Raw genomic sequence first — 71787 nt, 5'->3', positions numbered from 1 at the left:
CCCTTGTACCGCCTCCTGGGATCTCCCATGACTAGTACTAAGAACAGGACTCTGGATTCACCTCCCCAGCAGTCTGCTCATAAAACAGATGTTCCCCAGCTTCTTACAGCCCAGCCTATGACATGGGTCAGGGCCTGGGCTAGGGGTGCCAGGGGTGAGGGGAGCCTGAATCATCTCCCAGACCAGGAAGCACCAGGTTTATCAGGGTTTCTGGGCCTAACTCAGAACGGGGCAGAACACTGAGTTACAGAAGCTGGCCTAAGGCAGACAGGAAGTGACGGTAAATAGCTACTGTGAGTCCACAGAGATGGGAAGCACGCAGCAAAGCAGGGTCCACAGGCTCTGGCCAGGGGAGAAGGCCCAGGGAATACTGCAGCATTTGGTGGGAGGAAGACTCAGGCCAGCGGGGGCCTTCATTCTAATCGTTCCTCCTTCCTAAGGCTGGCCCCTAGTCAGGGCCCTCTCTCCCCTGTGGAGCTACGAGACAGCTGGGGCAGTTCCAGAAGAGGGACCCCCCCTTGTACCTTACTGGAGAAGGACGCCACTTCCCGCTGTCTCCCTATACCTCTTCCTGTCATGTCCTTGGCCACCAGTGTTTCAAAATATACTGGTTCTTGGCTGGCTATTTACTTAAGAATCAAAACCATCAAGTTTCAAGTTCATTCCCACAGCTTTAGCTCTCACCTCTTGACACACCATTCCAGTCCAAACTGCTCTCTGAGTTCCAGGCCCACAGCTGACAGCTTACTCCATATTTTCTCCATGATGACCCCCAGATGCCTCCAGCTCAATAGAGCCTAAACTGGAAGTCTTCCCACCCCCATAAGCCCATTCCTGAAAGTCTGTGGGAGTGAAGCCACCACCTGATTGGGTATCATTCTTGATGAAGCCTTCTTCCTTGCCTTCACTGACCAGCCACTGCTCAAGCAGGGATGAGCCACAAATGCATCCTTCCATCAAAAACCAAACCCGTAATCAGAAAACTTCTGTGCAGGTTTTACTAAGGTTTCAGATGGGGAGAACTGGGAGCTGAGGGAGTCCAGAAGAGAAACAACTGATGATGCCTTGGTGGGAGATTGTAACCCTGAAGTTACAACAGGGATCAGGACCACCAGAGGGCTGGGTTCATGGGAGGGAAGGCTGCAATTGTCTAGGAAGAGGAAAGTATGTAACCAAAATCCTAAGGTTCTAAAGACAGGCATTGTGACATACACCTGTAATACCAGCATTAAAATGCTAAGGCAAGAATATCTGTGAATTCAAAGCTAGCCTGAATGAAGCCGCTGGGCCAGCCTTTAGATGTTAGAGCCAACCATGCTCCAAACAAGCATGAGGAGAGATATAACACATATAAATATATATACATATGTAAAAATGTTGTGTAGGGACAGAAACAGGCTCAATGTAATCATCTCATCTATCCTGCTTCAAGTACAGATATTCCTCGACTTAGGATGACTCTGTTTATATTTGACTTTGCAATACTGTAAAATAAACTCGTATTCAGTGGAAATGCTACTTGGAATTTTGAATTGTGTTCTTTTCCTTGGGATGGTTCTATGCAGTACAATCCTCACTGGTGTAGCAGGCAGTAGCAGCAAGCACAAGCCCCCAGTCAGCCACGTTGTCACGAGCACAGACACCTGGTATGAACAGTGAGCTGGGTTGCTAAATGGTGAGCTTTGTAGGCTAAGGGTAGGAAATGCACTTTCCCCCGATGATCTTTACAGCTTACAGTGGGTGTGGGGGGGCCACTCCATCGTAAATTGAAGAGCACCAGCATGTCTAAAACTCCCATGACCTTTAGACTAAAGTCCGTTATCTCTTTAGTCCTGGTCCTCTTTAACATCGGCGCCATCCCTGGCCTGTTGTCCTGCCTGTTCTTCCCAGGAGGCCCATGCAGCTTGTTAGACAGAGCATACTTCTGGGTGTGGCCTTGCCTCTCATCCAGCCTGTGGATTACTCTATTGAGTCTTCTGCAGTTTCTTCCCAAAGCTTCAAGGTCTGATTCTATACACTATTTCCCAACACCATTGCTTTCCACTCACCAAGGCAAGACAGCTTGCCTTCTAGTGCTTCTGGAACCTGTTTGTTGTTGTAGGTAGCCTCCACCAGGCATAAAGACACATCCTGAAAATCAACTCCGAAACCTCCTTCTGCATATGCCTCTGTTGCTCAACCCTTCAGGCCATAGCCAGCTTAGAGACCTGGAATCTGCCTGGAATTCAACATCTGCCTTAGCCTACATACTTCCTTGCAGGCATCTGGACTCCTAGTTGAACTGTGGTCTCTTCAGCATTCAATCCCAGCAGCCCCTGGACCTGCAAACTCTTCCTGGTCAAAGAATCTATCAAAGCCTGGCCCTGCTTTCTCAAGTCTCCTAGCCTTCAGAAGTCCAAACTTTGGGGAGGGGGATTATGCACGTGAGCGCATGTGCGTGTGCCTGTGAGTAAGTGTGTGTGTGTGTATGTGTGTGTGTGTTGCTGGGAATTAAACCCAGTGCTTTGCACATACTAGGCAAATGCTCTACCCATGAATACAACATCCATCCCTTGTTTATTTTTTGAGATAAATCTCACCATGTAGCACAAGTTGGTCTCAAACTCAGGATCCTTTTGCCTCTGTCACATCTGGAGAGTAGCTGGGAGCACAGATATGCCCCCTGTCACAGCATCCACACAGCTTTGAATGGAATGTCCTAGTCTGTAAGCATGTGCTGACTGACTGTTCAGGCATGAAGCTGTCAGGGGCTCTCCCGGCCTGCACTCTGGATAGACACCTTGCTCTAGCTTGGCAAGATGAAGGCAGAGCTAGGCTGGCTCTGATCCCAAGGAGTCACCATTCTAGAGAGAGAGGTAAAGTTTGTCCCTTGGTGAAGAATCCACCTCCCTTTACCTACCCAACACATTTTACTCAAACAGAAAGCCTGGTCAGGCTCAGAGTCAGATGCGATTCAATGGGTACAATGAGTTCCCTGACCCAAGCCAGGGTTAGCTCAGGCTACCTCTCCTCCTCCTCCTGTCCACATGTTAAGCCCTCTGCCCGAATCACCCATGGGCCTCTGGGCTACTTTCAGGAAGCAGAGTGATTCTCTGCAGCTCAGTCTAGAGAGGAGAGGAACAACAGAGATACAGTTTGATATGGATTTTTGTGGTTGAGTTGATTGGAATCCCAGCTGTGTTTCCCAGCCCTCTCACCTCCCCTGCATCAGCCCTTATCCCCTTTGGAGATGAGCAGGGGGAAGGGGAGCAGAGGGCTCTGCTAGTCTTTCAAGGATTGGAGATGCCCCACATCTACAGCTTCCAGGCTAGCCAAGAGGACTGGCAGTCCCTGGGGCCTGATGAAGGTCAGATATCTGACACCAACGATTCTGGGTAGTCTGATTTTCTACAGGGTCTGTCCTGACAGACTTCTCCAAATAGAAGGTTTGTAACCCCAGCTTCACAAGCTAATTACTCGGTGAGATTATACATGTGCTAATTCCCAGGCCCCAGGTCCACAGGCTCTGTTCTAATTAGCCCCAGATGGAGTTTACATGTTGGGGGTCTTCACAACCACCTAGGATGTTTCTTGTGTCCTGGCCCAGGGACCTTACTTTAGAGCATGACTCTCCAGCTCAGTGACACCGGTACCTCAGACCCCCCAGGACCTAGTGAACCAAATTCCCCAGTACTAGATGTCTCTAAAGCTATGTCTCCTTATTCCACAAAGGTGACAACCATGGACAGAAGTGTTCGAGGCAGAAGCAAAAGCCTAGGTTAGCCTCATGAGCAGAGGGTGGTCTGGCACATTCTGCCCAGCGGTGAAGATAAACAGGCAGGAAGGAGAGTACGGTAGGCTCCTGAGGGACTGTGGGCTTTATACACAATCCCTGAGAAAACACCATGGAGACAGTAAGCATGACAGTTGTACATGCTCTACTTTGGCTCTGGAGACAATCCTTCTCCCTACCTTACAGAAAGTGTACTAGTGTCAGGGAAATGACTGGAACAAGGAAAAGGAGAAGGGGGCACTCCCAGCAATGGCTGACGAGGGTGGGCCATGTGATAGCAACGGAGCTGGCCTGTGAAGAAGGGCTGTGAATGTGACTGAGGCAGAAAGGGGAGGTGAGGAAGAAGGATGACTCCAGAATTCTGTGGGGTTATGACAATGTCAGCTATTGAAAGAAGTGCCCTGACCTTAAGGGTGTGGCCGAGCCACTTAATTGGAGATAAGTGAGCCCACACTGATGAAATGACTGGGAGGGGGGCACTTTAATCTTACTGACATCACATAGAAAAGATTTGAAATGCGAAATCAAATTCTATTTTTCAATAATTAAGAATTAGTGACCTTTCCTCCTTTAAGGTTTCCTTAGTGCACATATTTACTGTTTTAAAGATAGATGGCTATAACTGGCTGATGATAAAGCTGGCAACTGGAAATAAGTGTTTGACTCAAAAGACAAAAAAAGCCTGTCCTCAAGGCCACCGTCATAGATAAACGACTCTATGGCAACAAAGAAGGAGAGGAGAGAAAGAAAAAAGGGGCAGGAAGAATGGAGACCTACAGTCCTTGAAACCTCCTTGGGAAAGAGGCTGAGGCACTGGGCAGAGGGTGGGTGGTGGCCCACGAGGGCTTCGTCCTACCCTGTCTGGTTCTGTGTTCTCTCTCCAAATTGTCTTGTGGGCACAGCATCTGATAACACAGGGCAAGAGTGTAGCAAAGCTCTCTGGGAGGACAGGAAGTGCCCCCACTTCCAGGAATCAGAAGAGTGTCACTTCAAGGCCCCCAAAGACTAAGGAGGATTTCCACAAGGCCGGAGGTGAGCAAGGGGCAGGGTGGGGTGTGACATTCCAGCCTGAGGGAGCTGGGGGAGGAAAACACAGAGGCAGGAAAAACACAGGGATTGTTTTGGAAATCCTGAGGAGTCAGCTTGTCTGGGCTCTGGCTAAAGGTGCTGGGGCGGGATTGGAAAATGGGGTTATGATATGAAAGATAAAGGAGACACTAAATATGTTCAGGTAGGTTCGAGTACTGTGTGGATTCTACAGCTCTGCCACCTGGGAGAAGTCATTGACACAGCCTCATTTTCCTTATTTGTACCAACATTCCACCTCACTTCTTTGGAAAGAATAAAGACCATCTTGGGTATTACAGTGATTATATCTTTAGTTCCTAGCTGGGTTTCTAGATGGATCCCACAGGTAGAGAATGCCTGGAATCCATAGGTAGCTTCCAGAAGTGGCCAAAGACCCACTCCTAAAAATGCTTTCTTCTTTGACAACCAGGCTTCCCAGTGAAGAAGACAGAGCCCGGAACAAGTCTAGTATTGACCTCTGAATGGCAGTTTCCTCTGGGCCCTTGCTAGCCTCTATTAGCTTTGTCTGAGGAGCCAAGCAGGAAGGGAAGGTGAGAACAGGCCTTGCTTTTCCTAGGTAAACACCAGTCGCTTGACCTGGGGCTCTTCCCAAAGTCTCCATTCCACAGCTCAGAAGGGTCTGGCAGCCAGGAAGCTGCAAGGTCAGACCATAATCCAGATAACCCAGGTCTGCCTGCCCCCCACACCACATGACAGCTCCAACCCCCATTCCTGTTGACTCTGAAAGTGCCCATCTGTGCCTATGTATGTGGGTGCCTCTGCTGCCTCCCTCTGCTCTATATGGCCAGCCGATTCCCTGTGGGGTCCTCCCTCTCCTTCCCTTCATCTCCCGCTCTTGCCCTGGCACACATTCCCTCCAGTCAGTCCTCTCCACTGGGACCCAGACAGATGACATTGGAATAATTGATGTGTCCTTCTCATGACCTTGAGCTCTGGCAAGGCTGACTTCCCTTTGGTGATCGGGGCTGGTGACAGCTGAGTGGCAAGAGGACGAAGCACGTCAGATCGGGCATGGCCAGCACACCCCAGCTGCCTGCCAGGGCAGCTGCCTCTCCTTCTCCGGCAGACAGCTGGGAATACCCTCATCAAATGACAGGGCTCAGCAGCCGCCCTCCATCCGTTCAGCCAGCCAGAAACACCCCTGCCGACTGACGGGACACAGTCACTTCCTAGAGCTTCAGATGGATCCCCAGGTCACCCTTGCCAACAGATGGGACACAGCCACCCCCTCCTGCCTCTGGCAACAGCAGGGGATGTAAACAAGACTGGCAAGTTCATACAGAGCTGGAGAGGATGCGCAGGGCTCCCAGGGGCCCTGGGAGGCTGCATTTATAAGTACCAACTTCTCTGGGCTGATGAATACCAGTACCACCAGACCCTCAGTGTGTGCCAAATGTCCCAGGCATGGGCTAAATCATGGGGCGGGGAGGGGGTGCCTGAATACATCATGATGATTTGAGGCTCTCTATGGCCCGGACAACTCTTCTGATTCACACCACTTTTCAGAGTGCAGGCACATGCACACGTGCACACATGCTCACCCCAACCTCAGTCCTTGCCTCCTAGCTGCCCTAGTTCACAAGTACATTCTGAAGCCAAATCTGAGCAATGCCCTGGGCTGGCTACTGGGGTCACAAACAGAAATGAAACAGCATCCCTACCCAGTTCACACATTAGAGGAGACCCCATAGGTGTCGAGACTTCAATTCAAGTGCAGAAACTATTGTGTCTGAAAAGACCAAGAGGGTGTTCTGGTCACCTGTGGCTTTGCCAAGATTCCTCCTCGGAGACAGTCTGCACACAGGCCCAACACCTAAGGGATCACAGAATAGGTTCTGTGAATGTTCAGGGGCTGTTTGGTCTGGAGAAGAGGAAAGACAGAACTCAGACCTTGGTGAATTCTGGATCCAGACCTCCAAAGTGCTGTGACAACAGATGGAAATTTGTGCCTCAGAAGACAAAGCTAAGTATATCCCATTAATGGAAGCCTCGGGGAAACTTTTTGAGAAGAAACTTCTAATAGAGAGCTACACAGAGACATCAGGATAAGACAGAGTCAGGGAGCTTCCCATCACTGGAGGTGAGCACGAAGAGATTAGGTAGTGACCTGACACAGGGCAAACAGGAAGCCATGGAGGAGACTCAAGCCCTAGATAGAAGATAGAACCATAAGGTCTCTAAGGGCATTTCATCCAGAGATTCCCGGGCCTCTGGCATTCAACTCCAACCTCTTCATGCTCCACACAAGGAGACCGAGGTCCAGAGAGAGGCAGGATCAAGCTGGTGGTACCCCGAGGACAGGGCCCAGGATGCCATACTACCAGTCTTGAATGTTCTACTTCTCAGACAGGCTCAGCCAGACCAAACATTAGGCGGCGGCAGGTCCAGAAGCAGCCTGTCCAGTGTATCCTGGGTGGTCTGACATCCGTGTTTTTTCTCAGCCCCAACCCAGGCTCAGCTGATGAATGAGCTTCTTCTTGGGTTGTGTCCGCCTCTGGCTCTGGGTCTGATTCCCTCTTCTCACTCCAGCTCCACAGATGGATGCTCTCAAGCCTGCTGACTGAAAGGAGACCTGCACTTGACCTGGAGCCAGATGTGGAACAGAGGAAAATGGGAATGGGAGATCCCTGGCTGGCTGGGGCTGATCCGTAGACCTCATAAGCCTCATAGCTTGGTACATAGGAGGTATCTGGTGGCTTGTTAAGGATATGACCATGGGCACTGGAACCCCAGCATGTGGACCTGAGTGTACCTAGGCCCCGGACAAAAGTCCTTGGAAACATTCCCCTTAACTTCTACTCACTAGATCACTGTTCTGCCTTCTAACCCCTAGTCCAGTCTTCCCATTTCTTGCCAAACACACAGAAAAGGCAAGGCGATGTGGTAACGTGGTGAATGAGTCAACGTGCATCTTACTGTTTGGTTTACATTAAGGATACTGCAAAAATGGCAGGTCCCATCCATGTGTTTGATATGCCACACGTTATCAAATGGATGCTTAAGCGTATGGAGAGCAGAAAGGGGTGGCCCAATGTGATCCTGTGTCAGAACTACAATGATGACCTCCAGTCTCCCAAGGACAGATACTTCCACATTAACCCTCTTGTTTTATCCTGTGTGGTTGCAGGGACTAACTTCACTAGGGTGGTGAGGTACAGACACACAGGTATTCATACAGAAAAGCTCTGGTGGGGTGGTCTGGCTCTGGGATGGACAAGCTGCAGTACCCTGGAAGCTCGACATAATTCTATACAGTTGAACAGGTTATTGCATACAGCCGAGCAAGGAGGCCAGTTCCCTGTAGGGAAGCAGTCTTCAGGAGATAAACATTACAGTGGCTGGGGAGAGCTATGGTGGGTATTTTCTTCACACACTGTCATCATTCACACTCAAACCTGAGGAAGGATTTGCCATCTCTCTGACCCTCAATGGAAGAAGGCTTTGCCACTCCCATGGGTCTGAGGCATTGGGTAAGTGCTTGACACGGCCCTGCTCCTGTCAACAGTATACATTCGCTCTTTTCACTTTTCTTGCTCTCTCCTGGGCCATTTGCAATTACAGATGAGGTAAACATCATTGCCTTTGTTTGCAGAGCCAACACCAAGAGACTCTCAATGACTTCCCAGCTACCTCCCCTCAGTGTACTGACAAGAATGTAACATGTGCTCATTGGGCAGCTGGCAAGTAGCTCAGGAAAGAGGTTTAACATGGACTTCTAAGCCCATGGGAAGCACATGTGAACAGGCAGTCCAAAGTGTTACCATGGATAAACTTCAGAAGTCCCAGGAATTAACACAAGCGTATATATGTGTCTGAGGTTTCAGGAGTTTGGACAGTATTCTAAAAGACATGACTCCTTAAGCATTAGACAGACCCAGGAATTATTATCTACTTGCTCTTTTCATGTGTGTGGTGCTAGGAATGCAACCCTGAACGTTGAACATTAGGCAAGTGCTCTACCACTGAGACACACACACCTGCAGCGCTGGGAGTCATCTTTCTTGAGAAGCATCTCCGGAGGATGGCCACATTTCAGCCCACGTGACTGGGTTTCAAATTCGAGCAGCCAGGGTTCTGCAGGCTAAAGACAGGGTCACTTTCATGGGCAGTATCTGATACTGTTAGTGTGTGGCTTCAGTCTTCCTGCTGCTACTGGGAGTGAGGCTGCTGGGGGTAAGCATGGATACTGGGCAGCTAACAACCATTCATCACTGCTTCCTCTTTTCTATCAAGTTCCAATTTTATTCACCCACTTCTGAGCAGTGAGCGGGGTGGGGGGTTTGGGAGGAGTGGCTGGGCCATAGGGGCTGTACCTTGCTTAGTCTCAACCAGTGGTTAATATCCTGGACTGCATTTTTCCCTTTGTCGGGGTGCTTTTTCAAACTACTCGTTACTGAGTCCCTCCTCCAGACATTCAATTGGTCCGGGAGTGTAATCTGTGTACGGGTATCATGTTTGTCTGTTTGCTTGTTTGCTTGAGCAAGGTTGAGAGCTCTGATCTAAGTCAGTCGTAATTGCAACTTCTCCACATGACTGGGTTCAGCTTGGCATGGGATACCATTCTGTACCATAAGAGACTTGCACAGAGTGCGGCAGAGGTCTTCAGTGGGGCGGTTTGTTTTCAGAGAGTAACACAATTCAAAGATGTTACTTTCTCCAGTCTTAGGATTGTATTTAATTAAAGAATCATGCTTGGAGTTGCTGCAGCCAATTTGTCACCCTGAAGGTACAGTCCCGAAGGCAAATGTCAAGAGCTAAGGGAACAGCGGAACAAAAACTTGGAGGTCTTCACTGAGTGCGTGACGCTCCATGAACCAACTACTGAAGCGCACTTTTAAAGGCCTTCTTCTCTGAGGTATCCTAAACTTAGCACTTCAACTATTTTAAATAGATTTTTCTGGTCCTTGTGACCAAAGCTATTCCCATTTGATTGACAGGGAGGGAACCAGAGTTCAGACAGGTAAAGCTATAACCCAAGATCACAGCACTAGTGGGTAACAGAGCTGGGCAGAGAGCTGCCCTTCTACCACCATGATATAGCCCCAAGTGGTCCCTAAACTTTAGGTCATAGAGTCTAGTGGAAGAGCCACAGGGGCCTGAGTGGAGAGAGGCCATGTGGGGCTAGAGGCCACTTAGCGGTGATTATCAGGTCAAGCATCCTGTGGGTGTCCCCTGCCTCCCAGCAGGGGAGTGGCAGCTGGTGTCTGCTCTGGCTCCATCAGCTATTAATTAAAACTTGACAAGAAGATTAATACACAGGGGACAGTTTTAATTAGAGACTCCTGGAACGCTAGTGTTGGCATGGCCCTGAGAGACTATTTCTGCTAGTTTCCTTCTTGTATAGATGGGGAAACTGAGGCACACAAAAGAGAGGCACTTGTCTAAGTTTCTTCAGGGTGTCTGTGGCTCAGAAGTCGAGGTGTCCATGTGGCTGCCTGGCCAGACCTTTTTCTTCTGCCCTGGGATCCCTCACATATGAGACAGCTTTAATTAACTTATTATCCCATTCAACTTGTCACCGATTCCCAGGGCCCCCCGCAAAGGCCCACAAGGAACACTCTCTTTTGTATGGGCTCAGCCTGGCCCCAGGGGGCTGATGGGATAAGGGCAGCATTGAGGAGCCCGGGGCAGCTGAGTTTGACCACCTCCGACCCAGGGATTGGCCAGCTAAGGCTATGAGCCTGGGAACAGTCGGTACGAAGCAGGCCTCCTCAGCCTTGTTCACAGGGCCACAAGGGGCAAAGGGGCCTCGGGGTCTCAACCTAGACTCACCCCACACATACACCAATGTGAGGGCTTTGGTCCTTTTCAAATAACTTCTCTTGTTTTAAACTAAAAATGTTCCTTGTAGGGAACCCCGCATAATCCCTACATATCTGTAGCCAGACTCTACTGCTCCTTGAGCTCTCTTCATTCCAGCATAGCCATTGGGATCCTGTGCTGTGAGGCCTTGTCCCTGGCCGCACTCAGACAGGCCTGCACATTTCCTGGTCCTTGGTTAGAAGCTCCAAAGTGGGGGACAGGGGTATCAGGTAGAGAGCTCTTACTCCTCCCAGGCAGCCCTCCAATCCAAGCCAGTCAGCCTCAGGAGGTGCTTGGTGCCAGTTGGGAAAGTATCCACTCTCTGGGCAGGCAGGTTATCAGAGGGCACCCTTTCCAAGGTACGTGTTCCCCCTCTGAAAAACAGCACCAGGAGGAACATGCAGCCCTGACGCACATCGGAATGCCCCGTCTCTTCCTGCCTTCCCACCACAGCCCCTGCTCCTCTGAGGTCCTTCCTTCTACCAACCTCCTACCAGATGGATTTTTGTCCTGGACACATTGATTTCAGTCCTCCTAGGCTAAGTGCCCCTATGACTTTCTCCTGTACCAGTGGCAAGGCCACATTCCTTAAGGATGACACATCACTACCCTCATCTGTCAGCAGAAACAACAAGCAACATGCTGGTCACATGGACTTTACTCCTGTCTCTGCACACACCAGCTGTATGGACTGATACAAGTCCACCACAGGCCATGCTGCTACTTCTCTGTTTCCTTGTCTGGAGGATGGGAACTAAGACCATAAGGACAGGATCCATTGGCTTTGAGAGAGTGCGCAGCAAACAAGGCAATCTGGGCAAAGGGTTTGCAACAGTACCTAGGAGCCTGGCACCACTGGTACAAGAGCGTGTGAGACCAGGGATCTATTCGGACCTGGGTCCAGCTCCAGGCAAGTCAGGTTGATGTCAGAATTGGAAGGAAAAGAGGAGGGTGCTGGGAGAGGCTTGACCCAGGCCCTGGTGTTTCCAGAATCCAAAAGAAGGGCTACCTGGAGCCAGGCTATTCCTGGATAGAATCCCTTGAAGGGGGCATCCTAAGCACTGGCTCCCAAGGTCCCTACTGCCGTGCATGCTAGAGTCTTGAAAAACGGGGGTCAGAATACTGGGGGTTGTCCCACCTGAGGGATGGTGATGTCATCAATAACTATGAAGCAATGAGGGTGAAGCCCAGAAAGCATAACACTGTGTCTGTAGCAGAATAGGCTTTCAATTAACCTTTGGGGACTGAAGAAATGACAAGGGCCAAGGGTGCCTGCCTGTCTCCTGGGGCATCTCCAGGAGCTAGTGGAGTTTTGCTGTTTCTCTGTTGGAGCCAGGCAAGCCGAGTAGGGAAGGAGAAAATGGCTGCACCCCAAGCACATCCTGGAAATGTTCCTTCTCTGGGTAATGGAAGCAGTCTCCAAGGTCCACTTTACAGAATGTAGGAACGTCCTGGTAACTCGTCTGCAATAGAGACGCGAAGTAGAGTTGTGGTTCCAAGAGTAGCCTTGAGGGTGGGTCTGATCCAGGTGCCTCTGTGCTAAGCAAGCTGAAGGGAGCAAGGTACTTCCCACTCTTGTCTCAGTTTTCTCATCCACAAAATGGGGATAGCAATCGTGCTGACCTTACAGGGCATGCAAAGAAGTTCCACTTCAGTGAACTTTGCAGCCTATGTAAATAATCAAGACACAGTATTGGTACAAGAGAATCATAGTCCTTAAGGAGAGAAGACTGGGCTGGTTTAACCCCCAGAAACAGCTGACCAGACAAAGGTTAACTCTTGAATCCCAGGCATTAGCTTGGGAAGCCAGCATGGGACTGATCAAGACCCCCTGAATCTGGGTGTCAGTGAGGAGGCCTAGGGAATCTATTGAGCCTTGGGCAGCAGATCAGTACCCATCCCAAGTATGCACATGGACTTTGGACTCACATAGAACAATGTGAGGTGCACTCTCACCCTGAACTCTTGGGAAAGGGTCTAGGCCCTGCCCTATATGAAATGACACACTATGGACACCCCCATGGAGGGCCTCACCCTCCCTGGAGAAATGAGGGGATAACGGGGGGGGGGAGAGGGCATGGGAGGAAGGGAGGGAATGGGAGAGGAACCTGGAACTGACTTGTGAAGCAACCTTGATTCTTATCTAAATTTAAACTGGAAAATAAAATTTAAAAAAAAAAGGAGAGAACTCAGGTCTCAAGCTTCCAAAGCCCACTCCCTAACCCTAGCACAAACAGCTGACACCCAGTATAACTTAGCAAAAACATCGTTAGCGCCCAGCAACCCTGAAGTCTTGGATGGTCAAACCTGAAAGGATTCTTGAAGAATGTTTCTTCTGACCACCTCATTATGCAGATGAAAAAATTAAGGCCCATCGAACAGAAGGGATACTTCTAAGTGAAGCTTATGAGCATAACAGTGGTTAGGCCTACTACTGATGCCTCCTGACAAGCCACTGCTCCCACCACCCCACCCCTGCCCCAACAAAATTGCTCCTTCTTTGGACTTGCTTCTAAGTGGAAGAGATTTCTCCCAGAATCTCCACAGCTTATGGCCTCTTTGTCAGCCTCCCATGGCTTTCCCTGGTCTTGCCCCAGGCCACACCTAGCTGGCCGCTGTGACTGGCCTGGCCTGGCCTCTGCCTGCCTCCCCAGCTCCTCAGCAGCCTGGGCCGGGTGGTCCTTAATTGCTTCCTGTCCTCACAGGCTCTGTTTGTTTGCTCTGCAGCAGCTTCCTCACACCCCAGCACACCGGAGGCACTGCCCAGCAGCGTGGGGCTCCTGGGGCCCAGCCCCCAGCTAGTTCTCAGATGTTGGGCCAGCCCTCCCTACACCTACCATCTGGAGCCCAGGAACCCAGTGAAACCCTGGAGACACCCCCTTTCAGCCCCTCCCTCAGCTTCCGCCTCCCACCCTCACCCCCTCCAACAGCTGGTCCTGTCCTCAGCTGGGAGGGGGTGTGCAAAAAACTCAACAGGTGTCAGTCCAGAATGAAGCCCAGAGTGAAGCCCCGATAGCCTTGAGCTGAAGTGGACCAAGATTCCCCCTTCCTTACACCACCCTACTACCAGCTGCAGGCCAGTGAAACTCAAGCAGTATGTTCAAATAACACCTAGTTTCTCTGAGACTAGGATGAAAACCCAATGTAATGAAACAACAGACCTTGGGTTCAAGCTAGTCACTCCATGTTTCATATCAAACAACATCTTTAACATGTCAACTTACATTTGTTCCCCTCTAACAGAGGGGCAATTCACTCTAACAAACATTTGTAAGGTTGAGCAAACCATTGAGTACATGCTACCTGGAGCAATGGAATGAAGGTAGATTGAGTGACCTAAATTCCTGGTTTACCTGGGCTGAGGCGTACCTCTGAGAGGTGTTCACTGAACATTTGTTCATGGGGATCATCTCTGAGGATTCCCTTGAATCTCTACTTGACTGCACTGTCCTCCTAACTCAAAAAGACTGCTCTCACAGATCTGACCCCAGACTCTTCTATAGGAAGTGTCCTGGCCTCGAGTCACTTAACACCTTGTCTGTCCCCTTCCTCCACAGTTGAGCCCACAGCTTTTCCTGATATTTCAAGTCTTCTCCAGTCCAGCCCTTTCACCAATGGGTCCATGATGTCTTTTCTGAGCTTGTGGCCCACATCATACACTTAGAAGCGTATGCCTTCCTCTTCTGTCTAGGACACCATGCCATACTCTGGCCCACCACACCCTATGAATCCAAACCTCGGGATTCACTTTCACCTAGAAACCTTCTGCTTTTCAACTGGACAAAGGCTCAAGCCATGTGACAGAGAACTGTAGTAGACTTGTAAGTGATGGTGTTGTCTGGGAACAGAGGGGTCCTAGCCATGTAGCACTTGGCTTCCAGCTCCTGGGCTGTTTCCCTCCCTCCCAGTTTCTGCCCTCGAGTTTTAGGCAGAAAGACGGGAGAGACACAGTCCTGGACGCCTTGTAGCTAACTGGCTGCCGGGGCTGAAGAGGAGCTATGCATGGAGTCCGAGGACTGAGGATGGGGGCACAGAGTTCGGCTGCTGGCAGTCCTGCCCCGAGTCTTCCGCGGCAGGGGAGGCGCCATAACCGGTTGGGGGTCGCAGGCATTGGGGGGCGGACACTGCCCTGGCCTCAGGGCCTCCTCTGCGGGCTCGTGCTGCCCCTCCCAGGCCCGAAGAGAGCGCCGTCAGCAGAATTCCGCGCGCCCCGCTGTGGGCCTTGTTTACCCTGCCGCCCGCCAGCTTCTCGCTGCAGTGCAGCCCTAGACGGAGGCCCGCCAAGGCGACACCGATGGCCGGGACGTGGCGGGGCGGCAGCGGGGAGCGCTGGCCTTTGCAGAAAGACGGGCGGTGCATCAGTCGCTGGGCCCCGAAGCTGTGCTTGCTGAGAGTGCGGGTGCCTGAGGCTGCAGAGCCCAAAGCGCTGCTCGGCAGGGGGCAGGGGTCGCGACCCCAGGCGCCAGACAAAGCCCGCAGAACAGAGCGGACACTGGTGGTAGAAGGGTTTGCGCCTGAGGCAGATCTTGGGAACCAGAATAAAGGGCAGCCGCCCACAGAACACCTAGCTCCAGTCTTCACATTGCCCCCACCCCGGTGGGTGGCTGACCTAGGTATGGAAGGGCCCTCCTTTCTCCTTGGCCTGCATTTCTCCAGTTGTCCCAGGAAGAGCAAACTCAGGAAGGAGGGACCCTGAGCAAGTCAACAGTATGTGTTCCCCGCCCAGGGGACAGCTGCCACTCAGCTCCAGCTGTCTGTTGCTTGTGAATAAGAGCACCGATTACTAGATCTGCAGAGTTTTTTAGAAGTTATAAATCTGGATGTTTATGTAAAAATCCCCTGAATCTTAAATGATGAGAGCTAATTTCTTCATCATGCAGGCATCATGTGAGCCAAAGAAAACACTTTGAAGGTTTTAAGTGGCCCATAAGGTGATTGTTTATGGAGGTCTCTAAGGCCCACGTGGGCCCTGACAATGACCACATGTGTAGCTCTACCCATTCTAACTGGAGTCCAAACCTCAGCCAAACGTCACGCCCTCTCAGAGGAACCAGGAGGAGGGGGCCTTGCCCTGGCATTGGGTCTCTGAGAACACATAGTTTAAGATGCCACCAGACTTACGATGGCCTTCCCTGGCCAGTGATGCCCTGCCACCCCCATCTTGCTTCTGAAACACCGTGTGTGTGTGTGTGTGTGTGTGTGTGTGTGTGTGTGTGTGTGTGTTGTGTGTGTGTGTGTGTGTGTGTACTTGAGCACACACAAATGCACAGGAACAGAAAGATAGAGAGAAGGAAGGAGAGACAGAGACTCATACACATATAGAGATAGAGACAGGGAGGGAATATATGAGGGACAGGGAGAGAGAGAGAGAGAGAGAGAGAGAGAGAGAGAGAGAGAGAGAGAGAGAGAGAGAGAGACTCTTAATGCCTTACTGATGGCCTTTCTTTCACTATCACATGGACTAAAACAGGCAGTGCCCCAAAGGCACATCGCCCTACAACTGTCTGTGTATTCTAGTACTGCAATTTCTGGGCCGCCACCCTGGCCTGGTAGGGAGGTGGAGATGGGGGAAGGGGGCAGATTATCTTGGTGTGTGCTGAGAATGGGCCTTCCCTGAGACCTCCCAATCCCCACTCCTTCCCACTCCACAGCCCACGAAGAGCAGCCAAGCATGACAAGGGTTAATTGGATACCCCCAGCTGGAATCATAGAATCATAAGGCTGGAACGGACCTCAGAGGTCATCCACCAGGGGTAGAAGAGAGATTTTAATTACCCAATTCAGCTGGCTTGGAAGTACCTCAACCCTCAGCTCTAGCTCAATTCAGGGAGGAGCCAAGGCCTGGGAAGGGCTGCTAGGCCTGGAACCTCTCTGAAGGGTAGGCCCTGACCATGCTGGTCACATTCCTATCAACAGCCCCTCCCACAGTCCCAGCAGGGCCTAGCTTTGGGATGAACACACAGCTCTTGACTGAATTAGGAGCTGCTGGTTAGCAGGAAATACTGTCAAGAAGTTAGACAAGGAATCAAGTAGCCTGGACTCCACGATGAGCCCTACTCATAGTCACTAGCTATGAACAGGCTACTCTACACTACACTTTTCACATCACCTTGGGTGCCTCCTTCTATGGCCCTGGGTCAATGACCCTAAGAACATTCAGGTCAGCTGACCAGATTCCCACTCCAGAAGTTTCTGAGCCTCTTCTCACTGCCTTGTCTAGCCTGTGCTGCACAGACATCTGAACTCCACTCTTGATGAGATCATACATGAGAAACCTCCCGCCCCTCACCATGTGGGTAGAGCAGGGGAAAAATAGTCTAGTTACAGCCAGAAGATTCAAAGCCAGATACCAAGAAGGACTTCCTGAAGCTCGAACCTCCTACAGAGGCAGGAGGCCTGTGGACTCGGGAGTCTCCTCAAGTCTGAAGAACTGAAAGTCTCACAGGGAATTGAGAAATATAATAGCATATGAGTTGGCCAGGGAGAGGCTGGGTGACATTTCCACCAATATCCCTAGGCCCAGAATTTAGCATGAGGGGCATAGGGCTCCCAGGATTAAGGGCAGTAGCAACCCAGCCAATTTCCTGTTCACTAGTTTACTGCTGATGGAAGTCAAGGACGTTAATGGGGGAGGGGGGACACAGCTGACTTAAGATTGAAGATGCTCATGGCTGCCATGGCCTCTGTCCAGAAGCCACCCAGAGGCGGAACCTAGTTGAGGCAGGCAGATCCAGGCCCTCCCTCCACAGGCAGAGAAATGAACTTCTCTTGGGAAGGTTCCAGATCACTTTAAAGGGAATTCTGAGTTACCTCCCCCACTTCTTTAAGAGTCCTGAGGGTTCACTAACACTGCTAAGTGACATCTTCTGTGTGGAAGTTCCCAACCTGTGTCATTTCAACCCAACCCTTTTCCCACAGCTGAGCTGTGTGTTTATCCCAGCCCAGGAACCCAAGCTTGCTCATATTGGAAGTTCCTCTTTGTATCAGACCTCCATCCTTCCTGCTGTGGTTCCTCATTCCTCTTTCCTTTTACCCTGCCCCAGTATGGAAGGGAAGTCCTGCAAGGGAACAAAGCTTGGATTTTCAAATGAGCCTGTGGTTCAGGAGGCAATCACAGTGCCCTGCCACCTCCGTTCCCCCGCCACGGCCAACCTTGCCAATTCCCTCCTGAGAAATGGCCCAGGCCGTGGGGATTAGAAGAAAGGTCTAGGAGCAGGCTGGCTGAGCAGGGCTGAGGACAGAAGACTGAAAGAGGAAGGGGGAGAGGAGGGAGGGCCGAGCCAGAGCGGCCTTTGGGTTAAGTCAGATAATAACCCTAAACCACCTGCCGCGTGAGCCGAGTATAAATCACTAATCGGTTTGGTACTTCACATAGGCTAATGAATTTCACTATCCAAGGAGTCTCTCCAGAGCCACACCCCCTGGCAGGTGGCCAAGCATGGAGTTTCTGGGGCCTGGCTCAGGGGCAGTTTGTGGGATCCTCCAGCCTGCCCCTCCTAGTCCCCTTCACTATATGTGGCCTGCTAGGTCTGAGAACTTAAAACAGACAGTGAGATGGATGGCTGTGGGCTCCAGGGACCTGGCCACAGGTGGCCACCCTCTCTGAGCTAAGATGTTTACTCATCTCTAAAAAGGGCCAATCCCACATGCCATGTGGCGTTGAGAAGAATGAAAGCACAAAGGAAAAGTGCCTAGTCCCCTGCCTGGCATGTACTATGTACCCAGACAACCAGCCACAGTCTTCTCTGCCTCTCATATTATGGAGAGAAGGGTCCAGCACTTTATGAAGGGTTGATAAAAATGGCCAGAACAAGATAGAAGGGCTGGGGTATGGCTCAGGGATAGAGGACTTGCCAAGCCTGCTCAAGGTCCTGAATTCCAGTCTCAGCACCACAAACAAATCAAGATGGACCTGTGAACCTCGGGGCTGCAGGTTCCTCGCTGCCAGAGCAAGCAACTAATGTCAGCAGGTCCCTATTACTCCATGCCTGTGAATTAGCAGAGGCAGAGCCAGGCACCACGTAGACAGACCTGGCGTCCCTGAGCATTGGATGACCTAAGGATAGGGGGCTATTCTCCATGCAACTCAGGGCTGTGCAGGAAAGGACTCCGTGCCACAGTTCCTGGAAGCAGAGCCAACTTAGTATCTACATGCAGATGGCCCTAGCTGTAAGGGCCCTTGACCATGGCTCTGCCAGCTGCCTTGCCCCTGTCCCTTCCTGTTCACCACCCCTCAGCCATACATGGACTCAGAAAACTTGTGAAGAGCTGCAGCATGGAGGGAGTGGGAAAAAAATAAAGAACTGGAGTTCGGACTGCTGAGACGAGAGGCTCATCAATAAAGGAGCTTGCCATCAAGTGCCACGACTTGAGTTTGATCCCCAGGATCCACAAGGTGGAAAGAGAAAACTGACTCCTACAAGTTGTCCTCTGACCTCCATGTGCACACACACACACACACACACACACACACACACACACACGTAATTTTTAAAAAGAAAATAAACTGGAAAGAAAGATCCCCAGAAGGAAGGCTGGCATGTGGGCAGGGGGAGGCAATGTATTATCTAGAAAGGATGTCCTCAGAGATGTCCCAGGCAAACCTACACTTCCTGGTAGGACCTTGAGCCAGGACCACAATATATCAGGGTGGTGGTATAGCTGGAGAAATTTGGGTCCTGTGATCTCCCTCCGTTATGGTTCTGTACACTTACAAATCATCTTTCAACTTGCAGTTGAGCCTGTTCTAATGGTGTCTTTCTGCTCTGGTGCCCAGAGATTCTGAACAGGAGCATGTGCTCCTATGTATCCTGTATTCCATCAGTCTTCTGGCTCCATGCTCACATATTCTCTATTGAGGATAGAGCAGTAGCATGCTCACATCCCTCCTGGGGCTGAACAAGGGAGGGCTTGTATGCCCTGTTCCTTCCTCCCTCTCTGGCTTCAGTGTCCACTTAGACAGTGGAAAGGGTTGGATTCGCCATTTTCCAAAGGCCCTCCCAAGGTTAAGGTCATTGGGCTGGGTAGAGTAAAGTCAGTCTCCAAGACTGAACTTAGTGGGTAGGATTACAATAGAAAATATGTCCTGGGAGGTGGGGCCAAGGATCATGACCCTTTTTTATGGAGACTGTGGCTTACTGATCAAATGTATGGTGTTAAGTAAGTTGTCTTCTTTCTCTTAGCTCAGTCTTGCAATCTATAACATGGGCATAGAGTTAGTGGGAATCCTACATTAACTGTTCTTTCTCTCTGTCTTTATAAATTGGGTAGCTGGTTCTGAGCAGGTTGAGGCCAGTATTGCTCAGCCCTAACTTTCAAGGGCCTTGCCTCCTTCTCCCTGTGTTTCTCCCAACAGGTGCCAAGAGGAAATTCTCATATTACCCGGAGTGTTGATGGGTATATCCTAAGCCCACTACAGTCTTCTCTGTAGCAGTGTAGGTCAACCTAGAATAGAAGAAGGTCAAAAGAGGAGATGGTGGTGCCAGACACCTGCCACCTCAGTGCACTGGGGCTGCTGACAAAGAACTCCATGACCCGGTGTCTGCAGCAGCACACTAACTCCTCACATCTCTGGCAAATGGGAATTCCAGGATCACAGTACTGGCAGATGGGTGTCTGATGAGAACCTGCTTATGTTTTGCTGGTGGTTATTTCTCTCTTTGTGTGGCAAACAGCAAGCTCTTTGGGCCCTTTTCTTTTTTTTTTTTTAGTAAAATATCATTTATTTGTTCTTTGACAATTCATATAGGTAAACAATGTATCTTGATCGTATATACCTTGAAATCCTCCCCTTCATGTCCTCTCTGGTTTTTGTAACCCACTGAATTCAATGAATGCTGCCTGATGGGATGTTGGACGATCTGGCTGGCTTGATCTTATGCAGGTCTTGTGTGGCGGCAACATCACGTCAAGAAGACAGTATTTCATAGCGCTCCTTCTATCTTCCAGCTCTCACATCCTTTCTGCCCCCTCTTCCACAGTGTTCCCCGAGCTTTGAGGGGTTTTATATCAATGTGCTACTTACAGCTGAGTACTCAACAGTCGTTTATTCTGTTATAAGTCTCCTCATTAATTGTGACTAAAGCTGAAAGCAGCACTAATCTATGGGTACAGACATAGACAATTCAAAGGCAGTTTGACAACATGTCCAACACAATAGCAGTAAGGTCCCCAGTTCACCTGAGGACCTATGACTTCTGAGCCATAGGATTTGACCGACTTTACACTATCAATCATGTATTTCCTCCTGTAGTACAGGCCTCAAATCCAATCCCAAAGCAGTTATCCCCCAACCTTCATGCCGGTATTACACCAGTGGATATATCTTGCCTGGCAGGTTAGCACTGTGGCTTGCAGTGTTTGTCTCTGGCTAATAGCATCCACAGCTTTTCTCCCTCTATGGCTCACACAGCACCTTTCAGTATTATGAAAGCTAGCCAGCAGGAAGCTTTCAGGTCAGTTCCAACTTGATTTCTCTATGTCCTGCAACCAAGGTGTGTTTGTGTCTTCAGCAATAGGGTGAAGGCGTGGGTTTTTGTTTTAATTGTAAACAAGAATCTGTAGTAAAATTGTTGGGCTCTCCATAATTCAATCAAGTCGACAATTAAGATGAACTATCTCAAGTTCAGCCCTAATCAATGTGACATCCTAACATATCTCCTTAAACTGTAGCTTTCCACCGCTAGTCCCCCAAAGGCTCACAGCCATCTTACAATGCAAAACATATTCAGTCCATCCCCAAGAGTCCACATGGTCTTAGTTCTATCATTGCTCAAACGTTCAAAGTCTCCCAAGGCAAACATTTATCTGTGATTACGTATATGATTTTAAAAGTAAGTTTCATACTTCCAAGGCACAGCGGCAGAGAGTAAACATTCCCATTCCAAAACAGAAGAATGGGAGAATAGAAAAGCAAGATTAGACCAAAGCAAGCCTGAAACTGGCAAGACAAACATTACATTCCATAGCTCCATGTCAAGCATCTGAGGCACACTATAGCAGTCAGACATAGGCTTCAGAGATCTGAGCAGCCCAGTCCTCCAAACCACATGGGCTCTCTCTCAGGCTAGTTCTGCTGTTTCCTGCAGCTCTATTCTCAGTAAACATTCCGCATTCCCCCCATCTCCACGGGAATGTAGGCTACATGGCACTGCAGATAGCCCTCCCTGCATTTTCGGCTTCACTCTAATGCTACCACGTAGCAGCTCCTCGGGGGCTGCCTACCGAAAACCTGACCGTGTTAAGCATTGCTTGGCCTACTGTGGCTTTTCTCTAAAATCTGGGTGAAAGCCTCCATGACCCCCATGACACTTACATTTTAGATGGCTGCAAACTCAGCAGCATATGAATGATGTCAGGGTCTGTAGCCAGTGTGAAAGGCAGTTGGGAAGCCCTGTGATAAGAGAAAGCCGAAAACCCTCTTCCCCAAGAAGTCTTTCCAATACATTTACCCCTTTATACTCTTGAGCCTGTGATGGGTGGGGTCAGGCCAGATCCCTAAATTCTCTCCTGACTCAAAACTTTCCTTAGTTCTACTACTCCAGGGGCTTTTCTGAACAAACGGTACATCTTTCCACCTTTCTTCTTTGCTTTTTTTTGCTTCTGATCCTAACTGTGAACCCATATAAAAAGCAGCTAGCAACGGCCACTCCACTGTCCGGGTGCTTTGCTGCTCCAGTGTTCCCTCCACTATATTAATTAACTTTACATTCAGATATTTCCCCCTTCATCTCCGCTCTCTAGATGGGAAGCCAGGTCTCAGAGTTAAGTGGACTGCTCAAAGCCTTGACATGGCAAAAATGTGGACTTGAAAATACAACTATGGAAGGAAAAACAAAACCAAAACAGAACGGGGACAAGACGTGCACAAGTTCATCATCAAAATGTAAAACGCATGGCTGCTGATCCAATTCCTGATAGAGTCCTTGCTCCCATTTGAAGACTAAGGCACTCGGTCTTTACAGTTCAGGTTTTCTCAATATTCCCCTCTTCTGAACAGAGTCGCCCAGTAAACCCTGCTTAGAGCATTCCAGCTCTTCTCTAGCCTACCTCTCCCGACTTCCTCAAACCCCTCCCACAAACCATTTCCAGTTTTCTGTGTTAGTCAGACTTTTTATTGCTATGACAAAACACCAAAGGAAACAATTTAAGAGGGGGTAGAATTTATTTTGGCTCATGGCTCTAGAAGTTTCAGTTCACTGTGGTAAGGAGGGCATTACAGAACAGGACAGTTGACGTCATCGCAGAGACAGAGGATGCTTGTGGTGGCGGTCCTCTCTTTCCCCTTGTATTTCACCTGGACCTCCAGCCAAGGTGTGGCACCACTAACTAACATGCAGGGTGGTCCTTCCCCTTAGTGACTATTGGGCTTTACTAACTTCCTAAGTGCTTCTCAAGTCAATCAAGTTCACACCTTCAAAAGGCCCCACCTTCAAATGGCATCACACTGGGAATTCAGGTTTCTACATAGGGATCTGGGGAGGTGTATAAAAATGTTCAGTACATTGCACACACCTTCTTGTTACATCTATTCTTTGAGTGCCAGGAAAATCCACACTGAGAAGTGCCATTCACTGCAATACTCCATAGTTTGGAAGAAGAAACTGAGACCAGGGAGAGGGGGGGAATTGGTAGCCCCCTTCCTGTGCTGTAAGCAATGTTGGCATTCATGGGAGACTCCTGTGGTCAAGTCCTGGCATGCATTAACTGAGTGAGACCACACAAAAGGGTGATGAAACAGTGAAACATATTTTCCCATTATCTCTACTTTCTAGATGGGAAGTGTGCTGGCTAGTTTTGTGTCAACTTGAAATGAGCTAGAGTCATGAGAGGAGGGGACCTCAATTAAGAAAATGCCCCCACGAGATAAGGCTATAGGCAAACCTGTAGGACATTTTATTAATTAGCAATTGCTGAGAGAGGGCCCAACCCACTGTGGCTGGTGCCATCACTGGGCTGGTGGTCCTGGGTCCTACAAGAAAGCAAGCTAAACAAGCCAGGGGAGCAAGCCAGGAAGCAGCACCTGTCCATGGTCTCTGCACCAACTCCTGACTCCAGGTTCTTGTCCTGACTCCCTTTGGCGATGAACAGTGATATGGAAGTGTAAGTCAAATAAACCCTTTCCTCCCCAAGTTGCTTTAGTCGTGGTTACAGTGATAGTAACCCTGACTATGACAGGAAGCCAGTGCTCAGAGTTAAATGGACTTCTCAGAGCCGGGCAGCCTGAGTACAGCAAAACTTTCAACTTGACACTAAGACTGTCTCCTACCAAAGTCTCTCCTCTCAGCTCCTCTGTTCCTGGGTTCATCCTAGGGTTCTTTTCACTTCTGCCCTGTTTCTTGTAAGCTGCTACTATGCTAAGCCCCAAATGGGCCTGGCAGGGCTTTGAGGCTCTCAAAGTTCAGTTCCCTGTCCTCAGGGTAAGTGAGGAAAAAAGAATACTGAATGGCATAAAGAAATGTTTACAGCACACAGACACATGGGAAGTTCAGGAGACAAAACAGACGAGGCACAAGACACATCTATGGCCCACATGTGAGTGAGAAGGTACCCAATGGCACTGTTCAGCAGGTGATGGCAAAACAGAACTACTATTAGATGCCAGCTCATACCTCTGAGGATAGCAAGCAATGGGAGATGTGTAGGAAAGGGAGTCCCTCTCTACTGTTGGGGCAAAGTCAATAGCACCATCAAACAGTAGGGAGGAGCCTCAGGAAACTGAAAGTCACACCATCTGATAATCCTACCATCCCACTTCAAGGTAAGCAGCAAAGGAATTCTAATGAGGATCTCAAAGACGCAGACTTGAAGCCAATTGAACTACACACCACCACAGCAGCTGTGAGCTGGGTCTGTGTACCATGCATGGGCCAATGGATGGGAGAAGGTATGCAGGATATTCATTTTGAAAGAGATGGAGAGGCTGCCATGGGGTACAATGTGGATGACCTAGAAGATTCTATGCTGTATGAATAGACTCAGGCATAGGACAAAACCTGCAGGCCCACTTATATGAAGTGGCAGAAAGTCAAGCTCGCAGAAGCAGCGAACAGAACAGTGTTTTCTGTGGACTGAATGGTAGAGACCTACTATGCAATGGCTATAGAGTTTCAGCCAGACTAGATGGAAAATCTAGAGCTCTGTTGAACCACACTGCTCTTCCAATTAACAGTATTGTTCTAGAGACCTTAAATGCTCTTATAGAAATGTATCCCAGTGTTTTCTTTGTTATCACAATTTGAAATAACAGAATGACCACTATGATCTCTTGTGTAAGAAGGGAGAGATGTGTGACAGAGAGATAGATAGAGAGGGGGGACAGACAGGCAATAGACAGAGAGACAGGAACACACGGAGAGAAAGACAGAGAGGGAGGAGTGCTGAGAGGAAATTTAGCAAAACATTATCAGTGTTTTCCCTGCTTGTGAGACGATAGGGTCGATTTTCTTGGTAATACTTTTCTAATCTTCTACAGAGGGTATCATATTCGTCATTTCCCTTCTCCCCCTAAAAATATGAGGAGGGGGAGGAGGAGAAGAGAAGAGAGGAGACAAAGAAGGAAAAGAAATCAACCCAGAAGTGGCAGATTTGGAGACAAACAGAAATTCCACCTGGCTCTGCCTCCTCTCTACTCTGTGGCTGTGGACAAGTCACCCAGACCCTGTGAGTGGCAAATCCCTCACCTGAGAGATGAGTGCAGTATTCACATGTCTTTGTCTTTGGGATGGAGCCAGCTGAGATGTTCTCTTTGCTCCTCAAAGGAGTGACAGGTCAAAGGGGGAAAAGAGCCAGGATATGTAGTGCCCTGCCAGCCTCAGCTCCTTTCACCTGTCCAGCTGCCATGTTTTTGTGGCCTCAGTTTCTCAACTTAGAAGATGGCAATGTTGTATATATCATACCCTTAGATCTAGCATAGAACTGATGAGGGGTGTCTTAGTTTGGTTTGCTGTGAAGAGACACCATGACCACGGCAAGCCTTATAAAGAAAGCATTTAACTGGGGTGGCTTGCTTACGGTTTCAGAGGTTCAATTCATTGTGATCTTGATGGTGAGCATGGCAACATGCAGGCAGACATGATGCTGGAGCTGAGAGTGTTACATCTCATAAGCAACAGGAAGCCAACTGATTGTCACACAGAGGGAAGCTTGAGCAAAAGAGACCTCAAAGCCTGCCCCCACAGAGACACACTTCCTCCAACAAGGCCATACCTCCTAATAGTGCAGCTTCCTTTGGGGGACATTTTCTTTCAAACCACCACAAGGCAGGTGTGTGGAGCTCCTGGGCAAGGTCTGTCTGGTCAGCCAACAGTCTTCCTTGCTGGGGATTAGCTCCTGAGGGCTCACCCTCTTAGCCTCACTATCTCTGAAGCAGCTCAAGGCTGGGACAAGTTCCAGGGACTCTTCTTGGCTAAGGAAGTCAAGAACTTTAGGGGTGTTCATCCTGCCCCTCTTAGCTGCCTGATGTCAACCCTGCCAGGTTCTGCCTGCATAGCCTGGTCTGTTTCTTCCATCCTATAAATTCGCCCCACCCCTCTTTTGCTCTTATTTTCTTCCTGCATGGCTGAGCCTTGCTGGCTCTTGGGCTTTTGGATCTTGTTCCTGCACTAAGTTCCCTTTGCCTCTGCTTGTCCTGTGAGGTTTAGTGATGACTCAGAGAAGGGGCAAAAGCTGGCTGCTCTGGACCACTCCCTCCACAATCAGGGCTGCAGTAAGTGAAGGAGCTAGAAGGGTGCACTCTAATGTCAGAGCTCAGTATCTGACACCCGCTAAGGAGTCACTGTGAACATAAGTGTGAGAAATGCAAAGACAAAATGTCTTTCTCCAGGGTACTTTCTCCCAGTCAGCCAGGGATATGGTGACCAATCCCATGCCCACTGATGTCACTAGGAAGCTCATGGCAGACAGGAGATTTCAGCTGGGCCGACCGGTCCCTGATTCACAGTCCTTCTTGCCACATGCCTATGGCAAAAGAGGCCTCTAATGATCAGGGAGTCTGTGTCAGGCAAGGTTGGGATTGGCTGTGGTGCCTGTATCAAGGCTAGCACAGGCTATGCATAGAGTATCTCTATTCCAAGGAAATATAGACCGGAAGTGGACAGCCTTTACTCCAGGACCCAGATACGGGGAGTGGCTACTGCACCCCTTCAATTCTGGGCGCACCTGCAAGTGCCCTAGTGCTGGCCCCAGGACTTTGTAGGAGAAGAGCTTTGGACTTCTCTCTGAGATCAGTGCCTGGGCGAAGAGCTACTGGTGTGGCTACCCCAGGACTCACTTCCTGCCCTCGGGTCCTGATGATGTCTGGCAGTGAGTCCCTCTTCCTCCCCGGTACATGTCAGTGCCAGGAGGGCAGGCATCCTTGCCTTTTGCTCACTGCTCTATCCACCAGGGAGAGGAAGAAAGGGATATAGTTGCCCATTTCCTTTTCCTGGGCAGGACAGAGAAGGACATGCATCAGAAGAACTCAGACTTCATGCTCTCCCCGACACATATCTTGGAGGAGTCAGGCTTCTCCTGATGGTTCTGCCAGGCCCAATGGGTAAGGAACAAAAGAACTTCCCGTGAATGCCCATAGAGTCCCATCAACAGCACACCCTGGTCCTCAGTCACACAGCAGCAGGCTTGTGGCCGTGACTGTTGCAGAGCAAAGGCACAAGAAGGGTGTAGGGAACTTAGGCAAGGCCACTCAGCAGGGTGATAGATAGGCTGGGCTCAATGCCAGGCTCCTGCTCCCTTTCTGGCTTTCGAGGAACCAGGAATGGGACAGGTAAACCAGAAAGGATGCCCTCAGGCCTGCCCAAACTCGTGTCCACACCAAGTCCATCATCTTGGGTAATATGGCAAGTTGTAGAACAGCCACAGCTACATAGTGAGACTTGGTCTCAAAAATAAAAAAGAGGAAGGGGAGGGAGAAGGGAGAGGAAGAATAAGAGAGGGGAAGGAAGATAATGTTAGGTAGACCACCATGTAGCCCAGGCTGGCTTTGAACTTGTGGTGCTCTTCTTAATTTAGCCTCATGAGTTTGGTGGTTATGGGCATGAACCATCATACCCAGCTTGTTCTCTTCCTTCCTTCCTTCCTTCCTTCCTTCCTTCCTTCCTTCCTTCCTTCCTTCCTTCCTTCCTTCCCCTCTCTCTGTCTTTCTTCTTTAGACAGGTCAGCCCTAGCTGACCTGGAACTCACTATGTGGAACAGACTGTCCTCAAACTCGCTGTGATCTGCCTGTCTCTGTTTCCCGAGTGCCGAGATTTGAAGGTGTGCACCCCCATACCCAGTCCGCACCTTCTTTCTTTCCTTCCTTCCTTCCTTCCTTCCTTCCTTCCTTCCTTCCTTCCTTCCTTCCTTTCTCCCCTCCTTCCCTCTCTCTCTTCCTCCCTCCCTCCCTCCCTCCTCCCTCTTCCTCCTTCTCTTGTTTTGTTGACATGGAGTCTGACAATGCACCCTAGGTTAGCACTGAACTTACAATCCTCCTGCCCATGCAGCTCCAAGAATATTGCCAACCACCACATGTGTCACCCTGTTTTCCACCCATTGTTTCCTTCCTCTTGCTGAGAAGCTGTCACAAGGGCCTAAGAGTCTGCAAATGGGGGACGTTCTGCCTTTGTCTGGGCCCCAGAGGCCAATCACTCTTGCCTGCTGTCTGCCTGGCCCTGCATCTCCACTCCCTCCTCAGATGGAAACTCTGTCTTCACTCACACTTGTTCCCTTTATATCTCTCCCCTCGGTTTTATGGGGCGGCTGTGGCAAGAATGAACTGGGGAGCCTGTGACTCCAAGACTGTCCTTTATTAGTTCTCTTCCCTGGGAAGCAGGGGCCTGCAGCTGGCCGGCGATCTGGGTGGGGTGAGCTGGCCTCTGGCTGCTGGGACGGCTGCACATCTGGGGTGGGGGCCTGGAAAGGAAGCTGAGATGAATTACCTGTGTGTGCTGGGAGAATCAGTTGGGCATGCGGGCACGCTGCCTGCTCCTCCGGAATTAGGGAGTGGGGCTGGGGGCTCCAGCTGGGGACCTATGAGAAGGCAAAGCCCCCATAGTGAAGCAGGCAAGGGCAGAGCCTTGGAGAGAAAGCCCAGCCTCCCTGTGAAAGAAGAAAGGGCTATTTTCTAACTCAGGGGGACAAAATCTCTCCAAATGAGCCCTCCCTTCTCTGTAGCACCTTCTAGACACACCACTAGGCCCAGATAGTTGCCATCCCTCTACCCCACCCACCCCATAGCTACGTCTGGCTGGGCCCCCACATCTCCTTCTCCTACCCAGTTGGCATGGGTACTTCATGCATTCCCTGCACACACATGCACATCTGTTTACAGGCTCACATTTTTCTCTTCTCTCAACATCTCCCATCCCTTCCACACTCCCCAGGCTATTATTGGCCACTCCGACACTTATGAGATGTGTGCGGCTTTGCTTTTCCTAGTCTGGGAAATTGAACTGATCATTCTAAACAAGAGGCTTCGAGTTGTTGAGTCATTTCCAGTAACGCCTGTCCCTGAGCTCCTGTTCCTGGCTAGAAGTTCCCTGGACCTGGAGTAGCCTGGCCTTTAATCGTGATCTGAATGGGACTCAAATGTGGACTCTGCCACCCTTCTATCTTCCAAGATCTCAGCTTCCTTTATACCCTGAGCTGATTTTTTTTCTTTGCAAGCTCAGAGGGGTGCTGCGAGTCAGAGCCCATCCTGGATCTTCCTTTTGTGCCTTCCCATGGAAATGTCCCCAGTCACCCCAGAATGTGTGTCCTCAGCTCCCTGGGTGCAAAGAGAGTTAGCAGGCAGGCGGCTAGGGGTCAAACTGCCAGGTGGGTTGACTAGTCTGCAGAGGACAATGCAGATAGCCCCCCTCCCCCAGCAGCTATTCGGGTCCCTTACTCTCCAGGAGGCAGGCTCCTCTCTGACATCATCTGTAGTCAATTCCCCCGAGGGCCATACCCAATTTTCATTTCCTCTCACTAATCCTCACATGCAGTCCCTTTGCACAGCCCGGAACAGCCGCTGTCCCGGAGCTGGCTCCACTCACCAGATATGTGTTGCAGCTCACGGACCCAGGTTTCTCAGTTGGGAAGGCCTTGTAGAAGTCGTCATTTCCAGTCCTCTTCCTCCAGGCCCTGGAAGAGGATGGGCAGGGCTCAGCCACCCACTTAACACCTTGGTGCCGTTTGTGGAGGGCTCCCTATACAAGATTGATGAGAAGAATGGCAGCTGATTATCAGCCCCTACTCACACTCTTGAAATTCATAACATGAACCATTTCCCATGGTGGCTTTGAGAGACACAGATTAAAATTATCAGAAGCTCTGATCAGAATTCTTGGACCGGGCTCTTGTCTAAGGTCCCGATGTAAGAAAGGTTAGGAATGGTATGTGAAGCCCCAAATAGCCCCAGAGGCAGGAAAGCACCAAAGGAAGAAGGTGAGCGTCTGTGACAGGCTGCATCTGAGTACAGGTGCACACAGCAAGGGTCAGCCATTCACGTCCGAGATCACCACCATCCAAGCCGCCAGAGCTGAGAGCAGGATTAAGCCACAGGAGGAGAAATGAAGTTCACAATGGAAACTCAAGCAGGAAACCCTGGGCTCTGTTTGGAGAGCAGCAGTCCAGGACTGAGGTTCAGGTTGAGCCAGTATGGTTAGAGCTGAGGGCAGACAGGAAAGAGTCAGGAGGTGACCCTTGCAGGGCTGACAGGCCATCCATATAGCAGTCAAGTCTGTACGCAAGCCCAGCCCACTTGCCCAGTAGATCTTTCCCACTGCTTCCTTCTAACCCCAGGGGGCAGAGTTGGGAGGATATAAGTGTCCATAGGCTAAGTGCTCTCACATTATGCCCTCGTCCCTCTTTCTCTGGACCAGCTTTTTGTATCTTCCACTGCTAACCCAAATGCTACCTTCTTGCAGAAGGTTTCCTTGATGCTCATCCCCTCCCCTGCCATCCCTGCAGAGCCTGGCCCCAGCCGTTGTCACAAAGCCTCACTTACACTGTATCTCTCAGTTTTCCCGCCCTGGCACTGAGCCTGGCTCCCGGGTGAATGCAAAGTGAAACAAAATGGACACATGTTTACAAAGAGGCGCCAGTTCGGGGTCTGAGAAGGTCTGAGACCTTGACAGGCAACTCAGAGCATAAAAGTACACGACTCTTCTCATTGTCAGCACCTGGGCTATGTCTGGCATCAAGGTGAAGGCATAATGGCAGGGCAGAGAGGGCAGATAGGATCCCTACTCCTCCTAGGCCAGGGCTCCTCATCCATCTCCCTCACCCCCAGTGTTGCATCGAGATCTCGATGGGATACAGAAGCACATGCAGAGGATACCTAAGGGACATTTAAGCCATCCTTGTGATGGGCACCTTGCCAATGTCCTGTTTTGATTGGCATGCCAGAACAGCCCCGGTTGCCCCTTCTCTGACCATTTTGGAAGGTTCTGTTTTCCTAGAGAGGCCTTATTGGTGGCCCCAAGCCTCATTCCATACCTTCCATGGAACAGCACAGCCAAGCAAGAAGCGATATCAGTGATCCTGGTTTCTGGGATTTGGGACTCAAGTTTTACATTAACTTCTCTGGTGATTGTGGTTGAGTATGTGATCCTCAGTGACCCTTGGATTCTCCCTGCTGGAGACTGGAGGCCTCCTAGAAGGAGAGCATCTCTGAAGAAGGATGACTTTGGGTGCTGAAGCGTGACCCTCACCACCATGGGCAAGCCACATCTGGTGCCCTGCGCCAGGCGTCCTGCCGTCCGCCCTAGTGCCTGAGCCTGCACCCGCCTGGCCACAGGCTGAGGAAACATAATTGTGCCGGGCTATTTCAGACCCATTATCTCAGCTCAGCCCCAGCTTCCTGAGCAGGCCCCGAATTAGCCTGGCGCTTTGTTCTCAAGTGCATTCGTCAGATCGCTTGGCCTGTACCTCGGGAGGAGGGAAGAGGAGGGAGGGGAGGGAGGGGAGGGCAGGAGAACGAGGGGAGGGCAGGGGCGGAGACTGGGCGGAGAGGGAGCGGGAGGAGGAACTCGATGCTAATTAAGTCTCATTAAAAAGAAGACGACAATGAGGAATAAGGCGAAGAAGAAAGAAAAAACGAAGTGGAGGGGGGGAGGAGGGAAGGGCTTGCTGAGGAAGCAGAACAGCCACCGGGAGAGAGACGCACACAGAAGCGCAGGCATACACACGCCCACAAAAAGACAGGCAAACACACACAGCTCTCCCTCCAGGCAGCCTGTGCCCGCTCTGCCCGGTCAGCCTTAGCCAGCCAGTTTGGCCCCACACTTCCGCTCAGAACGTGCATTTTCTTCCGGTGCCCAATTCAGTCAGGATTCAAATTCTGGGCTACTCAGAAGTTCCAGGCATTGGGCTAATCCCCTTTCAGGACCTCGGTTTCCAACATTTGTTACAGGGGAATGAATCACCAGTTCCTCTTAGCAAAGCAAACTGGAGGAGACCAGAGTATACTTAGAGGTGTCTAACCTCAGCAGCCAGTCTCCTAGCACAGTACCCTCAGGGGTCAGGCCTGGCCAGGCAGTCACCTCAGAGCAGTTCTCAGATGTGGTGGGGGTAGGACAGCCTCGGGGCTTACTTAGGTCCTGCTGGGCTCCCTCCCCTCCTGTCACTGTTGGCCTGTGCCCCGCCACCACCAGCCCAGGCTGCTTTCATGGACCATTGCTTGGGCAACAGACAAAGCTGCCCAGGGGTAGGGAGCCTCTGCAACATCACAAAGGTCCGCAGTCGCCCTAATGAACTAACTGGGCTCTCTTTCTCTCAGAATTCTTGTTTCTTAGTAACTCCCGTCTTCCAGTGGAGCCCAGCTCAATGCCAAGCTTGCTTTTCCCAGAGCTCAGTCAGACCCTGGCTAGACAAGAAGACCTAGGCATGGGATGCATGCACCACCCCTCTTTGTCTGTAAGGAGAATCCAGCTCTGCTCTCCCTACCTACCTCAGGTCAGGCACACTGCTTCCGGGCCTGGCAGTACTTCATGAACTTGCCTGCGAAGAGTAAGACCTCCCGAGTCTTTCGAGGATGGAAATTCAGGCCAAGCCCTGTAATTAGCATTTACACTCTTGCTCAGGCTCAGAAGGTGAATCTAGGGACTTCAGTTCAGAGCCCTTTCCCAAGCTCTCCAGCCCAAAGCACCCCCAAGAACACTTTGTTACAGAAAAGGTCATCTAGACTGGTGGCTGTCAACTTTCCTGACGCTGTGACCCTTTATTTAACACAGTTCCTCATGTTGTGGTGACCCCCAACCATACAATTATTTCACTGCTACTTCATGACTGAATTTTGCTGCTGTTATGAATCGCAATCTGTGCTTTCCAATGGTCTTGGGCTACCCATGTGAAAGGGTCATTTGTCCCCGCTTCCCCCAGGGGCTGCAACCCACAGGTTGAGAACCGCTGATCTAGATGGTCCTGGATTCAAATTTCTGCTCCGCGTCCTTTGTTCTTCTCCCATTTCCTCGTGCCCTCATTGCAGCGGGCTCAGCCCATCCACAAATGCCCTCTGAGCAGTCCAGATGTCCCTGTGCCTGGTGGAGAAGAGGAACTGGAGGAAAGATCCTCTCTGTGGGGTCTAGGATCACAGGAGTTGAGGCTGCCCCAGGAATTGAGATCAGGGAGCAGTGTGCTACAGGAGCAGGAAGGGCAAGGCCTGGCATTGGGAGGCTTGACTAGCAGTCCCAAATTTTCCGGAGACTTCATGGACCCTTGGTTGACTGAGTCTTTGCCCCTATATGGATGTCAGCCAGCACCCCTCCCCCAGTGGCAAGGCTGCATAGACTCCAAGATGCACAACTGAAGGTCAGTGTTGAGCCCACCTTCCACCCCCACCGGGCTCTGTGAGGTCAACTGGCAGGCCTCCCCCACACTCCACTCTCCTCTAGCGAGGCTGTTTCTCACAGCATCTTCTACAGGAGCGAGCCCTCCTCGGAGCCTTTCCACCCCACATTCCTGTGCAAGCCTTCAAGCAGTCCCAGACGGATGCGAGGGAGCGAGCTGAGTCGAGTTCTCATTGTCCGCAAATCGGGACCAGCTGTGAACAGCCTGACAGCCCCGGGCTCATGGCCGCCCCCACTCTCACTGCAGTTACAGAAGAAGGGAAAAGACGGAGCCCACCGCCAGCCCAGAGCTCCCCCTCTCCTATGTGAACGCGCATACATGCGCACATGTCCAGAAACAGCATGCCCAGCTCTCTAGCCAGGAACAATCAAGCATTATGAATAAAGATACGCAGCTGGACAGAGAATTCCTCCACACCCACCTGGCCCACCCACTAGCACACAACCTTCCTCCCTGTCCTGTCCCTCAGCACCTCAGAGGCACCCACCCTGGTACACAGGCATGTGGAGGCCAGTGCTCAGGGCCACAGAACTACCCTAATCTGGTCGAGCCCTCAGTGGAGAATTCTGGCCCTCTAGGAAAAAAGTTACTTGCCCCTATCATGTCATAATGTTAGGAGTCTGAGCACAAAGCAGGCTGTGGCTTCAGATACCAGGGCTGGTGTGGAAAGAGGAAGCCAGACCGGGTCCAGAACCTGATTCCAGGGCAGAAAAGCTGGCTCAACTAAGTGTAGACACTGACAGTGGTCGGGCTCGGTGTTGGGGCAGGTTCATTTATAAGAAGCCAGTGCTTGCATGGCATTTGGCAGCAGAGCAGTATATGAGTGTGGCCACTCTAAGTCTGACTACAATTAAGACATGACCTGCAAATTCAGGGAACAACATCCTAACCTAAGAAGAGAGCCAACAAGGCTCTGACTGGGGGCTTCAAATTGACTATCCAGTAGGATGTATGTCATATGCCCTACTGGAAAATGAGTCAAAACATGTGGACCCATGTATGACTGAGAGTAGCAGGGAAGTCAGTAAACATGAGCCGGGTGGAGGGATCCCTGCCAGCCCCATAACATCAACACCAATGGACTAAGACCGGGTCTGAAAGCCGCTCCTGTTGTGTCCTTCCCCATGCTGCCTCCCTCAGATTCAGCTTCTCGAGCACCCTCTCCCCAAACCTGTGAAGATGAAGTGGACTTCTCAGGTCAGCATTTGCTTCAGAAGTGAGGTTTGGATCCCTAGGCCAGTGGGCCTCCATCCTGCCTGCCTCATTAAATCTAGGACGGGGTTTGGACAAAAAAAAATCACAAAGAGCTGGAGACATAGTACAGTGGCAGAGTTCTTGGCCAGCAGGTGCAAAGCCCTGTGTTCTGTCCCTGGCAATCTTTCTCTCTCTTGCTCCCTCCTCTTCTCTCTTGCTTTTCCTCCTCTTGCTGTCTCACTCCTCCTACCCCAAGGACCAAGTCAAACTCCAAACCAATCAAGTCAAGCTCTCCAGAGCTGAGTCTCACGTGCAGTCAGCCAGTGGCACTGTTAGCAAGCAGCAGCCCAGCAGAGAACTTCCTCAGTCCCTGCCTCTCGCTGCCACTAACCTTCCCTCAGCAAAAGGCATCAAGTGCCTTGGGACACTTCTGATTGGCCACACAAATCCTGCAACCCTACTGCCTGTGATCCCACCATTCCTTCCTTCCTCCTGTGTTGGTGGAAGAGATTAGGTGAGACCTTCTAACTACAGTGGCCCCTCCTCTCCATGTCATATGAACCATTCTCCAGGCACGATAGGGAGATGAGCATCTTGGGATCAGAGCAGCTCTGATTACTCAGAGCCAACCCTCACAAGATCAAGCCCTCCAAGGATCTAGGGCTCACCAAGCCACTTGAGGTCTGGCCCATCCCTGAGGATATAAAGCTGTTAACAAGTTCTGGGGGCTACTCTTTTTTTGGGTACAGGTTGTCTATATGTTGTCCATGCTCCTGGAAGCAATCTCAATAAATCTGCGTTCTCAAGATGCACTTTGAGTGGAATGGCTCTTTGGTCAGTGGTTACCCTCTCTGGTGTGAACAGAAAAGTCATGAACTTTCCCTGGGCTCTTTCCAGTAGCTTCTTCTCCTTTTCCACTTTGTCCCTTTGAGCAAAAAAAAAAAAAAACAAAACAAAATAAGCAAAACAAAAAACATTTGCTATCTTGCCCCTGAAGACAGGAAAGAAAGGACAAAAAAGGAAAGAACATGAAAGGCGAAGAAAAGAGAGAGGAGAGGAAGACAGATGAGGAGATAAAAAGAAAGGAGGGGGCAGGGAAGGGCGGAGAGAAGAAAGTGGGTGGTACAGGTTTCTAAACTCAGGATTCAGGAGAATGAGGCAGGAGGATTTCGAAATCTAGAGCAGCGAAGTTCTACATACAAAGACCGTGTCTTGGACAGCATAACCTTTGGTGTGTTTCCTTTCACGTATGGCCTCGTTTCTTTACTCTCCTTTTCAGGGAAACTCCTCAAAAAGCTGTCTGCACTCTCTCCACTTCGCACCTCCTCTTAATCTATCAAGCACTGTATTGTGCCTTCACTCCTCACCCTTCCCCTAAAGCTGTCCTCTAGATCTGCTACACCGGCCGGGCTGCCAAATGCAGCAGTTCGTTCGAAGAGCAGCTACTGTGAGAAGCACACCATTGTAGAGGCCTGGGCAGGGCTTCTGAAGGAAGACTGTCTGGGTCTGACCTCTCACCCTAACCAATTCTGTAACCATGAAAGCTACTTAAGGTCTCAGAGTCCCCACATCCTAATCTGTAAAGCAGGCCTGATAACAGTGCTCACCTTGGCAGTGCCGCTTGAAGGAATAAAGGGGTTAGCCTAAATTAAGCCCTTTAGCACACCCCCAGCTCCCACCAGGGGCAGGTGCTCTATATGAGCTAGCTCCATTCACTGACTTCCCAGCACACCTCCCAAAGGTTGTCCAATGCCCTCCACACTCCTGTGACAACACACACTCTATTTCCCCCAACCTCCCCAGCCACTCATTTCTCTATAACATCTGCTGCATCCTCTTAGACACCTGCGCTGGGTTCTCTCCATCAGAGATCTCAGACAGTCTCAGGATCTTAAATGTCACCTAAAATCTTGCATTCCCAAATGTCCATTGCCCTCCCAAGCCTCTTTGATCTCCAGGCTCATTTAACCAACAGTTACTTCGATATCTTGGTTTCAATGCTTCAAGAACAGTCCAAAGTGGACACATCCAAAGAAATATGCATTGTTTCTCCCTAAAGCCTGATTTCCCCCAGGGCTTCCTATCTTAGGAAACAGCACAACTCATTAGGCGGTGGAACCAAGGTTGCAAGAGCTATTCTAGACTCTTTTCTCTCATTCCCACCTTCAGTTGAACAAAAGATCTCACGGCTCTTCCCCCAGTACATGTTATCCATCCATCTCTCCTCAGCCTTTGCTGCTGCCACCATCTTCTCTCTAGGGGACAACTGTGTGGGCCTTCTTGCTTCTGTCCTTATTTCCTGTACCCTGCTACATACAGTCTGGTCTCCTAACAATCACCAGAGTGGGTTTCAAAATGCGTATCAGACTCTACTCTGTAACTTCAAACCTTGCGTGGTTTCTGCCTAGGCTTTGAATTAAAGGAAAGCCTCTTCCCAAGATATGTGGTACCTACGTCCTTCTGACCATATGGGTCTCTTGAGTCCCTTCTCCTCCCTGCCTCACCTGCAATGCCTTGTTTCAGTCCTTAGCACTAGCTCTTTGCAGTGGCTATTCTCTTTGCTAGAAAGGTGCTTTTGTCACCCTGTCTCTTCAGTGACACGTTGTCAACCTGCAGCTCCTAGTTTAAATACCATCTCCTTAAACACGCCTTTCGTCAACATCATAAGTAAAATAGGTTTCTCCTACTATTCTCTGTAGTAGTGATACACTCTGTCCTTTCTTGCCACCGTGTGTATTTATTTGTTTCTTCCCTATTGTACTCGATAGAATGGATGTGTAGGACAGACATGTTGACTGTCTAGTTTACTGTGGTTTCCCCAGAGTATAGGACAATGACTATTCCAATGAACTCAATTGCTGTTTGTTGAATGAATCAAAGAAAACAGGGCTGGAAGGAAGTGGACAGACTGGAAAGGAGGAAAACTGGAAGGCACGGAGTGGCCATTATTGCTCTGGAAAGAGAAGAGGATAGACACACAGACCCCAGATGGCATTTGTATGGCAAAAGAGAAGAGTAACGAAACCACAGGAGGCAGAAAGAAAGAGACGACAGCAGTCCATGAACCCAAAGCCAAGGCAGGCCAGAGAAGGACAAGAAGAAAGGGACAGTTGGCAGGGACAGATGTGAAGATGGCCACTCCATCTGGTGACAAGGGCAGTCACTGATTACTTGTGAAAGAACACTTTCCAGCAAGTGGTGGGAGGACATACTGCAGTAGACTGAGGCATGAGTGGGAGGCCTAGAGCAGAGACAGAAAGACAGCCCTTCCAAAGAGTCTAAGTGAGAAAGGAAGGGGAGAGAGAGGGCCCGGTCTGAGGGGGAGGCAGGGTCAGAGGAGGGTTTCTTTGAAGGATAGGGGAGATCTGAAAATCCTTATAGGCTGGGGAGGAAATGGCACTCAAAGAAGGGGAGAGATGAAAATACAAAGGGAGGGCATAATTGATGGCATTAGAGGGTAAGTATGGAGGGGAGGATAGACATGCCTTCTTAGGAGGCAAACAGGAGATGGGGAGGAGAAAGAGGGGGAGGGAGGAAGGGAGGACATGCACGGAGATACTGAGGTGAGGTGCACAGCCTGAATCTTTAATGGAGCTGGAAGCCAAGCACGAAGACTATGTATGTAGAGGACTCAGGCTAACATCAATGCTAGAAGTTAGCTGCTAAGGACTGGGGACCGGGCCAGCAGAAGATGAGGCCAGCAGTAGCCGGTGATTAACTAAGCACACAGGTGGCCTTGGGTTAAATGATGGAATGTCTGTGGATGTGTCTCGCTCTCCTACTACATTCTAGCTGCTCAATAAATAACAGCATGCCACCAACCCTGCCAAGTACATGACTCTATTTTCTATAAAGGGCTGAAGATGCCCAATCAAAACTTCAGGCAAGTCAACATCACTTGGACCCTTCAGTGAGCTTGATGCCCGTTTTTATGGAAATTGGTTATAGCTGGAAATTTTTCTAGGAGAACTTTCTGCTTGGCACAGCTTGTAGAAACCATACTTTTCAAACTCTCCAGTCTGTTAAGATATGCTGTATGGCTTCTTAAAATACAGCCTCCTGGACACACTCCTGGAGTTTGAGATTCAGTGAGGGAAGAAGATGGTGGCTGAAAGTGTGCGTTTTTAACAGGTTCCATGAAGTTGCTGATAGTCAGTCAGGGGACCACATTTTGCAATGTACCACCTCAGAGCAGCAGCTAACTTTAACGTGTATCCCAAACTTCTGGTAGGCTAGAGATGTAGCTCAGAGGTAGCGTGCTTGCCTAGTATACACAAAGGCTTGAGTTTGATTCCCCAGTATCGCAAAGAGACACCCAACACCCAGGAAAGTTGTTGAGCAGTGGATTCTGAGGAAGCAGGGCTGAAGTGAGGCCTGGGGTTCTGCAGACAGGGCAATGCTGCTAGCCTAGCCGTTCATGCATCTCAAGGGTCCTAGGGGAGGTGGACACATCATTCATTACCAGCTCTTCCTAACAGGCTGGTAAGTTAGTGGGCAAACAGACCTGTGGTGTGGCACACAGTGCTGAGGAGGCACAAGTTGAACAAAAAGGCAATATCATAGAGGAGATAAGATAGAGCACTTGACCTGCAAAGGGAAAGTCATGAGAAATAAGAGTAGCTCCATGTAAGGCACTAGCATAGCAGTAGTATTTGTGTGCATGGGGACAGGCAGGGAGGAGGGAGAGAAAGAGAGAGAACATTTTGAAAGAAAAATTTCAAGTACCAAAGCAGTATCTTGGAGGAAAAATAATCATAGCTTTGTTGGAGTTCTCTACATACATTTATGAGGTAGTATTTTTTTTAAATTTTGGTTATACATAGCCAGGGGTATGAGAAATGGGTGTACTATGTAGTCCAGAGGTTAGGGCTTCTAAAGGTATCAAAACCCAGCCCTGGGAATGGCTTCAACTTCTGTCCCTGAGATTTGGGGCTGGAGGTTGTGGCCCCAGCCCAAGAATCTTCAAAGGAGATCTCATGTTCTCGGGTGCAATGTAAGTCATTATCTGTGGGGTCCAAGGTTATTAGGTGTAAGATGCCATGTAGGACTTCAGAGGGTCCAAAAGTCCAGGCATGGTGGCCCACCTCTATAACCTGAGCACTCTGGAGGCTAGAGTAGAAAGATAATGAGTTCAGGGATAGCCTGGAGTAAAGAGTGAGAACTTACCTCAAAAACAGAGGGTCCAGTAAACTGGAGGGGGTATTGATATGACTGTCTTGGGATCCAAGAAGTTAGGAAGGGTGAGTACTCGCCATGGTGGCCCGCGTGAGTGTATTGTGGAAATAGCAGCCAGATGAGGAGGACTCTCAGCTGCGCCCAAAGGCAAGAGACACAGAACTCTATGTAACATAGACTGCCTGCCTCCAATACCTGTGTCTTCTGTCCTAGCTGTGTGGCTTTCCGTTCTAAGCCTTGGTTTTCCTATCTATAAAAGGAAGATAACTGTCCACACCTTATAGATTGCTTGTAATAAGTAACTCGGTTAACATAAGTTGCTTTATAACAATGCCCAGACCATTTCAGAGTCACAAAATAATAGTTACAACTCTCTATTCAGAGTTTTGAGGATAAAGCATGTAAGTAGAGAAAAAGAGATAACTCGGGGCTCGGGAAATATCTGTTCAAGGAGGCAAAGGGGCACAGGAGAATTGTGTGAAACGTGTCTAAGACACATTTGAGAAAAGCTAAGAGTTCTTAGTGCCAGCTGCTGCCACCCAGTCCTTTTAGGCCATGTGGGGAGCCGATGAGTCATCAAAACACAAACCAGAATGAGTTTTGAATGACCAACACACCCAGTGATAAAATGGCATGCCTTGATGACACAGGGGCTATTTATCGTTCCTTGTGAAAACAAATGACAATGTGGGGCTTAGGGGGAGATGGCCCCTCTCTAGATTACAATGGGCATCAGGACTCTATTAGATGGGGAACAGATGTTACCTCCGTGGTGTCCTTCAGTGACCATGATCCTGTCACAGGACAGATGGCAAAGGTGGCCACAGAAAGTACATGGTTGGGAGAAGGCAGCAGTGGCCACCTAAAAAAGAAGCTGGCTGGCTATTCCTCACCAAGATCAGGCTATGCCCCTGATCATACAACCTGACGCATTCCCAGGCATAGGGACACAAGTCAAGAGAAGCCAGGGTGAAGACGGGAGAACAGTGCCACGTAGGAAGTGACTCTGAGATTCTTTTTTCTTTTCTTTCTTTTTTTTGAGATAGAATTTCTCTGTTCTGGAGCCTGTCCTGGAACTCACTCTATAGTCCAGGCTGGCCTCAAACTCACAGAGATCCACCAGCCTCTGCCTCCCGAGTGATGGAATTAAAGGTGTGCGCCACCACTGCTTATTCTTAGCATGGAAGGCTCACATGTAGCCTGAAGGGAATGAGCAGAAATGGAATTTGCCATATATTAAGGGCATGGAGGAAGAGACACATGAACATGTGTGAAAGCAGCAACTGACCAGGATCATACCTGCTCCTCCCTATGCCACTGAAATGCTAGCGTAGACTGGAAACACCCAAGGCCTCCCACTCACAGAAGGCACTGTATATACCCAGATACACCCGCGAGTCGTGCATCTGTGGAACATTGTCCAGTGACCAGCTACAATGGCTGCAAGCTGGCCTCACAGGATGAAAAGAGATGGTCCCTTGTTCCTGCCTCCTCTGCACATATCCCGGCCCAACTAGCCTAGTGGCATCCTGTTAACCAAAATTTCAACTAGATTACTCAAACACTGAAAGATTTAGCCTCTTTGGAGGCTAAGGGAAGAAGATAGTGAGTTCCAGGCCAGCTAGGCAATAAAGAAAGACTATGTCTCAAATTAACAAACAAAATTATTCTCCCAAACACACAGAATCCAGTGGAATGACAAGTCATTTGTCCCCTCGGCTTCAGTGTACACATCCTCCAGGCTGCCTGCTATCTTCCATATACAGATAAAGAAACCAAGGCTTAGGACTGAAAGTCAGGTCAGTGTCAAGTTGGTCAAGACCACACTGCACCAATGGCCAAAGGCATCATGGGCTTTCTAAAGTGCTAGAGCTGCCCCTCACGTGCTCCTTCGGTTGTTTTCTCCCTGGGCTCTGCTAGGGCTGGGAATCACCCATCCTGCCAAATCCCTTCATGTTCCAGAGAGGGCCAGGGACTCACCCAAGGGCATACAAAGAAAGACAGAGCAAAGCCGTGTCTTTGGCCTCCTAGCTCTGGCCTGGAGCCGCTTTACCAGATCGCCGCAAACTTTTACAAACCTTCCTCCAAGTATGCACACAGTGCCTATTAAATTAGTCTTCTTGGCCTGGCCAAAGTCCTCCTCCCCTTCCCCCACCACCCTCCATCCTGTGGCTGACCTCCCTCCCTCCTGCTTGGTGTGCCTAATCCCAAGTGTCCTTTTCACATCCGCACCCTCCCCTCCCCCAGTCTGTTCTCCATAGGAATGGGCCTCTCCCAGCCTCCCCATCTCCTGCTTCCCACCCCCCTTGCCCCCAGCCCTATAGAGTGTCATAAATTCTAACGAAACCCCATCAGGGGAAGAAAAGGAGCAAAAAGTGCCTAATTGGCAGGGGCCTGGAAGCCCTTGGTCCCCATGGTGGGATTGATAAGGTTCCTGGGAAGCGGTAGGGGTTTGGAGAGAGGAGGGGGAGACTGGGGGCCTGCCTGCCAAATGTAGCCAATTAATGTCAGTGCTGCCTTTCATGCCAGCCAATTAAGTCCCACATACTTGTCACTAGCCCTGGGAAGGGGGGGTGGGGAGGGCGGGGCAGGGGGGGTTTCAAGGGAACAACTAATTTCCCTGCAGCCTCCAATAATGCTGCCTTCAAATGGGGAGAAGGTTCTGGGGGAGCTGGAAGGTGGGTGGGACCTCCAGGGACAGGCACGAGGGATGAGTTTCAGAGTTGTGATCCTCTGTGGGGACTTGGTTTGAACCCCTTCGGGAAACAGAAAATAGCATTGGGTTCAGGAACCATGAGTTGATGGAAACTAAAGCTTTCTTACATTCTGTCCTGAATTAGCCAAACCAGGCACTGGCCAGAGCTAGGCCTGTCACACTTCACAGCAACGCCTGGGCACTTCAGACAATATAGAGACTCCGCACAAGTTTCGGCTCAAAATGGCCAACCAGGCTCTGGCACACAGACCAAGATCATGGGATGCCTTGATACCTGAATTTAGTATCCAGGGACCCTTTTCTCATCCCTCCTCATAGCCACCACCCCAAGGGAGTATCCTAATAGCAGAACACAGAGCTGACTCCTGAGTGGGGAAGATGGAAGGCGTAGGGTAAGGAAGACAGTGTTTCCACAAGGATGGCCATCAGGAAGCCTGGGATGTTCTCCGAGCTCTCCGAGGTTGCAGCCGCTGAGATAGAAGAGGCATTTCCAGACAGCCACGTGTACTGCGACAATCTCCACAGGTCTTCCTCTGAAGTCCAGCAGTTTAGGGGAGTGGGACAAATTGCTGGCCAGGGGAGGACTTCTAAGGCTTCCTGAAAGGATGGACTGAGAAGAGAAACCTGGAGGACTAGGCTGGAAGAGCACTCCCAGGGTATCGAAGATCCCCCCTGCGGGGAAGGGGACAGGGCTTGTAGCAAGGCCTGAGTGGGACAGATGTGCCATTCCAATCCTTACTGAGCCACCTCTGCATTTAGTGACCTCTGATGAGTTCAGACCTGTCTGCAAGCCTCAGTTGCCTCTTCTGTGAAGTGGGAATGAGCAGAGCACTCACTTCCTGAGACTCTTGTGAGGCTCAAGGGAGAGGGAAGATAGGGATTGGAACCTATGAGTGGCTGTTCAAGGTGGAGGTGCTTCTGAGCAAGGGTCGGGCCAGGGGCAGATGTACCCAGGAATGGGCTCCACAATGGAAACAGCTGCCCCTCTGCCCTGGATGTAGGCAGAGGCATCACAATGTGTACATTGTCATGCAGATGCTCTACCCGCCCCCCCACCCCCAGTGGGCCCACTAATGACCCTGAGAGTTGGTTGGAGGCTGGGGCAGGCTAATTACATGGCCCGCCAAGACCCAATAATTACACAGCAACTTGTACGGAGAGGGTGGCTAATTGTGTGACAAGCTGTGAGGGGAGGGCTAGGGCGCCCCTCGAGCTAATGAGCTTCCCCCAGAGTCCATGGGGCAGGGCCTGGGCCAAGAGGGGATGTGGTAGGCAGGGCCTTCCCATTCCCAGCCCCCTATGGTGCCCAACTCCTGGGAGGGTGGCAGGGCGTGCAGGAGGGAGGGAGCAGTGATTAAGAGCCAAGGCTCGCCTCAGACCTGTCTCCTCTTGCCAAGTCTTGCTCAGAGCCACACCTGGTCGGGTACCATGGGCCTGGCCCTCTCAGGAACAATCCCCCCCCCCACGCCTCCCTCACCCCAGGGTGGCTTCAATTCTCCCAGGCTTGCCTCCTGGCCTTGGCTCTGGATGGCTAGAACACTTTCTGTCCATGGCAAGGGGAAAGTAGATCTGAGATACCATTTAAAGTGACAGGACCCTTGGTAACCCCACAGCCCATCTCCTACTTCTTGTAGGGACAAGAAGTCAAGGTCCTGGTAACACCCACAGGCCTTGGTTACCCGTGCCCTGCCATCTACTCTGGGAGCTTCTCAGGGCTTCATTCAAAATGCCCCAGGTGCTCTGAAGGTCTTGGAGGGTGGTCAGATCTGGCTTCTCCTTCAGTCCTTCCACTTTGAGTGGACGCGACTTCTGACAAGTCACTTTACGTCTGCGAGCCTTTCTTCCCACTTGTCAAGTGGCATGGTTAAGAGGATGAAATTAGCTAATGGCATTGCAGTCTGGACTTGAGTGCCTGGTGCACCCACCCACATTCCCTCAACTATGCATCAAAGTATCCCGAGACCACACCGCCCCCACTCATCCCCGCCTCCACTTCAGGCTCAATCCTCATCTCCTCGTGCATTAGTAGCCACCACCCCACCTGCCTGTGCCCACACCAGCCATCACTGACACACACAGCCCATCCCTCTCTTTTGTGTAAGGCTAGAGCCAAGCTGGATGGAAGAGCAGGACCCTCACGGGCCCAGCTTCTTCCTTTGGACACAGCACCCTTCTGAGACAAGGCTTCAAGATGAAGCAAGGCCTGGACCCCATTGCCCCAGAGGCTCATTTCTAGCCCTCTCTAGCTCACCTCTCAACTTTTGACATTTTTGAACCCCCTGGAAAAAAAAAACAAGCAGGAGGTAAAGGCATTGAAGCGGCTGCTGACAGGTTGGAACAGCTTAACAAATTACTCTTAATAAACGGCTGGGGTGAGAGAAGAGGAGACCAGGGGCCAGCCTGCTCCCTGAGCAGCACCTCCCTGCAGGTCCTGGTGCTTCGGGACTCCCTTTACTATCTGCCTGACCAGTGGGCTCCCAGAAGCCTAGGTTTGCCTCCTGGGAGCCCTCCAGGGAGAACATCTTCAGGCCTTATTAGTCTAGCCCTAGAAGAGGCACTGTGGCCTCAAAACCACAGGCTTGTCTGGATCCAAGAGGTCTTTAGCATCCCTGAAGCCCAAGATGGCAGCCCTGTTCTGCCTGGAATTGCTCCATGCAGGAAGGATGGGAACAAGGCTGGGTGCGGCCCCAGGCCAGTTTTTGGTCTGGTAGCTCAATAAAGAGTCCCCAACTTACTTGGTGCCTGGCTCTTCTGTCTTATGTGTATAAGGTGTGTAGGGAGGGCTCCCTGTATGGACACTGCTATGACCATTTGCTGAGGCCATCAGTTCTACTGTCTGCTTCAATGTTTGTCCTCATATGGGCACTTCAAAGGTGTTACTCTTGTCCCTTTTGTGAATGGAAAAGCTAAGATTTTGAGACATTAGTTGACTTGACCTGTGGTCACACAGCTAAGGAAGACAAGGTGTTTTGGTGTGAACCTCATTTGGATGGCCACTACATACCCTATACCCTCCTAGGCATCCCATTTCCTGCACAGAAACTCACTAGCGTGGAGAGGCAGGGGCTGTCTGCAGTGTAGACTCAGGGACCAGGCATCAAAGTGGCTCCCAGCTCCAGGGTGTGGGCTCCAGAGGACGCTGGAACTGCGCTGCTGTTGAACACCTGAAACCTTATTAAGTCAGTGGAGCTGCTGCCCCAAGCGCATGCTGCTTGGCCACCAAGTTCCTCAATTAATCCCTAGACAGATCTGTTCCTTCCCTCTGTCCCCTTTCCTCTAGCCCCTCCCAGCACCAGCCCCATAAAGAACCCCATGCCTGAGGAGGATGAAGGCAGTTTCTGGGTCTCCTGGTACTATAACAAGGCTTCCAATTGCTCCCTGGGGGTGCTGTCCTTGCCACATTTCAAAGAAAGGGACCCAGCTTGCTCTGGCTGTCTTACCTGGGCTCTACCCCTGGCCCCCATCCTTACACCCTCTACTCCTTAAAGGTCTGCATTCATTCGATAATTTGAGAACATAAGCACATGCCAGGCTGGGAGCTGAAATCTAGTGATTCCCAAGGCATGCAAGGCCCAAGGGAATTCTCAGTACAGAGAGGAAATAGGATAAAGGCATCAGTGACATGTGTGCTCAGTCCCACATGGTGGTACTTCAGGAGATCAGAGAACAACATCATGACCAGCACGGGCAGATACATAGGGATGTAGTGTGAATGGGGACTTGGTCCCTGTGGAGGGACGATGTCGAGGCTGGGAAGCATATGACATATGATATACCCTTGACCACTCGAGGAACTCATGAGAGTCAGGATGTGCATGTGCTTATGGATATGATCACACAAAACTGCCATGTGCATGGGCAGTGACAGCCACTTCAGATGGACACTGGAATCAGCACATGTGCTCCAGGGTGTCTGTGTCCGTGGCTTGGAAAATGGATTCAAAACTATCTTCCTGAGTTTTCCAGAACCTCTAAAAGCCCCATGCCTCCATGCCGTCACTATCCTAGCAGATGTTGGGGATGGAGATAGTTTTTTTTCCTCTAGCTAGAATGGCCCTGGCTGCATTTGGTCCCTTCAACCACACTGCCAGCACCTCAAGAGGAGGGACTAGGCTGGTCATCTCTCTTGTAAATTACTTGTTCACAAAATACCAAGGGCCACACCTAGACACAGCTTTCAACCAAACATCCCAGTCAAACAGATTCCTAATGAGTGGGAGTGAACTCATGGAGCTGGATGCAGTTCCTTCACTGAAAGGGCCCTTCGCTCAGCCCCAGTGATCGCCTACCAGAGAGCCAAGCGTGGTAGACTAGTGATGTTGATCTTATTAGACACCTCTTTCCCCCGGCCCTGCCTAAGTCTTCAGCCTGTCTCAGATTGCTGCATGGCCAACTCACTGGTCTCTGCTTCCTTTCTGACCTCACCAAAGCCTATTCTTCATGTAACAGCGAGGATGGTCTTACAATCATCTATCGTTCCACCTGCTGTGGCTCCCATCTCTTTTACAGTAAAAGCCACTGTCCTTTCCACAAGCCTTACTGTAGCCCCGTAGGATGTGCCCCCCATCCTAGGCCACTCCCAACAATTGCTCTTCTGATCACCCTTCCTCCCACCCTCCCTGGGACCACCGCTCTACAGCCATGCATGTGCTCCATGCTGCTCCCCAACGCACAAGACACTCTGACCTCATAGGGCTGATGCACTTGCTTCACCTCCTGTGTGCAGGTCTCTTCCTAGTGATCGACCCCAGGCTCATTTCCTCTTGACCCTCACATCCTTCATTTCTCCCATAATGCTCCCAAAGAGGCTCATGGGGACCACTCTAGTTAAAATTGGAGATCCCCACCTGCTCTGCTGAGGCGGTCCATCCTCTTTCTCCTTGGAGTAGCTCTCATGTCTGCTTCCCTGCCCGGAGATGCAACCTCATGAGGATTCGTCAGACCTAATCACTGTTATGTCGTAGCTCATTGAAAGAAAGCAGCCTAAACCAGAAGCTCCAAGGACCAAAATCTTTGGGATACGGGGTAGGCTTTCCATAAAGTTTGGGATACAGGTGCTCTGGTTCCTATTTCTAATGCTACCCAACCATGTCTCCTCCCATGATACTGTTGGGCTCCCCACAGATGCAGATAGATACAGATCAACAACACACATTTGTGAACAAGTGTACACTATGTGTGTGTGTTCACACATGCAAGGCACCTCCACTTTCCAGAACTTATATTTTTTTTAGCTCTGTCACTGGCCTATAGCTCCAGAGAGGCTCCCGACTCTGTCTCTCCTCTCCTAAATTTCCCTCCACTCATCTGTAACCCCTCCTGTGGATCCCTTTCCTTTGCTGGGTATCCGGCCTCTACCTCCCTGCCCTCAAGGTCTTCCCTGCTCTTCTCTTGAGTCTCTCTCCAGCACTCATAGGCCCATCACCTTCCCTCGGTATGCCAATCCGTGCTTCTCTCCCATCAGCATCCCCAGATCCAGTCTTTCACAGGCCCTCAGCTGCTGTCACTGTGCACTTAAGGTCTCTACCACTCCCTACTCTATCACGTTGGTGACACCCCCATTGCTCTTGCCCCTCTCTACTTGTTACCCCCATGCCCGTATCTGCTCCTCTCCCACTTGCTGGCAATTGCTCAGGCTTCAGTTCTCCCAGCCTCTGCATTTCTGCCTGGCCTTTCTGCCACCTGCAGGCCCAGCATCCCCAAGGGCTCTCCACACAGCCACTCACTAATTAGGTCAATTATGAGGTCAATTATCTAGCCCTCTCCAATGTTGCCTGCATTGCTCTACACATAGAGTCCTTCAGCACTTCCAGGGGCTCCAGGCAGCAGATGCTGCAGCCCTTGCTGACTCTCCTGCAGAAGCCTCAGCCTGTCTCCAGTCCAACCAACCGCAGAGAACTATGCGGGGCTGGGGGTGGGATGGGGGTCAGAAGGTTCTGAGACTTGAGAAGAGTGAATGGACAACCCTGCATGACACTAGTGTAAACTTCCCAGGGCTGGGGCACCAGGGGATTCAGGCACCTTTCCCCAAAGCCTTTGTTTTCACATTGTGACTGTCTTGCTTGCCTGCCCAGTTGCTTGAAAGCTAGGACTAGGAAAACTAGTGCCATTGTGGCCATGAGAGTTTTAACTATCCAGGACCCTGACATCCGAGTGTTCTTCAGGATAATTGGGCCAGCTGAGAAATAAATACCCATGGCCCCTCGTTGGCTGAACCACAAGCAGGTATGAGGAAGGAATCGGAGGAGAAAGTAACAAAAGGAAACAGTAGGAAGGTGAAGGCTAGAGAAATATGCAGAAGAGAATGGCAGGGTAGCTCACTGAGCTGGGAGAGCTTGCACTGAAGACCCATTAGCTCCAGTCTGATCTCCCCCACTGTACATGCTAAGACTGAAGCCCCAGAAGATGAAGGGCTTGCCCCAGACATCACTGCAGGCCACTCAACACCCTCCATCACTCAGGAGCCACCTTGGCTAAGGAGAGATCAGAAGAACAAAATGACAACTTCCAAACCTCTACCATTGGCCATGAAGACACTCATCACAAATTGTATCAGGGTGTGTGTGTGTGTGTGTGTGTGTGTGTGTGTGTGTGTGTTTGTTTGTTTGTTTGTATGTGTGCATGCGTGAGTGCACATGAGGGTATGTGTGCACCCAAGAATGCTATAGTACCTGTGTGGAGTTGGTACACAAGCTCTGGAGCTGGTTCTCGCCTTCTGCCTTGTTTGGCACAGTTTCTCATTCACTGCTGTGTATTCAGGCTAGCTGGCCCATGCCCTTCTAAGGATGCTCTTCTCTCTCCCTTCCCATCTTGCTTAAGAATATCAGGGTTACAGATATGGGCTATTGTGTCCAGCTTTATGTGGTTCTGGGGATATAAACCCAGACCTTTATGTCTCTGCTGCAATTGCTTTGCCCTCTGAGCCATCCCCCAACTCATAGTAGGGAAATCTTAACAATTATAGTCAGGATTTGAGTAAGAAATTCCAGTTTCCTCAGTGTTGAATACTTGGTAACAAAAAGAACTATGGATTATATTTCATGTCACAAAATGACTACAATCTACCTTGAAGAATGGTTTATAAGGGGCTGGAGAGATGGCTCAGTGGTTGAAAGTATGTATTATTCAGAAGACTTGAGTTCAATTCCAAGCACCCACGTCAGGCAGCTTACATGTGCTATTAACTCAAGTACCAGGGGATGGCCCTAACCTCAGGCACATGCACATATACAGACATACACACATGTACACATAAATAAATAATAATAACAATATTAAAAAGGAAGAAGAGTTTATAAAGCCAAAATTGCAAATATGTTGGGGGGGCCAGGTAGAAATATGTCAAAATGTTACTAACAGTTATCTCTAACCAGATTATGCAAATGATCGGTGTCATCTTTTGTATGTCAGCATCTTCAATATTTTTGTTGAACAAACTATGGATAGCTTTTGTAACAAGAAAAAGGAGTACGAAGTTCTGTGTAAAAGTTAGAAACAAACAGTCCCCACATCCAGCTCCAACTTCCCCCTGTCTTGCATGCACTACCCCTGCATTAGCTATCCCTGCAGACCAGGAGCTGAGCCCAGAGCCCAAAAAAAAAAAAATAGGGCCACAGGCTTTTCCTGCCCCTATGACCCCTGAAAATTTAAGTCCATTGTGCCTCTGAATTCCAGACCTTTCTTTTCCACAGAGCCATGGCCCAGCTCAGGCTACAGCTTAACTTGGGTCCAGGGCCCATGTACCTCTCGCCCAGCTAACCTTCCCTCACCTTTCTCATCATGGAAGCTGAGCCGCTTTGTGACAAATTCCATCTAATCATGTGTCTCTAGCATGCAGACCAAGTTGGTAGATCCTACATACCCATGGGGAAAGATGGAGTCTCTTTGAAAACCTCGTCTCTCTCCTCTCTCTCTCTCTCTCTCTCTCTCTCTCTCTCTCTCTCTCTCTCTCTCTCTCTCTCTCTCTCTCACACACACACACACACACACACACACACACGCACAGCAGGTTTGTTCCTATTTGGCAGAAGCCCTAGCCACGAAGTTGCCCCATTCACCCCAGTCCATTTCTCTCTGACTTCCCTGGGAGTTACTTTTGTCTCTTCTAGTGGCCAGAGATTAACTCTTGTGCTTTGGGAGTAGATTACAGAACCCTAATACGGACAACCACAAGAGGCATCATGGTGAGTCCTAAAGCTGCAAGAACAGTTGGGCCTTTTTATGTGACTTGTGAGCTTCCAGTGTGATACAAGTAGCCACCGTCAGTGTCCCCAGCACACCACAGTATCTGCATCAGCACCCACAGCAGACAACACTATCTTCCTCAGTCCACAGGCCCTCCCCTCAGCAATGAATGCACATCGCATTCCAGAATGTACCACCCCCTCCTTGTATGTCTTTTCACCTGTAGAGGCCTTGGCCTGGATCTGTAATGGAGGCCTGAAAACAAACACCTTCCACTCCCAGGATAAGGCCACAGCACAGCAAATGGAGACTTCCCTGAGTATAGCTGGGTGACAAGAAGATGGCGTGGTTGCAGACAGTGAGGACACTGGTGCCACCTTGGCTCTTTATATGGCCCTGCTCTGACACATTCTTGCTGGGTGGCCCAGCTACAACTTACCTCACCCCTCAGAGCCTTGCATTCCTCAACTGTAAAATAGGAATGATAATAGTGCCTACTTCATAAGGCTGACGGGGAGATGAAGTAAGATGATGTATGTGAAGTGTTTAGAACAGTGCCTGTCATGAGGGGGAGAGCTATGGAGGTGTTTGTTGTTATTTTCACGAGTCATAAAAATGTATACCTGTATATACACAATTCAAAACCTTTTTGCGAAAGTGATAGATGTGTGTGCATTCCCTTGTGTATATTGGGGGTGGGGGTGACCTTATGAATAAGTGATTACTTAAATGGTATGATTTAGAGGAGACTCCCCACACCTCCAACCCATAAATGGCATGACTGCCTAAAATTCTACCAATATAGCATGTATGCTTAGAGTCATGAAGACTATTCCTTTTATACAATCCCCCTATTAAAATGCACATCCCCCTTGGGGGTGTTAAGCCTTATCAGCTAACACCTTAGTTGTCAGCTAACACCTTAGTTATCAGCTAACACCTTAGATATCAGTTAACACCTTAGTTGACAGCTAACACCTTAGTTGACAGCTAACACCTTAGTTGACAGCCAGCTGAGAGCAAGACCCTGCAGGACTGGCTTTTGGAAGAAGAAGGGCAGGAATAGTAGACATAGAGGGGTTTCGGTGGGGTCAAAAGGAAGGAAGCAGACTGGAACCCTAGGAAGTTCTCAAGGTTACCAACCAACTGTTTTCTGCCTTGTGTGGAAGAGAACATCTTTCCTCCCAGCTGGTGTCGCCAGGTGTTGGGGGGGGGAGTCAGAAAGAAAGAGATCTTGTGCCAGATGCTCCCCAGAAATGGAGGAAGGTTGGCACAGCCAGCAGTGGGTGGCAGTCATGAGCTAATATCCCCCCCCAGCTCTGTCTGAGTCTCCCTCCACTCAGCCAGGGGTGACACCAATGAAACTGGGCATGAGAAAGTACAGGTACATGGTCCTGGGGACTGCCTCTCAGCAAGCCTAGGGCTGCTCTCTGATTGGGCCCTAAGAGGCTACTTCCCTGCCATTGACCTTAGAGGTCAGCAATGGCAGCTCCTGCTCTGAGCCATCCGTGTCTCTGGCATTTATCATTCCATCCAAAGTCATTCCTGCTTCCTGCCTGGACCATTCCTATGTGTAATGAAAGCCATAAGCTCATTAAGTTGGGGTGAAGAAGGACTTCCTTTGATTTGTCCTCAATTTACCTCCCTCAAACTTCAAAGAGGCCTCCCACATCCACAGAGCTGGGGCTTTGATGGCCAGGGTTGAGGTCCCTGGGTTCACAGTGCTCATACTTTAGAACATTTAAACTCAACTTATTCTAACCAATGGTGAAGACCAAAGAATTTTGGAATTGTTGAGCTGGAAAGACATTCCAGAAAGATCCTTGGAAATCAGAGTACCCCACTACGCTCTCCCCAGTCCCTGCCCATCATTCAGATAAGGAGGCTGAGGCCCTAAGAGGTTATTAATCCCTTGTATAAGTACACACTGATAGTGTGGATGAAAGGCTTTAGTATGTATTCCCATGGGGAATCCTCAGATCAATCCTGCAAGTAAGCCATGATTAGTATGCCCAGTTTTAGGTGTAGAGATTGCTTAAGAACTTTTCTAACTCTCAACGACCCCAGTCCTTTCTAGATGGCACTTCCAAACAGGACAGGGTGCTTAACTGCATGAGTCAAATATAACCGGAGTTGTCCTAGGTACACATCTCCTTAGCTATATGCTCTTAGATTGGCAGAAAGCTTATGCCTTCATTTCCTATTGTGAAAACCAAGGGAAACAACTACAATTCTTTAGGAGACGATGCACTGAAAGGGTGCTTATCAGTTCAACCCATAAAGGTTCAGTGAGCATCTACTATGTGCTGGGTACTATTCTAGTGTCTGGGGCTGAACAAAACCAGGACCAGTTCCTGCCCTTGTGGAGCTCACAATGTAATATAGTAGAGAAGCTCATACATGCGTAACTGGACAAGATGCCTCCAGATATTGGTTGAGTGGCAGGAAGGAGGCAAAAACTGGGAGTGTAATAATACAGGATGACCAAACAGAAGGTGACTTTTTGGTGTGTGTGTGTAGGGGGTTGGTTCTTCTTTTTGAGACAGGGTCTTGTTATATAGCAAGGCTGACTTAGAACTTCAGTCCTCTTGCCACAGTCTCCCAAGTGCTATGATGACAGACCTGTACCACCAAACCCAAGAGGAGATTTTTAGATTGAGATGATACGTCAGGAGTTAACTCAGTCAACAAGGTACTTGCCTCGAAAGCATGAAAACCAGAACCCATGTAAAAATACCGTGTATGGTGGCACAGGTCTGTAATCCCTTCTGTGTGCAGGTGGAGGCAGAACTATCCCTGGGGCCTGCTGGACAGCCAGCCTACCCGATTGATCAGCCTCAGATCTGGGTGAGAGACCTTCTCTCGAATAAAGAGGAACTGTATTTCTGAGGATGACACTCAAGGTTGTCCTTGGTCTCCACACTTCAAGAGCCTGAGCAAACACATGCAGAGAGAAAGAAGAGGAGTGAGAGACAAGTTTGAGCTGTGAACCAAATGCAGACAATGAGCCTGCCACGTGAAGTGTGCAAAACACAGGGTAGAGCAAGTTCAAAGGCCCCAAGGTAAGAACTCGGATACCTTTCACTTCGTATCTCTTGCCCTGGCCATTCAGCTGAGCTTCAGGCAACCTGACACCTTTGTGTAAATATCTAATGGGATCTTGAACTTACCATGGTCAAAACAGAGCTCTCAATTTCCCACTAGGCCTTCCTTCCTGCGGGGGATCTCAGTGAATGACATCACCATGTACTCCTCCAGCCTATAAATTACCTTTGAGTCTTTCCCACTTTCTACGTCTAACATCCAGTCCACCAGAGAAGCCCAGTGGTTCTACCTCAGGGCATTTCTGAATCCACTCCCCACTTATGTCTCCTCAGGCACCTGGCTCCAAGCCACCATCCTCGCTCATCCAGACAAAGGGGCTCTAGGACAGCCTCCCATCACTGCCTTCTCTGTCACAGCTTGTCCTTATCCTGGAGACCTCAGTGATTTTTCATTTGAAAATGTGAGCCGGCATGCCTGTAATCCCGGTGAAGACAAAAGGATCAGCCTCAGCTACAGAGCAAGTTCAAGACCAGTTCGGTCTGTGAGATCTTTAACAAACAAGGCAAATCAGATTCCAGTCACAGACATGTTCTTTAAAAAGCCCAACAACATCTTATTTAACTCTGAATAAAACCTCAAGTCCATGGCTTCCAGAGCCCAGAGTGGTCTAGTGTTGCCCGCTAATCCTGATCACTCCTAACATACCCATCTGGATTGCTCAGCATCGATCCCAGCTACCTCCTCCTTGCTGTGTTCTCCAACACAGCACAGTTCTTGGTAGATTTACTATCTCAGATGATGGTAGATGATGAAAAACAACCAAGGAGAATGGAGGGAGGTCAGCCTGGGAGGATGGACTGGAAGGACTCTGACCAGGTGGTTGGCGGAAGCTGCCACTCATGGCTATCTATTGTCCCTCTGTCTGTCTCTCTGTCTGCCCATCTACAAGTGGTCTACCTATCTCCTTTGTTTCTTGAGACAGTATCCCAGGTGGCCTCAGCAACCTTGCTTTCTCAGGTCTGGGATTGCCAGAGTGAGCCACCATTCTTGCCTTCTGGCCTCTTCTTTTAGCCCTTACCTCTTCCCATGGAAGGAAAGCACGCAGCATCCCCTCCTGGTCCAGCACATACGCCTATTCTTCCCACAGTCTAAAAGGGAGCCAGAGTCATAAGAAAGAGGAAGTTCACTAACAAGCAGTCCCAGAAAGGGAGCAGTAAGGATTACAGGGCAGGCATGAAGATGTCTAGGAAACACTAGCAGAGAAAACAGGAGAACCAGGGCACACAGAACTGAAGAAACCTAGGAATGAGCCTTGCAAGGAGACAATGGCCATGCACACACATCCAAACACCAGGTGGTGGTTGTCAAGGCCCAGGACTGGAGGGGAGGAGATGACCTTCAGTCCTCCAGACATGGCTGATTCTCACAGTGACAGCAGGGAGTGGGAGGCAGGCCAGGCAGGAGGCAGGGAGGGTAGACACTGGCTGGGGAGGCTTGTCTCTGAGAGGGTAGGCAAGCAGGAGGGAAGGAGCTCAACACAGCAGCTTAGCCACGGAGGAAGAGATTCTTTCAGATGGAAGAAACTAGAATGCAGGCTGAGGGCAAGGAGCCAGCAGAGGGGAGATGATTCCTGGAGTGTGGTCCCTGGGGGATGGGCTAGCTGGACTTGGGAAGACAAGGCTGCACCATCCTCTGAGGAGGGAGTAAGGAGGACAGTTGAGAAGGGAAAGCAGGAAAGAGGGACCACCCTGCTCCCATGACTCCTTTCTCTTCCCAGCTGTCTTGCTAACACTCCCCTGCTAAGCAGTTCTTCCTCCGTTCTGCCATCCGTGCCTTTGGACGCAATGCCACAAAGGCTACTTTCCCTGACCTGGAGCCTCTAGAAGGGCCCCAATGGCAGAGAGGACACTACTAGAGCTCACAACTGGTATGGCCGCTCTACCTGGATTACTTACAAGCATGGGTAGATTCTGATTGTAGTAGATTCCGATCGTAGAAGTTCAGCCTCCCCTCTCAGCCTCACTCGCTCACACGCTCGCTGTCTTGCCCTTCTGCAGTCTGCTATACCACAAAACTGCCCTCATTAGATGTAGGAAGCAGATCTCTTGCTTCTTGACAAACTCTCAGACTAATATTCGGTTACACAAACACAAATGGACTGAGAAAGGCCTCGTGCTGCCCAACGCTCATATTCACCAAGCCAGGATGTGTACTTATGAAAGCACCCACTGTCAATACCTTCCAAGATCTTATGAGCCGGACAGTTTTCTTATGCTTTGTCTACAATTGGGTAAACCAAACTTAGAGACATGCCATCAGTTACCCAAGTCCACGCAGAGTCACCGACCAAGGGGAAATCTCCGCAGAGATGATCATCTCTAAGTTTCCCATTGTGTGTCCAGAAGCAGCAGTTGCTGCAGAAGGGTGAGCCCCTTGAGCCTGTCTTAGTTCTGCCTCACCGTATAGCTGTCCATATCCTCACATGGACAATGAAATGAGCTGCCTGAAGTCACAGGTGAGGCAAAGTCAGGACCCAAGCCTTTGGACTTGCTGGCCTGTGGTGCTGCCACCTGACTTAGTGAGGTTTGGGGGAGAAGGATATATGAAATTGTGAAGAAGAGTCAAAATGATGGGTGTGGTGGCATATGCTTCGAATTCTCTGGAGGCTGAGGTAGAAGGATCCCAAGGGCCAATCTAGGGCATCCATCACATCCTGTATTAAAAATAAATCAAGGATGGGGGTGGGCTCCAGGTCAGTGGAAGAACAAACACTTGACTAGCATGCAAGCAACAGGCCCTGGGCTCAATCCCTAGTACGGCCAACAAACCAACCAAAAGACAAAGAAGAGGAAGAAGAAGCAAACAATGTACTAAACTTGATGGTCTTGGAGAACAAGGCCTTATCTACCTGTTGGTGCTACAAAATTGAGGATCAGGAAATATGTGTTGGATGGGTGAAAGAGTAGCTTAAGTAAACAGAGTTTGGAGTCTGAACTGTGGTCCCAAATCCTCTCCCAGGGCCAGTAACTTCATCCATATTCTAACGACCTGGAGGCTGGACCGTAAGTTCCTCATCAGAGAGATGTGGGAGTAGTGTTCTGCTGATACTGACCTCTTCCCAAGCCTGAAGAGCTGCTCAGCTTCATCCAAGGGAATCCCTCAAGGCCACTGGACATCGCCAGTGGAGGAGGAGTCCTACCTGTATGCCAACACAGGCACAAACCCTGCTGCCTAAACCCTGCTGCCTGCTCCAGCTATGCAGGATCCGGAAGCAAAGCCTTTCTGTGTTCTCTAGGCCCACATGGAACAGCTATGTGACTGGAACAGGCCTAGTCAGGGCTGCCTTTCAGACACTTGGGCTTGGTAGGTTCTCTGGTGCCTGTTCTCTTTCCTCTCTTCTCATTCCCTCTCACACACCTTACCCATCCCATATGCCCTTTAGCATGTACATGGGCATGGCTTGTGCCTGCTCGCAGCATGGAGCAATAGGAACATTCATGCATCTATCCACATCCCTAGCTCCCTACTGTACACACACACACACACACACACACACACACACACGAGAGAGAGAGAGAGACAGAGACGGAGACAGAGAGACAGAGAGGAGAGAGAGCTCACAAAAAGCCCTGTGGCAGACACCCTTTTCTGTTAAATCTAGGTACACATATTTCCTGTCAGGGCCAGGCTAAGAGAACTCTCTCATTAATGGGCCTGCTGTAGCAGGGGTAGGAGAGATAAGAAAGGGTAGGGTAAATTGTGTTTCTCATGGTTAGCTAGGCCCCTGGGTCCAAAGACTGGGATCTTGGGTTTGGAACTGACTCGCTTTTACACTCTCTTGCTCTGTCTTCTCTGCTGGGTTTCTTCAGGAAGCTTAGCACTTACCCAGTGTCTAGCCAAGGCTTTCTACCCCTGTACGCCATCATGAGTGGTCAGGGCTCAAGTGACAGGCCTCATCTTCCTCTGGTGTGGAGGCAGGCCCTGTAGGTCAGAGGTCACCTCGTACTCTCCTTCCACAGAGGAAGGAGATCTTCTCAGAAGAGAAAGCCTGCCTTCCACCGGTAAGCCTAGCAGAAAGCCTGCAGACAGGGAGACGGGGAGGGGAAAGAAGAGACGAGGAGAATTGTCTCCTCAGGGTCAGGGAACCCCAAGACTCCTACTGCCTACCCTATTGCTTGTCTCCACCCTGTCTCTCTTCTCTCCCCCATCCCTGGCCCGTTCCTCTCATGAAAAATGGATGGAGCATTTATTAAACTGTTTTCTCTTCAAAGGAGGTTTCAATTTTTAATGTCTCACCAGGGCTGGGGAGACACACTGGCCCAGAGAGGCCGTATGGAGGGGCAGAAAAGGTCTGCCCTGGACTGGAGGAGGGTGCAGGGAAAGGGAAAATAAAAGGTGTATAGAGCTAAAAAAGATAGACACACCAGAGGAGTATTTAGTTTGGAGGTTAGAACCACCAAGGGGGCTGGATACAGCCCTTCCATTTTCTTTTTGCTCTCTTGCCTCGTATGTAAGACATTCTGAAGGGGGCAGCTAGTGCTTAACGACTACTGTGTTATGGGACTGAGTACTGGCTAGGTATGTGATACACAGGTGCACCACTGACTCCGCCGACCACCTCTTGGTGGGAGGCCCTATAATAGAGTACGAAGAAGCAAAGACTGTGTGTCTGGCATGCCCAAGCTCAAATTCCGACCTCACCGTGTGCTTTCTGTGGGATACTAGACACATCATATAATCTCCCTTTTCAGTTTCCTCATCTGGCAAATGGGTCTAGGCACCCGCTTATAAGGCAGCTATATGAAGATGTAATGAGAAGTAAAATGTGGTAGCATATACCTGAAGACCCAGTGCTTAGGAAGTTGGGCAGAAAAAAATTGAATTCAAGGTCAGACTAGGCTGCATAGTGAAGCTTTGTTTAAAAGAATATGTGACATGACCATATATGTGTCAAAGACACATTTACAGGTGATACTTAGTATGCCTTCAGTATGGTGATGGCAGCAGTGTGGTAATCAAGGCCTATAGTTGCAGATGGTGTAGCTATGCCTCCTGAAAGTTAAAGGCTGAGGCTGAAAGTCAGGGTCACCACACAGTGGTGCCAGAATTTGGACTCACTCTTTTTGGCTCAGGCCTGTGTGTCTACTGCCTCTCACGTGATAGGATTCTGCCTTATTGAACATGTCTTGCAGCCGGTCTGCAATTGACTTGCAGGAAATGGGTGTTGAACAGTTGTTTTTACTCTCTGAAGTTTTGCTGCTCAGCCTCCAAGTTAGTCTCAATTTACTATCTGTGTCTTTACACTAATCACTTCCCTGTTGATGGAGACTGGTGTCCTCCCTCCTCCCCAGGCTTCTTGGCAAACAGTGACAGTAAGCAGGGAATGCATGGGAACCAAGTTATTTACTGTATAAGAGCAAGACTGGGAATTCATGCTACGATTCACAAATCCAAGACCAAAGTGCCCTTCAACATACGAGGCTGCTGATTTGGTTCTGCATTTGTGTGTGTGTGTGTGTGTGTGTGTGTGTGTGTGTGTGCATGTGCATTCATACCACTGTATTTATGGAGGGGATTGGATGACAACTTGCAGGAGTTGGTTCTCTCCTTTCACCATATGGGTTCTGGGAACTGAACTTGGGCTATAAGCATTGGTGGCAAGCACCTTTATCATCTTGTTATTGGTCTACCTTATTCTTTTAAGATCCATTCATCTTTTATTTTATGTGCATTGAGGTTTTGCCACATGTGTGCTGTTTGATCCCCTGGAACTGGAGTTACAGACAGTTGTGAACTGACATGTGGGTACTGGGAATTGAACCTGGGTCCTCTGGAAGAGCAGCCAGTGCTCTCAACTGCTGAGCTATCTCTCCAATCCCTGATCTACTTAGACCGAAGCTTGCTTGTTCTACTAGACTGGATGGCCAGAAAGCCCCAAGGATCCTCTTGTCTCCATCTTCCCAGTGCTGGGATTACAGGCATATAACACCATCTCTGGATTTATATTTTTTCTTTTGAGTTGTGGGGATTTGAACTTAAAAGTCTTAATGCCTGCACAGCAATATTTTACTGACTAAGCCATCTGCCCAGTTCTCGGCTCTGCATTGTGAGTATATGCTTTCATACTATCTGCTGTACAGTCATCATGGCCTCTGTGTGGCATTTGCCTCCCCAACAGTTTCAAGCACGACGCTCAGTCTAAGCTTGTCTCTGAAACCACACCGCACCTCCATTCTGCCAGCAAGTAGCGTCTCCAGGGATGGCCCCTGACTGTCAGGAAAAGATGCTAAGCAAAAGAGGCTTACATCGAAATAGGGTATATATTGACATCGACAAGCATGTGGGCTAAAGTTGAAGTTGGCATCACTGGCAAAAATGTAAAGGCAACACAGTTGAAAAGCAGATGGCATTGCATTGAAAGGTTTCCCAAACTTCCAGAAGCCAAAGCTAGCAAACGGAAACATTTCTATTTTGAATCACTTGCTTTGGGGGGGCAATTTACTTAGAACCACAGGTAATATTTCAAAGGTCATAACAACATTACTGAGTAAACATGGTGGGAAGAATGAGTTGGAAATGGATTCCCAAATTATTCTCCCCCAAATAGATGATTTCAAATCTAGCAAGGAGCTGGACATGCGCAAAGGCTGCAGAAAGCCTTCCCCCCAGTAGTGCATGGAGATGACTACCACAGGGGAAACCACTGACTGGAAGTATTAGTTCTCCATCTGTTTATGACTTCCACAAACTTGTTGCTATCACTAACTCTTGACAAACCTGTTCCTGATGTTCACCCAAATCCTCAAAGACTTCTCAGTCTTGGGTCCCTTGTGTGGGGGACAGTGAAGAGATACTGTATCAAGAACTGGACAGACCCTGTGATCTCAGCGCTCCTCTCTGTGAGCAACAACTTTCTCTCCTGTGCACTGGGGACAGATGACACATCCTGGCTCCTTTCCAGGGCTAATGTGATGATCACAGGAAAGCAGGGAATGTAAAGAAAGTGAGTTCACGAATCAATATACTGGCCTCTGCCATCTATCACCAGCGTACTGGGCCTTTGTCCCCACTTTCACGATCTACAAAATGTAGCCATAGCTTCCTCAGTCACATCTTGTTCAATATACGTTCAGTGTCATCATAGGTGCAAAAGTCCACTTTGGAGAATTGTGAGACAATCTTCAAAGTCTACTTGTCATCACTCACAGTCCAACTGGAACAAGTCAGAGATGGATGTACTATACAATAGTGGTAAATTGTCATGTGCTGTTTAAGTTTGTTGAAAGCAGACCCTGAAAACAAATAGGGCTCACTTGTCCCAAACTCCAGGATGTTTATTCTCAGTGTCTTCAAAAACTCCTTGTCCTGAGGCAAGCTGGCCTCCTAATTTTGTAACGGGGAGAAAGGACATCATAGCAGCCTATGAGTAAAATCACCACAGGCTTGAGAACAGCTAGAAGGAAAACCATTACCAAATAGAGGTTACTGTTGGTTATCCTAGCCTATAAGTATGCCTGGAGTGAACTAGAGGCCAAAAGCCTATCAATGGAAAGACTCCCAGTTGGACACTGCAGCACGACTGCTTCTTCCCCAGTCACTCTTTGCTGTGTGTTGTAAACCCCTAATTTGGTGATGGTCTCTTACTTGCTCTCTCGATTGAGCTATACCAGTTGTTTGTACTTGTATTGATGATGATAACTGTCTGTCTACATGTTACTTGCCATTTTTATTTTTACTGACTGTGTGTGCAATAAACCCGTTCATTAAAAATGGAAAGTAAGGCTATCACAGGTCATTCTTTGAATCCTATCACAAAAAGTACATTATCTACATATTTGTCATAGAACAGAGACGCAGTGGTCACCATGAAAAAGTCCTTAATCCCATCTCCCCCACTCATCAGATGGTTAGCTGTGTCTCTTTATAAAATCAAAATGAGTCTAAGATATTCCTGTAGTGTATGCAGACTGTTACAGTTTGGATATAAAGAGTTGCATAAAATACTCAAGTATTGAAGACGTGGACCCTAGCTAGTGCTGCTGTCTTGGTAAGTTCTAAAAGCTTAAGGCAATGAAGACACATTAACAGAATTAGGTCACTAGGGGTGAGTCCTTGCAGATATTTTGTTCTTGATCACTTCCTGTCTGGTTCCTGTCTTCCACAAGGTGAGTGTCCTCTTTTGCACACACTCCCAACATCATGAGCATCTGCCTCTTCATATACACAAAATCAATGGACCCAAGGACGATGGACTGACCTTTCCAAATCAAATGAAATCCTTTCTCTCTTACTAGATAGCTTATTGTCAGGTATTTTGTCACAGCAACAATGGTCCAACTGATACACAGCCCTGGTAAGTAGGAAAAGGAGAGACAAATCTGTAGTAGGGACATGGTAGACACATACCCCTGCCACCCACACTGTGTTCTGCCCACATTTAACCTTCCCCTTGCAAATGTTTGACTGTCACCAAATGGCCATATGTTGGAAATGTAATATTCAATTCAACAGTGCTGGGAGATGAACCCTAATAACAAGATCATCTGCATTTGGTCCTATTAGTGGGTTTGTGCCATTATCACAGGAGTAGATGTGTCTAGATCAGCAAACTATAACAGTGAGCTGGAACTCCTCTTGCTCTCTCATTCCTACCCCTTTGTGCCCTTCTGCCTTTGCCATGAGATGACACATTGTGAATGCTCTGTCCAGATGCTGGCACCCCGCCTTTATACTTCCCAGACATTCAGAATCATATGTTAATTAATTTCTGTCCATTTAGAATTATCCAGTGTTAAGTACTCTGCTATAGCAGCAGAAAACAGACCACGATAACCCTCCGGAGTGTCAGGGTGATTCCTGGGCAGGCCTGCAGGAGCCTGCTCTCGCAGTGGTCACTCCTCTCTATGTGTTGGAGAAGCTCAGGGAAGTGCCTGACTGTCTCTGGGCCTTCGTGTCCTCTACTGGTGCCCAATGAGATCAGTCCTTCTCAAGCTTAGGGTGTAATCCACAGATCATAGGACCGAAGCTCCAGGAGAGCTGCCTTCTGAATAGATATCTCTTGTCAATTACAGTCCAACAGAGAGCTGCATGTTCCCACGTGAGAAACACTCTTCAACTGAATGCTAGCTATGGAGTTTTCTTTATAAGAACAATTACATCTATGATTGAAACAAAAGCAATAAAAAATCTCATCCTCAAAGAACCTGTGCCCAGTCATAGTGTCACAGGCATTCACAAAGCGGAGGTCGGAGCACCATACATTCAAGTTCAGTGTGGACTACACAGAGCCAGCTCGGCTCTGTGGAAGCCCTTATCTCAAAACCAGACCAAACAAACAAAAACGAGAGGGGAGAAGGCAGGAGAGATTGGGGGGGTGGGGAAGGAATGGAAAGAACTTGTGGCTTCTAGTGATACAGCAGTAGACCCCCCAAGATGCCACAAACCGTAGGGAATCAGTGGACCAAGTGCTTGCCAATACGCTTTGGACAGAGGCCCACTCTCACAATCTGTTAGATACATGTATATTTATATCTGGGGGCCTAGATATTCCTTCTCTTCATGTCCCATTTTGTCACTCCCAGCTCCTCTGGTGAGCTAGACAAGACAGTCCCCCAGTTTTTCCACCAGGGATCCCAGAGGAGGCCTGGGCTGAGATTAAAGATAGGTCTGAGTCAGCCTAAAGTCCTACCTCTCACCTCCCAGTGGGCCAGGTCTCATGTCCTAGGCCAGTTCCAGTAGAGTTCCCATACCCTGCAAAGAGGAGAGAAGGTCTCTGAGGCTAAGTCTTCTCCTGCTCTTCCAGGTATATCCTCCAGGAAGTGACTACGGGGCTCCAAGTGGCCTCCTCCTTCCCGTGTTACCTGTCTCTTTCCATGCCAGGTGAGCTCACCTGGGGAAGACAGAACTTGTTGAGCAGGTGCTGCTGACAGGAAGGAGGGAAAGTCAGGGGAGGATGTGATGGGGCAGGTAAAGATGCCCATTCTTCTCTTTTCTCTTTCCAGGGGAGCCCTAGCCTAGCTTGGGGGAGGGTGCAGGGAGGTTCTAAGGGAGGCTATGTGTGCCAGAGAAGAGTGGCTTGCTCAGCCTCGGTCAGGGACTGGCTGTCGTATGACCTCACTGTCAGGGATGTTAGTTTACTCATTGAGAAGTAGCCAGGATCCCTGTTGCTGAGCAACTTGGAGAAGGTTACAAGTAGAGAAGTCTTTTGGAAACTAAAAAGCAACGTGCCCTGAGCATAAATGTCAATTCACAGGGAAGCACAAACTCCCAGCACTGTGTGGGAAGTCACTCCTGTACCTATCTCCTGTTCATATTTGAGTAGGCTTCAGAAGCCTGGAAAGGCTTGCTAAAACACAGACTACTGGGCCCCACCCACATCCCTGACTCAGCAGCACTCGACCGGAACCCAAGAGCGTATGTTTTCAACGTGTTCCTGGGCCACACGTTGGGAACCACCAACAGCCTCTGCTTCATGTACCTGTTGATGTTCTAGCTCAGGAGCTTTAGCTACTCGTAAATACACGTAAACCAAGTCCCCACACAGGCATGCCCGAAAGGTCTCCTGGAGAATTTGCCCTGTCCCCAGGCAGTTCCATGGCAGAACCTGAAACAGGATCTGAAAGTAAGTCAGGACTCCTGTTGACTCAACCTTCAGTCACACTCACACACTCAACCACAGAACACTCTCGCACACACACCCATCTCACACCTGCATAACCCAGTGGCTAAATACAAAGACATGGGAGCTAAACTGCTGAGATTGACCCAATTTTCTGCCGCGCGCGTGTGTGTGTGTGTGTGTGTGTGTGTGTGTGTGTGTGTGTGTGTCGCCTAACCCCTCTGATCTTTTGTTTCCTCATCAAGGAAAGTGGGGACAATAATAATACCATGCAGTGTTGCTGGAAGAATTGGTAAGATAACAAAGGGAAAGCCCTTGAAACACAAGGTCAATGGTGACTGTAGTTTTGAGCAGTAGGCTGCAAACTCCCAAGCTCTGGTAAGGGAAAAGACAAGCTGGGCTCTTTGAATGCTCTAGCTCAACACAGACTCACTTGGAGGACAAGGGATGCAGATTCTAATAGCAGATAACTAACTTCCTCACTGTGTACCTGCAGGATGGTCCTTGGGCTGCCCAGGTCTCATTGTCCCTACATTGCCTCACAAGGTGGAGTCAGTATCCATAGAGCCATAGGTCCAGTACATAGCCCAGCTTTATCCTCCCTGGAGCTACAGATGCTGCTCATCCTTCCTCAGCAAGAGACTATCAGAGATTTGCCTTCTCTTTCATAGCTCCTCTAAGAGCCCCGGGGCTGCTGGAGTTTTGGGAAGGGATACTGCAAAGGATACCCCACAAGCAAGTGTAGTCCTTGACCCTGCCTTTCTATCATACACATAGCATCTTCTCAACACAGCCCCGGGCAGTAGTGAGCACCAAAGACTATGGAGGCTTCCAGAGGTGATTCCGGCCTGTGGTACCAGAACATGCAATCCCATGTTTCTTGCCAAGGGCTATGGAAGTCTGGGAAATGGACATGAGAAGAGTCCCCACATGGCCTCCGCTTTCTTCAAGTTTTGGCTTCAATATCATTGTCTCTATAACACTTCAAGCCAGCCTTGCCTTCAGTCTTAACTCTCCTTAATTTTCTTTTTCTTTTTTTTTCTGTAGCTCATCACCTTCTCTCTTATTATATAAATTACTACTGTGTTTGCTGTTTATTATCCATGTATCTCTTTCCATATAGGAAAGTAAGTTCTCTGTGGGCAGGGAACATATTCCATGTTGTTTCTTTGGAAGATCAACACATATGATAGGCCAGGACATGGCAAGAACTCTTCTTGCCTCTGTCTGCCATGCAAGGTTGACCAGACAGACCCATTCCTGCTAAACCTCTCTCAGTAAGCTATGTAATACACTTCAAATGCCTGACCCTCCCTCCTCCATCACTCACTCCTACAGCTTCATCTTTTAGGCCACTAACATTTAACATACACCCTGCCCTCTAGGAAGCTACTCTCATGTTCCTGCCTTTTCTGTTGTAGCTCGGCTCTTTCTGACCTCCAGCACCTCCAAAGCCTCCCAAACCTTTAATCAGCCTCGTCTCTGCTCAACTCCCCTCTTGGAAGCCTTTTCCGAAGAGAGGATGGCTTCAAGCCCTCTCTGCCTCTCTCTCTGATCTACCCTGACCCTTGACTGCCTCAGTGCTTCCCAAACTCCCTAAAGAGGCTTTGGTCCAGGGCTCAGGTTCTTGGCTCAGGGCATCTGCAATCTTTGTATAAATCTTCCTCAGAGTTAGAGGCCCCTTGAGGGTGGGGACCCGCTGCTTCTTAGTGATCTTTATGTTTCCTGTGCCCAACCATAGTGTAGTTTCACGGCAGAGCCATGGCTGAAGGATTAGATGTCCATAAAGACTTCCATGCACAGGCACTATCATCTACATTAGCAAACATCCTAAGGGAGAGAGTGGTTCCTAATGGCAATATTGTGTGTGCTAGGTTACCAGCTTCTTTTGCCTTGGGCTAGAATTCTATCACCTGGATGAGGCCAGTCTCATTATTATCACATGGAAAACTATCACATCCTCACCTTGCTGCCTGCCATCCAGATCTATTGTGCCTGCACATATCTATCTATCTAATCTGTCGCCTGTATGCGTGCATCCCCTAGACACTGCCTCTGGACCTGTCTTCTGTGAATCTGAGACAGCTCAGCAAGGGATAGACTCAGGCAGCACAGGTGTATTCCCAGACCCACGAGCCAGATGGATTGATGTGGTAACTTAGAGCTTTGGAACCTCAATGCTCTTATCTATAAAAGGTGGGGGTGACAATGATCCCTTCCTCATAGAGTTGTGAGATTAAATCAACTGACTCTCTGTAAGCATTGCTGACAGTGAACATTTGTTACATGATGGCACTTCTTACAACAGTCATTCATATCTTGTTATTCATGAAAAGATTTGAACAGCTGAACAAATGCCATAAAATTGAAAATGATCAAATATGTATTTGAAAAGAAATCAAGATAAAGTAAAATGAGATTAGGAAAATAATCAACCTGGGGACATGGCATACGCATATACAAAATGCCTTTGGCCTTGGTTTGCCTGAAAGTCACCTAAGCAAAGGAAATATCATCGGTTATAAGCATCAAGACATCTGGGACATGGACATGAACCAAGAATTCCTGAGTATACCTCTCTCGGTCCTTCACAGCAGAGTACCAGGTTGACTTTCACAAGATGTTCCCCCTCACACACCTACTAGAAGGACCTGTGGCAACTGTTCAAGAAAAATAACAGAAAATGATATCCACCATGTACTATATGCTAAGCATTAAATCCCCAAATAAATGCAGGAGGCAAGCACTATTATTACCTTTGCCATACAGAGGAAACCGAGGTCTGGTTAACCCACTTGCCCAAGGACACACAGGCAGGATGTGGTGGCAGGTAAACTCAAGTTTCTCTGTTACTAGAGCCCAGCTTGATAGCTACCATCTCTCCTGCCTCCTGAAAGGTTCCATGTGGCGCACCAAGCTCAATGTACAGCTCTTTGCTAAGACTGGTTATGTTATGTTAAGGATAGCAGGAGACTTGAGGACAGGCTCCACAGCCTGGCTGATTGTACTCTCTGCTCAATACTATTTCTTCAAGCTGAGGAAGCAGTCAGGCCGGGGCATCGGGCATTTCCGAACTGAGTTCTCTGAAGCAATCCTGCACCTTGATAGTTGTGAGTTGTTCATGAGCAGCAGAGGCCTGGGCGCCCTTTTGAGCTAGGCAGAAGGGGGAGCTTAGAAGGATGAAGAAATCCTAGGGGAGATGCTCACAAAGGACCAGAGGGTAATCCTAGACAGGGCATTTCCCCACTGAAAACAGTCTGCAAACCCTCCAATGTGCTAAATTCCCCACCATTGAGCCAGGCCTGCAGCTATTTCTGTCTGGAATGCTTTCAAAGCAGGCGTTACCAATTGCCACTGTGGCCATTTAAAAACTCTCAATAAAACACCCCTAGAACATCTAATTTAGGCAATATAGCTTCCCGGTGAACCCTCCAAGATGAATTAGTTGCAAATTGCACCCGCAGGTAACTGAATGATTTGACCTGCTGTATTAAATTGTTGGAAAAAAACCAATTGAATGCTGGGGGCCGTCTGCCAACGCTGATGATCTCGGGTTTCGGGTAGTTGATCTTAAGTCCTGCTTTCTGACAATAATTGGGCAGTAGGATCAATTGTCTGTTACAGTCAATCCTTGAGCATGACAATAAAGCCATATCAACAGCAGAGAGGAAAATACTGATCTTTCTCTTCTCCCTTGTAGGGGGCCCAGCACAAGCATCCAGTATGCCCAGAAGTCACATGGAGTCATTCAAACTCAAGTTCTGAATAAAGGGGGTGGTGGTGGCAAAATCTATATCCCTCTTAAATGTGGTATCTGATTTCCCAGGAGACCAGCCTTTCCTGCTAGCCCTGATTTATAGTTTCAAATGCAGAGTGTTTGGTAGACCAGCTTCTACAGAACCCTAGCCTCTGGGTCACAGAAGAGTGGAGAGAAATAGTTCCAAAGGGCAGGACTAGGTGCCCAAATGGTTAAGGGCCTTTGTACCAGGCCAGCTCTAAGGTCCCATCCAGCTTCATAGGGATGATCACACTTTAATGACCCTCTGTATGCCAGCCCTGGGACTGGTCATAGGTACACTGCTGACTTGAGCCCAAAGAGGTAAGCCTTTGTAGAAACAGGTTTGTGGACAGGGAGCAGGATTTTCTGGGACAGGAGGTCATTCTATGTGGTGGGAGCTGCTGGAAAATGACTTGAAAGCAAACAAACCACTTGCATGTTCCAGAACCCCCAGTCCTGCAGTGCACTGCAGTATGATGCACACTCACAGGGAAAGGGGGAACCTCGGGTGACAGTTAGGGAATTTCGATTATGCTGCAGCTACCGAGGAGTCAGAGGTCTCCAAGAAAGGTTCAAAAATGACAGTGTGGTTGAGAGGCCGAATGTAGAGTCAGACAACATGTCTTTGATGCTTGCTCTGCAGGCTGCCGGCAAGGTGAACCGTGGCAAGTTGCATAACATCTCTGAACCTCAGATAGTCATCTAAGAAATGAGGCGACAGCAGTGATACCATGTAGAATTGTTGAGGAGCTTACGTAAACTACTCACATGGTGTGTTTAGAAGACTACCTAATGTAGTCACTGCTCCCTCTGCACTGACCTGCTTCCTGATGAGCGGGCTACTCAGTGACACTGAGCAGTTGTGCTCCTTCGAGCCTGCCTCTTGAGCATGTTCTGAGCATGCTCCCCATTCCCCCTCAGAAATCCACCAACTGGGTGTGACTTATCTCCCACTTCATAGATGAGCAAACTAAGGCTCAGAGAACTTAGGCAAGTCACTGGAATGTGAGGTAGTAGAAAGTAAGCAGAGCTTCCGTATGTAGAAGATAAAGTAGAGGGGTAACCAGGAGTAGGGTGAGCCTAGGGGACAGACAAAGGAGAGGCAAGGGGTGGAGTGAGAGGCTGTGGGGAGCCAAAGAGCAACAGCAGCAAGAAAACAGGAGGACTGGGTGTGGCCTGGACCTCTGCTCTGCTAGACAGAGCTGGAGCTCTTAAAGGCCTACCCTACCTGGGCTCCATCAGCTTTGAGAGAGTTATGCCCCTTAGGGGAGGTAAAGAGCACTCCCTGCTCAGCAGGCACAAGGACCTGGGTCTGAGTGCTAGCCATGAAAGGAAACAAGACACTACCTGTGAACACCAGAAGACAGAGGCAAGAGGATTTCCGGTTCCAGTATAGCATAGGTTGTATAGGGAGATCATGTCTCAACAAACAGTGGGACTCAGGCCTTGTCAAGAAGCTAGATAGACCAGGCGTTGGTGGCGCACGCCTTTATCCCCAGCACTCGGGAGGCAGAGGCAGGCGGATCTCTGTGAGTTCGGGGCCAGCCTGGTCTACAGAGCGAGTGCCAGGATAGGCTCCAAAGCTACACAGAGACACCCTGTCTCGAAAAACCAAAAAAAAAAAAAAAAAGAAGAAGAAGAAGAAGAGGAAGAGGAAGAAGAAGAAGAAGAAGAAACTAGATATAAGTGGGACTAAGCATCTCTATGGCCAGGACAGCTCCAAGCAGTAGAGGAAGCATAGAAGCGGCATGATTGGAGCCAATAGTCACTGACTTAGTCTAACAGCCTAGTCCCCTTGCCTTCAGCTTTCGGTTTATCTTGCCGTAAGTTTAAGAGATAGCTTTCTGGTGTTTCTTACTAGGGTTGAGTGTGTAAGCACCGTCAGGGGAGACAAAAGCACATGAAAGTGCCAGGTGGCGATGTCCTCAGTCAATCAAACTTCAATCTGCCTGTCACTGATATGCCCCTGCCCCCGTGTCCCCCCCTTCCCCAATCACTGTGTCCTTGAGAGAGGGACTCCCTTCTTCTTTCCCACAGAGATTCCTGGTTTGTTGGCGTTAAACATCAAAAGGTAGGGCTGGCTGAAGGAGAAGCTTTTCTGGCCACCACCAATAGCCACAACTCTTGCTTGCTTAACCCTACCCCCATCCAGGCTAACTCACCAGTGAAGACTGAATAAACACGGTTAGCCGGGCCATGTCTGGTGTTTGGGTAGGCCAGTGGAGAGCATGCTGGCAGCCCCTTGCAAAGAGAAACCTCTTCCACGATCCCCCACGAAACAGCAAATGGAATGGGTTCATCTAAGTGGCAGTAGATGTAGGGCCCAGTTTCTATTCACCATTTTCTTTTTAGTGTGGATATTAAGCAAGTCTTTTCTCCTAAGATGTGGGATTCTACTAAAAATTGCTGGCACATTTCATTCCCAAAACCCCAGCTAGGATGCACTGGAAGCATGGGAGAGTGGCTGTCCCGGACCCTGGCTCTGTGCAATGTCCATGGGTCTTGTCTTTATCTGAGCATCCACAGACAGAAGCCATTCTCAGCAAATCAGGTTGGGCTTTGGAAGCCGACAGCTCTGGATTGGAAACTCCAGCTCTGTTGCTAAATGACTGTGTGATCATGTGTGAATCCTGTGCTTTCTCAGCCACAGAGAGCCCCTCTCGATAACCAGGGAGAATACTACATTCCTTGTAGGTTTAGGGAGATTTGAAGAGACAGTGTGTTTAGAGGACCAAAATCATTCCCTGCTCACCACAAATTTCATTAGCTGGGGATACTGCCACATCAAAAAACAAGCTTGGCAAAGAAGGGGACAACAGTGACTGCAACCGGACTTCCAGGACCTATACCTCAACAGAAGGCAAAGGGCATAGTGAGGACCTCGAATGCAAATGGAGACAGTTAGCCACAGGCCTGAAGAAGGGGAGGTAGGGGAAAAGGGGACCTTGGAATGAAAAGCAAGGGAAAGGGGGGATGGAGAAAGGAAGTTTATTATTCTTCTTGCAGACCAATCACGGGGCTCTTAGAGTGTCGAATTCTAGCTCCTGCAGCCAGATGTGACCTGTTCCTGTTATCATGGAATATTAATCAGAGGGGCCCTTGGGTAATTGGGGAGTTTTGATTAGAGAACTAGTCCTTATAATAATAAGCAGGCAGGAGCCTGGGGATAGCCACCCCACCCCTGGCCGCCCACCTCTTAGGCTCCTTGCTTTTGAAGCCCAAGACCCCAGACTATAGAGTCGGAATGCAGAGAGGGGCATGGCCCCATCGCTGGTGTGGGGATCAGGATTGGATGGGGGTGATGGAAACTGCAGGGATAGTTGTCTACAAGTTGAACTGTACTGGAGTTCTGAGGGCCTCTGGCCTGGCTCCACTCACCTCCCCATCAATCATCACATTAGTTGCTCTCTGGACTTTCCCTCTCCAGGCCCCTTCCCAGCCAGCCCTCTGCCAGTACTGCTGCCTCAGGCTCAGGCCCTACTGGGACCCCAGCTCTGTTGCAGGCTGCAAATGGCCCCCGGGCTCTGTATATTTAGATGGTTAATGAATCTTCCTGTTTAGCTAGGCCAGGCTAGAGTCCAGGATAGAGGGAATAAGAGCAAAAAATGGGG

General features: G+C 49.5%; 1 long non-coding RNA gene across 1 annotated transcript; it reads right to left on the bottom strand.

Moving 5' to 3' along the window:
* Positions 1-28428: 28428 nt before the first annotated feature.
* LOC121139835 lies at positions 28429-29819 on the bottom strand. The gene is made up of 2 exons (XR_005876687.1): positions 29671-29819; positions 28429-28666 (listed from the first exon to the last, which is right to left on the bottom strand). It is a non-coding gene; the product is annotated as an uncharacterized LOC121139835 (long non-coding RNA).
* Between the last annotated feature and the right edge of the window lie 41968 nt (positions 29820-71787).

Source organism: Mesocricetus auratus, unplaced genomic scaffold (genome assembly GCF_017639785.1).
Source record: "Mesocricetus auratus isolate SY011 unplaced genomic scaffold, BCM_Maur_2.0 Super-Scaffold_100003, whole genome shotgun sequence".
Lineage (NCBI taxonomy): Eukaryota > Metazoa > Chordata > Mammalia > Rodentia > Cricetidae > Mesocricetus > Mesocricetus auratus.
Note: the sequence above shows the minus strand (reverse complement) of the source record. Positions and strands in the feature narration are given on the sequence as shown.